The sequence below is a fragment of the Leptosomus discolor genome, chromosome 7 (assembly GCF_034619465.1).
Source record: "Leptosomus discolor isolate bLepDis1 chromosome 7, bLepDis1.hap2, whole genome shotgun sequence".
In the NCBI taxonomy this organism is placed as follows: Eukaryota; Metazoa; Chordata; class Aves; order Leptosomiformes; family Leptosomidae; genus Leptosomus; species Leptosomus discolor.
Window position 1 is genome coordinate 21,181,183 of NC_141397.1, and position 62,236 is coordinate 21,243,418.

General features: G+C 40.9%; 1 protein-coding gene across 2 annotated transcripts; it reads right to left on the minus strand.

The window, feature by feature from the left end:
* Nucleotides 1–29,854: 29,854 nt before the first annotated feature.
* MRPL3 (mitochondrial ribosomal protein L3) lies at nucleotides 29,855–59,807 on the minus strand. Of its 2 annotated transcripts, XM_086468028.1 has the most exons (11): nucleotides 59,757–59,807; nucleotides 58,493–58,515; nucleotides 57,580–57,758; nucleotides 56,285–56,376; nucleotides 55,352–55,450; nucleotides 51,354–51,453; nucleotides 49,392–49,452; nucleotides 40,845–40,953; nucleotides 38,820–38,897; nucleotides 37,680–37,757; nucleotides 29,855–30,462 (listed from the first exon to the last, which is right to left on the minus strand). In XM_086468028.1, exons 1-11 carry the CDS (start codon nucleotides 59,805–59,807, stop codon nucleotides 30,313–30,315), a joined length of 1,020 nt encoding a protein of 339 aa, XP_086324154.1. In that variant the 3' UTR covers nucleotides 29,855–30,312. The 2 variants fall into 2 exon arrangements, with proteins under 2 accessions (XP_086324154.1, XP_086324152.1); XM_086468026.1 differs by lacking the exon at nucleotides 58,493–58,515 and having other exon boundaries at nucleotides 59,743–59,807.
* Nucleotides 59,808–62,236: the final 2,429 nt, after the last annotated feature.

The window sequence follows — 62,236 nt, forward strand, 5'->3', positions numbered from 1 at the left end:
TGCTAAGGGAGTCAGGGCATACCAAGCTCCACGGGGCTAAAAGCAGTTGAATCTTAAGATAAGCCAGCTAGGGCACAAGTTTGTAGCCTCAGCCATTGAGGAGAGGTGTATATTTTGGTCAAAACCTGGCTGAAGGACTTAGGATAAAGCCTGATTCCCGGCAGCATGGCAGAGAGAGGAGAGGGAAGTCAAAAGCAATGTTGGGCTTGGCTGCTGTCTGGCTGGGCATCGGAGTCTGCACCAGTGTGTGCAAGTACTTTCAAAGCAATCTTGCAAAGAACTTTCAAAGCAATCCTGCAATGAAAAATTCGGATCTTGCATGTGTTTCATGGATCATAGAATAACAGAGGTCGGAAAGGAGCTTAGGATCATCTGGTTCCACTCCAATCCACAGCTGGGATAACACCCAAGTCAGAGCTGGTCACTCAGGGCCTCGTCCAGCCAGGTACTGAAGACTCTCAAAGGACAGAGGCTGCAGCACTTGACCTCTCCCATGGTTATTTTTTTTTTTCTTCCTCTGTCCAAAGTTCTCCTTGCTGCAACCTGTTCTCATTGAGCTTAAATTTTGCAAGGATGCAGTGATGCTTCACATTCAGCTGCTCCCCCACCACAAAGCTGCTCCTCACAGTTGGCCCCAGCCCCAGGGCTGTCCCAAGTACAGGATTTTGCATTTGTTTTTGCTGAACTTCAGGATGTTACAGCCAGGATGTAGTCCCACGGGTCCCCAGACAGCCTTTTTTAGAGCAGACCTCAGCTACTATAGCTAATGAAGGCTTACCGCAATCAGCAGCAAAACCATTAGGATCTGCCTCTGAATTTAGAGAAAAGTACTGATGGCAAGGAAATCCTTTAGGGGATGACAAGAAAAAGGGCATGGAAAAAAATATAGACTTTCCCAGTCCTTTCTTGGATGATGAGACCTCAGAACTATGTGGAGCTTATTCACTGGGCACCGATTTCTGACAAACCGTGGCTGCACACAAATGCACTTTACACCTTAGCAGGGCCTGGAGCTGTGATCCCTGAAGCAAGACCTGTAACGCTTGTGCTAAGAGAAAAGCACTTGTGCTTTGAACCACGAGGAAAGCTGTCCACTCTCTGGGACCAGCCGCTTGAGGGAGCCAAGGTGACGTGCACTGAGAGCCAGCATATTATATAAGTATTTTCTGAGTGTTTTAGCTGGAATCACTCTCTTTCTCTGTAGTGCTAAATCTGTTGGGTCAGAAACTTGGAGAGCTTTTGTCTCAGATTTAAATGCTTTTTAATTTGGTTTCCAAAGAAAGTCTTGCACAGTTGTGTTGTGTTTGTGCTTAATCTGTCCCCCTGAATAACTTTTGATGGTGTGTGTCAGTTTCCAACAAATTTGATAGCTGTTCAGAAGCCTTAACTTTTACTTTCTACAAGTTGCATGAAAACAGACAGAAAATAGTAATGAAAACAGCTAAAGTGAAGTTCTTTTATGAAATCAGCTAATATAGTTCGAAAAAATACGCAGCTCCCTGGCTGGCAAAATTTCCTTCAGGTCCAAGCCTACTGTCTCTATTTTAAACATTAGAGACTCCACAGAGGAGACATTTACAGGAGAATTACAGGAAAGCAGTTATACATCGTTGCAAATCAGAATCCAGTGGTCAAGGAGATACTCATTTAGATATTACTCAGTGACTTTTTCAATATGGTTCCCTTTCCACCCCCACTCCCTCTCCAGAACTCCCTCTCCCCAAGACTCAGGGACTCTTTTTCTCCCATCTCATGAAATCCAGCTGCTGCCTTAATGTTAAGCCAGCATTTTCAGGAACATTATGACTTCATCGAGAAAGCTCAGAGACTTAACTTGTCCTGTTTTTTTTTAGTCCATGGGATTTACCGTACACTGAAGATTTCTCCATGGAGCCAAGAGACTTCTCCAACTCTTTTGGATCCCACGAGAAATCTTGCTTCTCTTAACAGGACTTTGTACTACCCGATTCAATGGTTTCAGTCTGAGGGTATCTGCATGTCAACCACCTCAATGATCCTGTGTGAGGGTGGTGGGACTTGGGTACCCATGGTGACCTTGTCCCTTCAGGACTGAAATCTCCGAGGCACGACATGAACAAGGAAGAGAGAAAACTGAGTCAAGAGACAAGGGGAGGCAGAGCAACCTAAAAGAGAGGGGTACCTGCAATGCTTACCTAGCACCTGCAAGGACCACCACACCCCTCTCTCTCCAGTTTTATTAAATTGTAGTCTTCTGTGGGAGTGTTATGGACAAGACAGGTTTTTTGTAAATGTTCTTACAGGAAAATGGTAAAATATTGTTCAAGTTTTGTAAATCATTGTTCAAGTTTCCTTTAAAATACTGTTCAAGTTTCAAAAATGATTGCTACAAGCCTACAGAAAGTGATAACACAACCCTTTGATTTTACTTGTAATTCATCGCCATGCTTACTGGGAAATAGTGTTAGCATTTTGGCAGCAGTGTTACATTATGAGCTCTCATTTGTGTTTCTTTTTTCCCCTAGGTGGATTTATTTCTTGTCCACATCAAAATGCAAAGACTGCTCCATCCATCACGGCATGCAAAGGAGATGTTATCAAAATGCATCTTACATCCTGGCAAGCAAAACTCAGCATCAGCAGAGGAAGTGTCACTAAGTGCACAGAAACAGATGCCTGAAACAAAGTTTTCATATTAGCAGATTCTGTATCAAATAAATCAATAAATCAAAAATTAATAATGAATGACAGCAGTGACATCATTGTTATATGTCAAACAACAGCAGCAAGTCCAGCCTATAAATGCCACTTGACAGCAAGAATAACCTTGGAAAGACTCTACCTGGGATAGGACTGGCACATGACAGAAGGATGGTAATAAACATTATGCCTCTTGACCAGAACAAACCTTTCTTCTGAATAGACAGAAGATGTCAATTCAAGAGCACTAAATCCAAGTGCTTTTAAAAAAGACATTATTTTGTAGTGCATGTGTGTATGTGTCTCTCTCTCTCTTCATATGCCTACATATGTAAACACACACACACACACACAACCCTTTCCTCAGCATCATGAAAGATGGAATGGCCTGTAGGTAAAATGCCTATACGTGAAGCTTCATGGTATAAAAATCTGTCTTTTCCCAGCAGTCCCAAGTATGTATTGCAGAAGCTGTTGCGAAGGAGTAAAAGTAAGCATTAGTACCATTCACCTTCTGTTGTCTCGTCCTTGTATTCAGGAATAAATGTGCCTATATTTAGAAAGTAGAATTAGCACTGAAGCAATTTTCATGTCACTGGTCCTTCAGCCTCTTCAAATATTGTTTGTGGTATCTGCTTTTATGCAAGAGGATGGGGCCACATAAAAGCAATCACAAGTATGGAAATGTTCTCAGCAGGATGAAAAAGGGTTATCAAAAAGAAGAGAAATAAGACTTCCAAATGTTTTGTAGTCCTGGGCATCCATATGCCATTTAAGCTATGTAGAGTGTTAACAGATAGATCTAAAAATAAAGAATGCATTATTTATTAAACTATTAGGCTTTCAAAAAAATGAGTTGAATGTGTTTGGTTAATAAGCTACATCTGATCACACCCATAGGAAGACACGTGGATATAAATTGGCTGAAGTGGACATTTACAGGTCTTCATGAAGCCATTCAGGAACTTAGAGATAAAGTTATTTTTCTTCTAGAGAAAATACATAGAACAGCACCATTTTTCAATAAGTTTGATGGCATCTATGCCATCCTATACCTGCCCATGCCCAGCTTCCCCTACATAGATATGCATAATTCCAGATGTATTTCAGAACAAGATTTCTACAAAGGAAAATATGATACCACAGAGCAAATTAAATGGAGAAAAGAAGCCGCTGATAATATAGCATGAAGGCTATGTTGGGATCTCATGACCTTCCAGCCCTTTGGGATGAGCAAAACAACGCTGAGTGCACCAGGATGTAAAAAGTTCATTTACAAGCATGACAGCGTGGATCAGCTTTCTCAGGCCAACTTCTCAGGAAGTCTCCATCTGTATTTGCATCCTTGCCTAGCTATGCTGAATGGAGAGAGAGATTAGCAAGAGAGGCCGGAGTGATGGTGACTTGTTCTGTGGTCTGGTGTCTTTTTATGGTCCAGGGAAATAGGTGCACTCATACCTGGAGAGGTCCAGTCTGCCTCCACACTGGTCTATATGGCATAGACCAGGTTCAGGGGCAAGGCATGAATTTTGAACATTGGAATAATTTTTGCAGGGATTAGACTTAGATGAGACTTCTCACTGTTATCATTGAATCATTTAAATGATAACTTCTCACTGCAACCATACACACAGAAGTTATATAAAAATCATCAAGTGTTGAGGACTTCAGAGCCTGTATTGCTCTTCCTGGGCTGTTGGGCTGGAAAGGCATTTAAATGGCACTCCTTTGGTCCAGTTCAAAGTCAGAGTAGTGTTATGGTCTTTTGTGGGTATAAAGTAAGACTCCATCCTCACTCTTCCCCCTTTCTCCAGCCGGGCATCTCCCTGTCTCCATGCTAACCATCCCTTCCCTACACAATAAGATCAACTCAGGACAGCCTGGTTGTGTGCCAGCTCTGACAGACATCAAGGGAATGAAGGCTGAAAAGGGAAAGTTTGTATCAGAATCATGGCTAATTCTTTTGCAAAAGGAAAAGCCCTGATGGAGAAGGAAACACCCACACCATACAAAAGTTTGTTTGGTGATATAGGAAGGGAAAAAATTTTCTTCCCCTCAGCCCTTGATTTCAAGACATGCATTATATATTGTTTATTTACATATTTATCCACTGCCTTTCTTACAACCTCACCTTGAAAATCACTCTGTGCGTTAGCCTAAGGAACTCATCTGACTGCACTAGTGCCATCTGCATGCCTATCAACAACTTCCGAAGCCACTGGTCAATGTTAACTGAACTTGACAGGCTGAAGTTTCAGAGAGGAAGTTTCCACTAGTTATAGTAGAAAACAAAAAGGCAGGGGGGGGTGGGGGGGGGTGGGGGGTGGGGGGTGGGGCGTGAAGTGACAAAGAATGCCAATGGATGTCAATGGATGTTCCAGGCTGCAAGATAAACTCAGCTCATCCTAGAGAAAAGAGGACTTTACCTCAAGGTGCAAGGTCTTAGTCATTCTTTTGCTCATGGGATTACTTATTCGGTTTACGACTTCCTTTTATTCCATTGTTTCCTGATGGCCAGAAACTGGTGTGAGATATAATTGAAAGAACAACCATTACCTGTGTTTTAAAAGGAAATTCTACAAAATAAGAATGGGATTTGTTTTGAATTCACTGTTTTATTTTTTATATTCAAAGAGAAAAAAGAAAAACTTCTTTTTCTGTTCTACCTGTAAAATTGTATTACTTCTTGGTTTTGAAAAGGTCACATCACCTGATGTAGTAATTGCATGCAGCTGTTATGTAATTGTTCCTCATTTTTCTATAAAAAGGCAGTAATTGGAAGAGTTTCTTGGATGTTATTATGTGACAGGTACCTCCTGGGGACAACAACAATAGCTATTCATCTGGAGGCAAGAGTCCCCCAGAGGGAGCTCAGAGCTGCCTGCAGGAGCTGGCATTGACCTGGGGAAGTTATGTGCTCCGGCTCTTCACTGTAGAAGACATTGGTGGAGCGTGGGCAGATGAACTTTGTCGACTCCATCTGTCTCACCAGCTCAGTGAGTCAGCTTGGAAAGCAGCACGCATGTGCATGCACCATTCCCCTCCCCAGGACCAGAAGCAAAAAACCTCCACCTGCAAGGGCCGAATGCTGTCTACAGCCAAGCAACTGCAGCATGGCAGCTCGGCTTGCTGCTTGGTGATGGAGGGGAGCAGGGCAGGCGGGGAGGACTTCTCCACTGCATGAGGACACAGGCATTGGGTGTCAGTCTTGCTCACTGCAAGAGAGACTGTGCCTGGACATTTGCAGCAAAGCATGTGAACTAGGACCCGCTGACTACTGGTTCCCTCCCCTTTCCTGCCAGACGCCCTGGAAGTGCTTGCATGGGACATTTGTCTCAGAGGGGTGGAACAGGAAAGGTTTGAAGCTCTGAATCCGTGTATGCTGCAACACCCATGTTGGGCCTAAATGTCAATATATTAAAGAAAAAAAAGGGACCCTCCGCTGTATTCTCTGTTGCTTATGCAACTCCTCACTTCGGCTAATGGTATTGCCCAGCCTACTTCCCAAGCACACAAAACTGTTCTTGAGTCTTCTCTCTACAGCTTTACCTGGAAGAGATCATGAAGGCCACACAGTAATACTATTTACGTATTACATTTACATTAGAAAACTTACTTTAAATAAAGCCTCAGTGTTTACAAGTTTCTGTTCTGAGGGGTTGTAGAGAAGCGACACATTTTTTTCCCTCAGTCGACTGAACTGGGTGTCACTAACTTCTGTCTCCTGAAGGCTGGCAAGAACAAAATGACTGATACATACAGGACTCTTCCCCAAGGGAGTAAGTGCCAAAATAACTCGTCTGAGGAGCTCCCCCACACTGGAGTGCCACCTGATGCTAACCACGACACCAGAGTTAATTGCAGCAGTCAGCTGTTGCAGTTCATCTACAGTCCCGCTCAGTTTAATTAACCTTTGGGGAATTAGCATTTTGTTGACTTACAGTACCTGCTTTGAATTTCTGGCAGTGTTATAGAAATGCTGTCTTGATTGCAGAGTGACTTGTTTCACTCAGAGGGGGGTGTTGCCCAAAGGCAATGCCTTTAAAGAATGGTCCCTGGGCAGCAGCAGATTGATCCTGGGTTGGAAAAGCCTGGAAGGCAACAGCCCATACCTCTACTGGTACCTGGCTCATGCCCTACCATGCTGGAAGTGCTCATTCACCCTCACCACGCATTTAGGTGCACGTTCCTTGCTCCTCCCAAAGTCTTCTGAGCAGTCTTCATACTTGTTCATTGCTTTGTGCTTACAGTCATTTCCAAGCACCTTCTTCCAGTTGGCACCTGCTCTGCCTGCATTTACCAAATAACATTCATGTTCTGCCTCTGAAAAATCACCAGGTGACAACCTGCTCATTGCAAGAAATGGTGCCTATCACAGGCAAGTGCAACTCACTGCTGTATTCCGGATGGACTTCTCCCATCTATACGCTCTGTCTGCTGGTGCAGTGAACTGTTGATAAGCCCAAGGAAGTGTCTGGTCAGGAAAAGGACATGAGTTTGGCTAAGCAATGTGTGTCTTGCAGCTTCCAACTATCCAAGAGTCAGCCTGGCCTTGGAATACAGTTTTGTTCAGGTTCCTTAAATCAGGCTGGCAGGAATGCCTCCACCAAAGAAGGTGTTTCCAGTCTCTCTGAAGAGGGCTGTACTGCCATCTTTTCCCATGCCTCACCTTTTTTACCTACATCTAGTCTGAGACTTTCCCCTGTTGCTTTTTGCTGGGCACATCTGAGGAACTACTGCGAGGGGCATGAGATAAGGTTATTGCAGGGGGCCAAAGGGAACAACAGTCACAGAGGCTGCAGCAAGTCACTAGTGCTTGGGCTGGGAGGGACTGCTGCAGCACTGAGGTGCAGGAAAGGGAGGTAACATCGATGTGGCACTGGCTGGTGGCAGGCTTGGGATACTGGACACAAGATGTCTGCAACAGCTGCAAAGCAGGGGACATGCTAGTCACTGCTGAGTGGTATCCACACTAGCATGACTGACTGCTCCCATTTCTGGCTGCCACCGGCTATTTGTCCTGGTTTTTACTGATTCAGCCACCACAATCATATCTGAGAGGAGAAAGCTGCTGGAAAAGGTGGTGGTTCCAGAAGCCACGGAAACCCAGCCCTGCTGGCTTGCATGCACCTGCAGCAAGGGCAGTTGGCCTGGCCTCATCAGGAGAGGACTGTTTCTCCTAGGGCTGACTTAACCAACCTCATACCAAGAACTGACCTCCTACTGTTCTCCATGACAAATGAATACCAAGCTGCTCACCTGGGGATTAAACACTGCCTGTCTGGCCCTCTCCTTCTTCTGACAAGGCAGCTGGGAGGGCATCTTTAGCGTGGCAGCACCCAGTGTGCTCTCAGCACTCCCTCTGGAGCAGGTTGACCCTGGCCTCCTACCATCCGCTCTGTGGTTGACTTTCTCCCCTGCCTTTGGAGAACACTGAGAACAGAGGAAAACCAATGTGGCTTTGTCAAATAATTGTGGGTTTTGTTCTGGGCAGAAAACTGAAAAAGCACATTAAAGATATCCTGGATCGACAGGATTCATGCAACATTTGAGCTTCTCCTGTTAACTCTCACGCACTTTCATCTTTACCTCTGGTTCGGGTGAGTTTGAGTTAATGGGATCTACTGTAAAAACAGTTTTCTGTGGAAAGGGTAAGAAGGGTATCATTTGTGAAAAACAACAGAAAATACTGGTTTTCCCATAATCATACATAATTACAAAAAAAAAAGCCCCAACACTTTTCCCTTCCCTACCAGAGATCTATATACTTCTTACTCCAAAGTCTGACTGTAATTTAAGAATATAAACAAGAAACACAAAAGGCAAAACATAAAAAAGATGGATTTAGATCATTTAGAAAGCTAATGCAGACATTCAGCCATTTTCCTAGAAATTTAGCAGTGACTTCAGCAGACCACATAGCATTTACAACCCTTGCAGCAGAAAAAAAAAAAAAGCAAAGCAGGCTGCTATCAAAGGAGTTGGCTTCGGCACATTTTTCTGATTGAGGTTTGGTGGGGTTTTGTTATCCCCTCTCCAGGTGTATCAGTCTTACTGTGAAACAGAATAATTACTGCTGGTTTGTAAGGAAAGGTGATAATTTGAAGCATATTGTGGGCTCTTTTTCTTGAGGGACTTCAGTTGAAAAACTGTTCTTTTCAACTGCAGTTTTCAATACTGCTAAACTACTACACCATTCAATGTAGGAGTGACTGATTTGCTGCCATATTGTTTGAGACTACATTTATCTGACTGCTTGTATATTTCCAGTTCTTGGAAAATTCTTTGGCACAAAATAATGTTAATCTCATACCAATCTGTTATTTTAAGAGAAAGTGAATAAGGCTCAGTTTGGCTGCTTCTGTTCTGCATTTACAGGGGATGAGGGTTCAAAAGGGCCCTTGCTTCACCTATCTGATACGTTTCCTACAAACAGAGCTAGTCACAATTTCAGAGACTGAATTTGCAGTAGTTACTTTGCCAGGGAAAACATTTTTATCATTTAATTGTTTTTATAAATAAACACAAGATTTGATTCACCAGTCCACCTACACTCTGTTTTGTCAATGGAGTTACAAGAGAACAGGGCTAGTTTTATAAAGGGAAAATCATGCTTGTTATAGTCTATTTCTAAGTAACACGTTTTTTTCCAGTCCTTCTACGTAATAAAATTCTTTACTTTAGGGTATTATTCATCCCTCCCTGCCCTCCTCCAGTCCAGGATATTTCCCATACTAGCCTGGGTAAGAGTAGAGGTTTGAGTCTTAACAAAAACGATGGGTCACTTTTCTTCAAAATCCACTGCATGAGCTGAGACATCCCACCCCATCTCATGTTTCTTAGTAAGAAGCATTTGACTGGGCTGTTCAGGCTTTAGTTTTTTCACCTAAAGATGCAATGAAATTCCCAGCTGAGATTATAGTGCCATCTACATTAATTATGTACCTAATTCTCTTTGCTCTGGAAAGCGAGTCAAATCCCTGAGCTCCTTGGAGTTCAGTCCTGTTTGATGCTTGTCTGCACTGGCTCCTTCTGCTCCGCTCACTGCGACTCTCACCCTGCCTAACCTCTCCAGCCCTGTGGCAGGGACCAGGCTTCCAGGAAATCCTCTCTGAACATCAGCCATAATTAAAAAAAACCCCAACAAGTAGCATCACCCTTGGTTGTGCTGCTTGGGTTAAACCTCTACCTTCCTGAAACATTTTATTTATGACCTTTTGCATTTTATTTTATATCAACCTTCAGTTAAACAACAGCAGAGTGTATGAAAGTGAAGGCTGCACTGGAGATGATGGATGAGGCTCCCCATGCTTGCAGCCCGTGAGTCATTTGCTAATTTCCTCAGCTAAAACTGACAGACAATTACCAGGCATTTCATCACAGTCCACCAGATATTTTTTTCAAGAGCTCGCTGTCTATCTTTTGATAGCAGTGACTACAAAAACTGCTGCCTACCACATTGTGTCTCAAAGCTTTAATATTTTATTGCTGTTGCTTTCAGTTCTTGTTCTCTTTCCTCTCCTAGGGTTAAGATAATTTAAATATAATATTGCACAATATGGTACATCTTGCATCTTTGCTGCTCCAAAGCTTTTTTCTGTATCTGCTTCTTTACTGCACGTTACTCAAGAACCATTCTGTTAACTGCTTTACAGAAATATTGGAATAAATTGCATTATTGGTGGATATTTTTTAAGGGTTTTTGTAAAAGGAACTCAGTGTCTCTCCCAATTGCTTCTTTATTGCAGATTATGATGTTTAATGTAAATTTAGTACTTATAGTTGAGTGCAATATCTAACAAAAATCCAAGAGCTTTCCCCTACCCTCAAGCCCTTTGGCTGGACTCTCAGCTTCACTAGGCAGAGTGTTATACTGCTTGGCAGACAGCCCCAATGCCGGAGGGTCTTTTTGCCCCTCAGCAGGAAGGTCTTCAGGTGGTCTAGACATGTAGTAAAACCGTCCTCACTGTGCCCAGTGCTAAGGGCAGCCCTGTGCTCTGTAGCCTCAGCCGTGACGGCACTGCCAGCGGACCCTGCCTGCCTGTCACCAAGACCACCTGCTCCTCATGGCTCAAGGACTGGGGTTCTCCACTGGACACAGGGTGACCAAGTGCATGGCTGGGGCCAGCTTCAGAGCCTGCTGCCCTGAACTGAGGAGCCTATATAAGCAGGGCCCAGGCTGCAAGGAAAGGACCCAGTGATCTCCCAGTAGCTGATAGAGGGGAAGCTTTTTAGGGCACTCTAGTTCAAACTCATGGCAGAGGATAACCGGCCTTACTGTAATAAAGGCCACGGGATGTTTCATGCTCATTCAGAAAGTCTTCGGTCATCCAGTCCTTGTAAGGGCTTTTAAGAGATTTTATGATGGTCCTAGAACTGGGACATCAAAGACAAGAGGGCCCATCTGATGAGCAGTTTTGATTCTTTTCAAACTGATCAAATGCCCCACTTTAAAACGCATGGTCTTACCTTGCAGAGGATGCTTCAGCTTCAGAGAAATTATGTACCACACCATTTTAAAAGGCAACCTCTTTGGTAGGGTAAACAATGCAAGTCTGTGCAGCCAGTCAAAGCTAAAGCGTTCTCAGGAGCTGGTGATACTTTCCATTCCCAGGACAGTCCTGAGAGTACCAAATTTTGCAGTTTGATTTCATCATGGTCTCTGTATGCTGCTGTCTCCCTCTCAGCTTTTTAACTGTTTTGAGATGCTAAATCCCCATTATTTATACAGCAGAAATAGTGGTGATTAGCTGTGAACACAGTTTGGGAAGAGACTGCATAGGCCTGGTAGCCATTGCATATGGCCAGCTGGGTTTCATAAGCTGAAAAAGCTGCGTGTTAAAATGGACAAGTACTTTAGTCTCTACTGCCTAAGCCTGTTTCAGGCTAAAATTTATCCCTGGCCATCTTAAAACTATTTTTATTTCTTGGTGTTTATTTTCTTGCCTTCCGGCATAATTGCTAGAGAACAAGTATACCTCCTTGGTAAAAGGGTCCTTCTTCTCAACAGGAACGTCCCCATCCCTCTGCCTGTCCCTGTAGCCCTGTCTGCACCTGCAGCCACTGAACTACACCTTCAACACCAGCAATCAGAGCTGCAGAAAATACTCCAGCTTTGGCCTCACTACTGAAAACACCTAGAAGCTAAAAGTAGGCATAAAATGTAAAGGAGTGCAGAAACTAACCAGAATCAAGCGTAATTTGGGAATAAAAATACAATGTTAATTAAACTAGTTTCAAAGACTACACACACCTCTTGCTCTTTGCTAGATCTTAACAGCTGGCAAGAACTCAGACGCTAGAAATTTTTCCTGTTCTTATTTACTCAACTAAAAATAGCTGTCAGTGTTAAAGCATCCTAGCACTTTTGTGTTCTGTATGTGTACATATATATACATAAAAAATGTGTGTATATTTTATGTATATACACATACGTAAAATGCATACAAAATATGTACACAGATATATAAATGTGTGTATCTGTATATATATGCATATATACACACATATATAAATAAACACACATAAGTGCTTCACAGTGCTAATTTTCATGAAGTAGAATATGCAACCAAGAGCAGCCATGCAACAAGTTCATATATAACACATCTTACACTGTGAAACTTCTTTGTAGAGGTAGTGGCTTAGCTATACGGTGCTCACTCACTCCAGCTTCTGTAACTTTATAAAAATGGAGCTGTCACTTAACCTATCTTAAACTAAGGTGATTAAATCCTTTCCCTCCACCTGCAATTCCAAAGCAGCACTTGGTAATCATGCATGGTTCATTCTTATAAAGTATTGATGTCACAAGCATTTATTGCTAGGGTAATCAGAGGAGGAAAGGTTACTGTCTATGTATGTGCACATTCATATGTATGACTTCTGCCTATTCTTTATGTCTCCGCCTTTGATTCCCCAACACATCAAAAGGCTTGCAGAGGACCCCAGCTGAGCAGCCACCTGCGGTGAGGAGGCGCTCCAAGATAGCTTGCTGTCTTATCACAATGGCCCAGAGAAGGCAGGTGGTCTTCCCAGCTGGGCTTTCTGAAAAGGACTGCCTAAAAATGACTGTTTAAATTTCAGTGCTCCCCAGGAAAATGTTGAGCCCTTCCTTTAATGTGTCTAGTTTTGTTAACACGCTGTCCAAGGCTGGTGAGCGGTGCCAGTCCTCTATTATTTTATACAGGCTTGGTGCTCTTGTATGCCTGCTGAGCACAAGGGGTGGCCAAGGGTGATAGGGAGGAAGCAGGAGGAGCCCCCCCTGGTCCTGTGTGAGCCAAGCCTGCCTATGGCTTAGAGCTACCAAAGAAGCTGCTCTAGCCTACAGCCCCGCCAGAGCATCTCAGCGGATTTCTGCCCCACTTTGCCTTTGTTTGTCCCGTATGTTCCTGGTCTTTGAGACACACACTGCTGAGAGTATCTTTGCCCCTTCTGACCAGAATCGGGCCTCTTTATCAAGCCAGAGCATGACAGATCCTCAAGCATGAAGAATCCATCCAGACTCATCTCATTTTGTGGATATCCTAGACCAAATACAGGAAAAAAGGTAGGAGGAACATGAGGGTGACAGGGAGAGCAAGGGAAACAGGAGGGCTCCATGGTTAATATTCAACCAGTGCAAATCACCTGCAAATCACATGATGTGGTCCAGTGCAACCAGCTGGCCACCCCAGTCAGATGGGGACTGCATCCTTTTCTGACTCTTTTTATTCCTGAAGCCTTTTTTCATCTATACTGTTCTGTGGGCTGTCTGTGTTGTTGGGTCACTTCTACAAGGATTGCTGCTGATCCTGGCAGACTTGAAGGGGGAGCATGACTGCACTCTAGGGTGAAAATAAACCTTGCCTTGATAAATACAGAATAATGAAAGAAAAAAACCCACAACCCTGTGAATTTGGGAACTGGCATTTATTAGAAACTGATCTTCTTGGAACCAGCTTCAAGATCATCAGTGACCAAATCCAGCAAGTTTGTGACTGTAAGTTATGAGAATGGAAAGATAATTTTTATTTCAGGAAGCCCCATTCTTTATAACGGCCTAATCCAAAGGCCTCAGGACTCGGAGGGAAGTTTTTACTGACTGTGTTGAGAGGAAGGCAGAGGCACCAATGGTGGTAAGATAATATTTATTTTCCCCAATGAAGTTAGACAAACAACTAATTTTTCTCTGTAGGAGGAAAACATGTCCATTGACTGACATGGCTTCTCTGAATGCCAAGTCACTGTGATCAGAACCAGTGCCATTATTAGTGACTTGAATAAAAATCAAGAGCATGAAGCGGAGCCATCATGCTCAGTGCTTTTTAAAGGCAGTCGAAACAACAAATGTATAGAGAAAAACTGACCAGATTGAGTTCATAAGTACCAGCAACAAACAATTATTTCAAAGCCTGTAAAAAAATGTTGTTATATTTAATGAAAAATAGTAAGTTTTCAGTTTTTTGGGGGAAACACACCATAGCTTCCAAAAGCACATCCTCACTATTAAGAAAATTCTATGAAATAGTTAAGAAACAGATGGAAACACTAATACTATTATCTTCACAGACATTGTATGGATTAATATGGCCCTTGAATCACAGCCCTCTACAACAGACTTTCTTAAAGACAGCCTTTCAGACCAGTGGGCACTGGCCTGGCTTCGTGTCCGTTTGGGTGACCCTCTTCAGCAAAGCGAGTTTCTCTCAACTTTTGCCCTGAGTGAGTGGGTTCCTAAGACAGGGCTGTTGGAAAGAGATCTTTATAGCTGCACTTTCCCAGCTGGCTGCACAACAGTGGGGTCAAAAATCATTTGTAAAAAGGGAAAAAAGAGGGCAGAAGCCTATTTAGAAACACCCAAGCTCCCTCAGCACTGTGTCTGTGCCAACCCCAACCCCATCCTTTCTCAGTGACCCAGTAACATTTAAAGAGTTTTCGCTATATCCTTTCCAAATGTCACAACATGGCTCTGATTTCAGCTTTGATCACAAGCTAGCCCGAGTTGCCATGGAGGATGCAGTAAAATCAACCCCCACACCAAACAGGCCCAGTTCAGCACAGCTAAAACATCACAGCAGATGCACCCCCACCCAGCTCCCTGGATATATCTGCGTCTGGAGCCTTCCACTGATGATGGGTACAGTTTTTAAGCATTTGCTGTGCACAAGGGTGACAGCTGCTCATTTTGGGATGGATGGGTGAAACACCACTCTCACCTAAAAGAGCCGAGCAAAAACCTTGCAAAGATCCCCCCAGAGCATTTCTTCTCTTAAGGCACCATCTTGAGACACTTCCTCACAGGAGAAGGTGGTTCCTGATGGGAGGAGAGGAAAGGATGAAATCCTTGGAAGCACATGGAGCAATGATAATTAAGCAGGGCACTTACTAGCAATGACAAAAGTAACAGAGAATATTAAAGATGTCTCTTCAGAAAGTGTTTTGCAGTGCAATTTCCTACCAATCAATGCAGCAAAAATGTTTCCAGCATCAAGCTTTGAACACAGCCATAGTTTACTACCAATTTATTACCTGTTGTTGTGTGTAAGCTTGCACAGTATGCAGAGAAGTCACTGTTTTACCGTGCCATGGCAGTGAAGAGGCACAAGTCATCTCGGTTTTGCTTATGTGCTGATGAGCCTTTTGCTTATCTTTCTTACAAGGGTAGAACGAATAGCTGCACAATGCAAAATTAGACCATTTACTCAAATGTCCACCTCTTATCTAGTGCTAATAAAAGGCCTGGCAGTGGTATAGATGTTACACATCAAGAATCTATGTGTGGGGGCACAGGAGGAGCAGGACCAGCTAGCTCCATGATCTCACCCGCACAGTCTCTGGAGTAAAATGGCACCCACGGTGCACACCGGCCCTGATGTAGGGCCAGGTCACGGTACCAGGCCTGGGTGGCCTCACAGGGATGACTCCTTAGGCACAACCTAATTTTCCTCTCTGCTCTACCTTGGCCCCAACTGATGCTTTTGCATGGCTGAGCAGCACTATGTTGTATTGCATTCTTGAGGTTCAGGGGCAAGTCTACACTGTATAAGATTAGGAAATACCCCGAGCTCCAGCCAGTCTCCTGTGGTGCCAGCACAACTGCCAAGGAGAGCTGGAGTAGATGGCTGCTCCGAGAGACTGAGCAGACCTCCCAGCCAAACGGGGCTGCTGGCGTGTGGTGGGGGGATGGGGGTCAGTGGCACAAAGCCAGGGAGAGGCTTCCTTCCCCAGAGCCACACCAGGTCTCTGACTGACACCTTCACCTCAGGCGTCTGTTCCACCGGGCACAAGCGCTTCATGTTCCCTCGGAGCTTCGTCTGTGCCCCATGTAACGCACAGAGAGTTGCAACCGACTTCAAAATCCTCCATCTGGACTCAGTGGTAAGTACATTTTCCTGCAGGACATCGTACCAAGCACATTTCTCAGCAGGACCTAAATGTTATTGCTATTTACAGAGCAACCAAACTGCAGAGGGCTTTTACAAGCAACTGAGGATGAAATCACACCTACCCTGAAGTGTTTACAGCTAGAGTAGGAAAAGATGAGCTGCCTACAGAGGTCAGCCAAGATTTTCTGGAGAGAACCGGCACCCCCCCCACACCAGGACACAACATTTTGATGTGCTTCAGGGAGATGTGTGCACCTTGGCACTCAGCCTACAGGATGCTTCATACAGCATCCTCCAGGGCTGCCTAGGTCTGCTCTGTGGGCCTGAAAACCAGCCCCATGCCAAGGCTGCTCCTTTGGACTCTGCAGACAAGTTGGGGGGATGGGTGTCTCAGCACCCCTAGGGCTACCTTCACAATTCCCACCTGGCAGGGTAGGCTTTTACAGAGATGTTGAAAGCATTTTTGGTAACAGCAGGCACAGCAATGATTTGGACTTCTCTTTCTGCACCTCCAGATTGTAAAGTCTAAATTATACCTCGTTCCCCCTCTTCCGCTCCTCAGAGAAGAAACCAAGCAATCATCGGCACAATGGCACTTTCTATTTCTGATGAGCCTGTGGAGGAAGCTAAACTGCAGAATGAATGGAAACCCAGCACCCAGGCAGAAGAGTTTCTCTGCTTTTTTTAATATTAACTGTATTTTCATTAGTGCAAGTTGATCCATCCCCTGACAGACAGGGGGGTGATGAGCCGCACCGATGGAGCCAACATGCAGCAGCTGCCTTCCTGTTATTTTCATCTCTTTAAAGCCTCCCACCACCTCTCTAGCAGACATTCATTTGAACTCTGCTTAATTCACAAGTATAAAAGGGGAAAAAAAATGGACTTAGATTGATGCTGTAAATAATTCACAGCCAGTTTTATCCAACATGGGTAAAACCCAGAGACTGAATCTTCAGTCTCCAGCTGAAGTTGTCTATCAGAAGAGGGAGAAAGAAATATTTGGAGTGGGAGGAAGCAGAGGAAGATGGACTAGTGTGATAAAAACCCTATCACCCTTCACTACAGAGGCAGAAGCAAATGTCTGGGGCTGGATGCCTTATCAAGGGACAATCTCACTTGGAGGCATTACTCAAACTAGGACAATACTGATCACCTAAGGCTGTAGCCCAAAAAATTCACAGTGACCCAGCCTTTGCCATCCAGTCCCTCACTATGCAGTGCAACAGGACTCTTTGTGTGGAGTGTCAGACTCTGCTCCCATAGGGAAAAACCAGCTGCTCTCCAAGGAGGGGAAGAAGCTGGTGCAGAACAAAAAGTTGGGAGACTGAACAAAAGTCTGGCATTTGGCAGCTCAGAGGTGATAGCTTACCTAGGGACTGTCATAGGAAACAATATGTTACCAGTAACTTTTGGGGGCCATATCTCACGGCATCTAGCAAAGAATCATATGGCTTGTAACTTCTATGGGTGTAAAATCCCTGATGAGCTGCCCCAGCCTATGCATGTGTCCCTCCTGCCCAGAGCAAGAACTCACATCAGTATCACTGCTCACCTTCACTCACGCACCCAGCGAGAGCCTGGCTGAGGAGGCACTAGTGAAAACCTGAAGACAGAGCCCACTGAAATAGGCATAACCATCAAGTATTGCTAAAGATTATCGGCAAAGGTAAAACTAACTTCAAGATTGAGTTTATGTTTCAAAACATGATTATAGCCACATGGTTTGCTCCAGTATGAAACACAGCTAGTGATGAAACTACAGCTGTACTCAGGAACTGCGAGATTGGCTTGCTGGGGATGCAAAATGCATGGCAAAGATTTTGATAGCACTTTTCATTAAAAGAAAAAGCAAACCCTGTCCTTTTTGAAGACACAGTAGAACAAAAATTTCTTTTGTCTTTAATAAATTTCTTTTTGGCCATTTCATAGCCATGAAGATCAACTTGCTAGCCTGTATTTGAAATATAGACAGCCTGGGGTTGTTTTCACGCAGTCACAGAAATGTTGGCTGAGCACTGCTGGTGCCAGTGTACAGCAGTTGCCTTCCCATCATTTGCACATCTCTGACCCAGCAGAGAGGCGCAGTTCCTCTGGCTCTTCTCTTGCAGACTTCAGTAACTCTTCCAGGTAAAGATCACCCCAGAGGTACAGGGGCAGAAGCAAAGGAGGGGGCCACTTTGCAACTGGACTCCCATAAGCAGCACTTGTTATTGTTGCTGCAGCTGCTACCATTAAAGATAGCAAGTAGTAGTATTAGACTCTTAATAAGGACTTCCAGAGATTACCCTTGACAAAAAGTGAGCAGACAGGTCAAATTACCTTAAAAGGCAGAGATACAGAAAAGATAATAAGAGAAGCCCATTCAACCTAAGAAAAAAAAAAAAAAAAAAAAAAAGACGACATATGAAAAGTGAATATTTGAAAGTACTGGGCCACGTTCTCCATCTTGTTCTGCACCTTAATTAGACAGTGATGTGTACAACGGTAAGTAAAAAAGTGTGGTCAACCTGCAATGGAAAGGAATGTATCATTATTTTGTGAAACTTTCAAGTAGAGCTTGTCTCCTGTTCTCTCATTTTCTTGGCTTGGACACTTGTGGGACTGTGGGACTAGGACTGGATACAAGCTGCATTTAACAAGATACTCGATATGCTGTTTGGATTTCACAATGTTTGTGTGAACATGAGACTAATTAAGGTGAAAGACAGTGAGAAGCTGCTAACAGTTTCTTTTTTAAAAAATAAAATTATTTTTAACTTATTTTTGCTTTCTGGTTCTTTCAAAGACTCAAATAAATCTCCTCATGTAAGTCTACAGCAGCTCCAGTGATGTGGTTTTGCCAAGGCATCAGCAAAAGTCTATTAGCTTTTCCTTGTGTATAAGAGGCTGCATCACTCCCTGCTCTGCTGAAGGAATGTGGGGTCCAGGGCACGAATATAGACAGTGGCACAAGCCCTCTTAGCACAGGCAACGCAGGGTGAGCTGTTCCAGCTTGTCCACGGGGAGCTCCAGCCTCCAGTCTGGCCTGGAGCTGCTGCATAGAAACCCCTTGGAACAGCCCAAATGGTTTGGTAGCCTCATATTTGTACATTCAATGGACCCCATAAATATGATGGTACTTGGCTGGTGTAATGTGCTAATGAACCTTGAGACAGCCTCTGAGGCAGCGGGAGCCATTCATGGGCTGTGAGGAACGGGAAACAGCTCTTAGTTCAGGGCAGAGCTGTCAGTGGTTCCCATAAAGTCTGGGGAGCAGCTTCACTGCAGGGGCAGCGCAGCTAATACGAGCTCCTGTGCATCCCACCTGAATCACCACATGCTGGAACACTGAGCAAAATACAACTCATCTTGAAGGGTAAAATGGAGGTGAGAAAATTTTCCAATGAGCACTTGGGTTCCAACTCTTGCTACCAGTGGTGCACACCCCATAATTAGATGACCTGAAATTTTTCCACACTGAAGAATAGCTTGCTCTGCCTTTCTGAATAGTAATTTTAAGTCCCTTAGGACTCACTTGGCTTTGTTGCTTTGCAGGCTGTGCCACTGCAGCTCATTTGAAAACTATGCTACATCACCTCAGCACACAACGGAGAGCTGAACTGCATCTGCCCATGCAAAGTGCATACATAAGGTCTCCTGCTCCTGTTAGCAATATATTATCAGCAGGAGAAGTTCTTTCTTTCTTTCTTTCTCATAAAGGTCTGGCTGGTTTATAGATGGATGAACTTATTGAAAACTCAAGCACCTGAGCCCTTAGTTCAAATTAATATTGTAGCCTACAGCATTTTGCAGTTACTGTATGTAATTTAGGAATTACTGGAGGAAGGTAGAAAAGCACAGAATTTTTTAACATAAGAGTTAGGTAATTTTCCTGGATACAAACAAAACTTTTCAGGCTTGAGTTTTTTCCAGCCTTGATTTTTTTTTTTTCCAGCCTGACTTTCACTCAAATTCTCTATTGCACACACTTTTGTGGGCATAATTAAGGTTATTTAGGGCAGAGACTTCTTCAAGGCACTCTGCATCGGCTTACCTGGGTTCCCATAGGAACCAATGACCAAATGAAAATAAAACAATGCTGCAAACTTTCCCAAGATGCAGCACCCAGATATCAATCTCTCTCATTGCATTTCTAAAATAAGTCCTACAAGTAAACCTGCAAAATAGCAAACAGAAGGGGTCAACAGTCTTCACCTGTCCACTGGGAGTGAGACCAAGCAGACGCTGTTATATACATTAAACTCAGTAACCTGAGCACAGGGAGCTGTTGGGGAACAAAATGCAGATTTCTATAACTTGGTATAACGCTCACCACATTGGCAGGGCCCTCAAACCAAAGTTACATTCAGGTGCAAAGGCTTCCCTGTGCTACAGCAGGGAAGCCCTCCTGGGACGCAACAAGGGTTGGCTCTGTAGGGTTCACCGGAGGCTGCAGCACTGGATCAGTTCTGAGGTTGGAAGCACAACTTTGCTGTCACCTCCCGGCGACAGGAAAGCACTTGGCTGGAGAGGAGCACACATTCTCCAGAGCTGGAAGCAGTCCTGCAGTCCTCCAGTACAAGCCATGTCTTACAGTCACTGCTTTCCCAGTCACCCCAACTTATCCCAGTCCTTCAAAAGTGAAGAGCTGCCTTGGCAAAGCCTGCCCTCTACTTTCGAGTTATTGTCGCTGCAGAGATGGTACACCCACATTCACTTCTTTCACACAGGTTCCCTTGGGTCTGACTTTGCAGCAGAATGTGCAAAAACATGTATTTCTATATTCAAGGATTTTAAAAAAAACATGTGGCTTTGCAAGGAAATGATATGAAATTTGGAATTATATTTACAAGGTAGATCTTAGTTAACTTTGACTATTTGGTTACTCAACCTGTGAATCTATAAAATGTGGAGCTAGATTTTATGGGATCCAGTCTCTAGTCTGTAAACTGATAAACCTTGGAGGATTTTAAGTTTTGCTTTGGAATACTCGAACACACAAAGTGCAAAAATGGTCAAATCCTGCCCTGCTGTTCCCTATTTTAAACACAAAGGCAAACCGAAAGGAGAAAGAGAAAGAGGCAGATGAGTAAAACTAGCTTAAATTAATGTGAAATAAAATCTATCCTCCAGCTCTCTGCAATGAAGGAGCCAAGCATCCTCTGCTTCTCACAGGAGAAACAAACTGCTGGACTTCCACATGCAGAACGCAAGCACCGTTGCCATCACACCAAACCTGCAGTGCCTGACAACAGATGGTTAGAGTTTACAGACATGGCTGGCAGTTATAGCAAGGTACTGAAGAAAAAAAAAAAAAAAAAGGGAAAAAAAGGGGGGCAGGAAGGAAAGAAAAAAAGATTAAAACAAGGAAAAAATAAAAGAGAAAAAAATAGAAGAAAGCTTAGCTGTTATTAAGATATTATCACCTTTTAGGATTTTGTCTGTCAACATCTTTCCGGAGTTGTTAATATAACCTGTGGTGTGTAAAAACCGCCAGGAAGGCACAGATGTGATCAGCCACAGAGCCTGTCAGACACACATTAAATTCCAAGTGAACCTGTCAAAGTATCAGGAGTGGGACTATAAAACCTGACACCCCATAGACATCAAGAACCAGGGGTATAATTACATCTAGGCCTGATCCTGCATTCCCTCCCTATTCAAATATTCCACTGTAGGTAATTCTGGGTACATATGATATGCAGAATGAGGTCCTTTCTCTACCCAACCCCTTCCACAAAACTTACTCTTCCTCCACCTATCTAATATATTGCATCTTACTTCTCTATTTCTTGTTGGCTGTTGCAGTAAGTTTACTGGCTGTAACACACCCAACAAGCCACCGGCATTAATTAAGTTTCTTATTAAATGACTGACAGCCACTGCCACAGGGAGGCAAATAGAGACAAATGAGAGAAGGACAGAGGGGCAGAGGCTGATGGACACCTCAGCACAGATCATCCTCGCATTGCGCTCAGCTTTCAAAATGTGAGGTCCGCATGTCCTGCTGGCCCCATACCAAAGTACTCTCGGTACCAAGAGCCCACAGCAGCCAGCACAGACAGCTAACAGGAAACACCAAGGATGGGGCTTAAATTTAAATCCTGCCCTTAATTGGGGCATGAAAGCCTAGCTGCAGGTGAGTGGCAGGCACTTTCCTCAGAAAACAATAAAGTGCCTTGATTCCCCTTTTGAAGATTACACACTTGAAGTTCTCCTTTCAACAGGGTTGCTTATCTTTTCAGCTGGGTTAAAGCAGGCTCACGGAGGGTATAGGGCATCTTTATCCCCCCCATCTTCCTCCAACCTTGCCCTTCTGAGTTCCTCTATCTGATTCTGTAGGGTTGTTCTCTCAGATGATGCCCAGCAGCATCCTTTCAACACAGTCCTTGGCTACAAACACTTCCTAGTTTACCACCCATATCTATCTTGGCTTTACAGTCTCTTCCCTTGCTCCCACCAACCTACAGCACGAAGCCATGCTTCTCTCCCTTTAGCTGAACTGCTCCTCTGCAAATTTGTCTGCTGGCCCTCAGTGTCCTTCCTCGGTTGCTCACCTTGTGCCTGCAATGCTGGGCTCCTCGTGCTTCTTACACACCTTCCTTCTTGCTCCCTGCCCCTCCATCAGCTTTCAGGTGTGCTGCCCTCATTGCAGCACTGCTGTAACAATGTGCTCAGTCCTCAGCTGCCAGATGTTTACTGTCGTCTCCTTCAAACACCTTTTCTGCACAGCTCCTGCTTCTCCAGGACCTCACAAAACACTTGACATGTGTCGCGTTTCATTTAAATTCCACAGGCTGTGTGTGGGATGGGGGATGAATCTTGCAGTTTGCTGACATCTCACGGACTTGTGCTCTCTTGAGGCCACTGCTTACTAACATAAATGTAAACACACATAATAGCATTTGGAAAGACAAGAGTCTGTAGTTGTAAAAATACTTTATAAATAAATAATTGGGCACTAATAATTCATTAGGTTTCCTAAATGTGAATTAACAGATGAGCTACTTATATGTTTATAAAACAGCAATTATTTTAACTTGATGCTTAATAACTATGAAATTGTTTTGTCAAAATCTCTCTGTGCTTGTAAACAAGCAATTACTTTTAATCATCCACAATAAAGCTCACTAAGTGATTAATATGACCAGTTAAAACACTGGCTTTGGTGAGAAGAGATGACACCACCTGATGACAATTCTGACACAGGCTGCATTTCAGTCCAGAGCAAGTTTGTGTTCACGTGAAAGCACACATTTTGGACATCAGTGAACATGATAGATCTGACTGTGTAGGATGTGCAACAGGCAAGAAGGCCAACACTGTCACTTACATGTCTACACTGAACTTTCAGGACTCCATTCAATTTTTTTTCTTCTTTCAAAGAGTGCAGAGAACAGACTGCTTTGTCAACTGGAGCAGTTTCACTGAACTGTAAACAAGTGATGCTTGAAGGCCTGTCACCAAGTCTCCTGATCAGAAAAAAATGAACAAACAGCAAGCACCAGAGGACAGGCACATACACACACACCATGTTGTTCAAATTACCCAGCTACTAACTCGGAGCTGGTAGTTCACAGCTATAAGGAGAGCCACTGTGCAGGGTACTTAGCAAAACTAGCAAGAGCACTTCTTGGCTTTCGAATAGCATGAGAAGACAAAGCCTCCCTGAAACTCCTTCCATGCTGCATGTATAGCAGGGGTGGGCGAGTGTCCTCAGTACAACCTGTAACAGGTAGGCTTCAGAGGCTGCACCATTAAATTGTCCAATAGCTTTGTATAACAAAGCTTGAAACATTCTGCCTCTGGCGCTTGCTGTGCCTGCAGGCTGACATAGCCTTTGGGCTCAGAGCCACAGCCTTACGGATCCATGATAAGGTGACAAAGAGCTGAAGGACATTTTACAGCATCTTCTCTGCGGGGATGAAATAGCAGTTTAGAAATCAACTGGCAATTTCACAGAAAACAATTGATTTTCTCTTTAAGTGGCATACGGGGAAAGCAGTTCTTTGTTGACCTGTGATCAAGGGAAATGGAAGATGAGGGAAGAAAAATCAAATGTGTTTCTTTTTCTATCAGGCTATTTCTCCATATGTAGCTCTAAACTTTTGGACCAAATAAAAGAAAATTTCAGGCTGGCCTAAGGAAGAACATGGAAGCTCCCGAGGAAAAACTCCCTTCAGAAACAGGTGGCGTAATCTGAGGACAAACCATCAGACAAGAACGTCTTTCTTGCCAACTGGAGAGAAAGGTACCATGATTTTGAACTATCTGCACCATGTGGTAAATCTCTCATCACCCATTGCCAAATTCATGCATAGTTTGTGTGGTGCTGGCAGATGCTTGTAAAACAAGACTGAGGCACCAAAACTGTCATTTGTGCTGTAAGTTCATTGCTGCATGGAGCAACAACACATTTCAGCCAGGATTTCGTGAGAATTGTGGAACATCACTTTCAGAGAGGCCACACGCAGAAAAGCCTCTGCTTCAGAAATGTTAATCTTTCCTCTTGATCTTCCAGAAATAAAAAAAGAAACTTTCATAAAATGACTGTCTTGCCTATGAAAGATGAATCATACTGCTTTTCAATAAAGCAGCAGGTTGCCAAGGGACCCTCTTCAAGGTTATTGTTTTGAGTACCTGAAAAAGACCCCATATTTTTGTATGGTTCTCTACAACTTAGAAAGGAAATGAGGAAGGAGATGAAAACAGACAGATGAAAACTTGACTTAGCTGACTGTAAGACTATGTCACCCAGGGAAATGCGAAGCAAATTATGTAGCACAATTTGAATGATATGAAATTGGTTTAAGCCTTTTTTTGTTAACAACTTCCCCTTGCAATCCCAATCCTCCCAAATCCCCAAAAGCTAGATTCACCCATAGTTTGACTTCAATATGTACAGCTTATGCCAGAAGATTTTACACATTGGAATTCAAGACACAGCATAAGCACCAGAGCACAGAAGGCTGCATCTCCCATGTATACTCATTAGATTACAGCAAATAATTCAAGCCATTTTCTGCATTTGCACTGGAAACTGCACTCGCTTTCTCAGCTGATTGCCTCTTCTGGGTTCTGTTCTAGTGCTCAGAGTTACTGCCATGAAAGTGAATATTAATTTACCCCCCAAATCAAATTATTCACAAGCAATGATTTTCAATTCATCATGCACAGTAGCTGGGTAGAAGCTCTAATTCTGTGAATTACCGGTTGCCCACTTTGATCAGAAAGCAAGAACATACCTCGGGTCTTCGGTATTCCAACTGAAATGACTCTACGGCATATCAACCATACACATAGGTGGGAACCCACACGCGATATCCTACTGGAACGAGGAAAGTGGGACAAACACAGAGAGAACTGAGACGCTATTAGTCCTTATGTTATCATGGACATTGATGCTGCTGGAAATCTTTCTCGTGATGCCCACTCCAGTGACATATTCACACTTACAACACGCACATTTCTGTAAAATGAGGTAAGAGACGCAAGGAAGAGTGCACTGACATGACTGGGCACTGAACTGGTGTGATAGTCCTCCCCAGTTCACATTACACATGAGGTAGGTCAGCAGGCTGCATTAATTTGGAGACTATCAGTCCTGATGTACCCCTTTCCTACCCAACAGCACACCTTGCTGCAATACATCGCCCCCAGGAACAACTGTCAGCTTCTATCTGTTTTGCTGTCACACTTCAAACACAGCAGAGCTGCATCAATTGAAATTAATTCTCTTTCTGGTGCGATAACGTCAAGGCTACATGTAATCAACTTAAATTCCTCCACCAGAAACTGCACAATTTCTCCAAAACCAATAAATACCAAGACCAAGGTCAGTATTTTTGCATGTTTTTACAGCTGTTAAGTGCCATCGAGCGTGTTATATAACTAAATCATACTACGCCATGTTACACGCTAAGGTGTGTAACAGCACAGGGCAATTTGCTGCAGGCGAGAGATGCTCATTAAATGCAATTAATAAGCACTATCTGTGCACTAAAGGGCATAGGAGCTAATTATCAGAAGACATGGTGTAAAGTAACACTTACAGTTACGAAACTGAGGCCATCCCACATGAAATTTCAAGGAGATACGGGAATGACATAAATCAGGGAAATGATCCAAGCCAAGAGATACAATACACAGCACTCATAAAAAGGGCGAACCCTGCCACTGTCCTCACTGTGACTGGGTAGGAAACACCCCTCTCTTAACCAGACTTTATGAGGCACCCTAGGACTGGGCCAGCAATTTCTTTTAAATAGCAATTACCTTGGCACCACGTGGGAGCCCCGTGTGCCGGAGCTCATGGGTGCGGGGCTCACTGCTGCCGGGCATTGCGGAGGCAGCTGGGTAACACAGGTCAGCCTCCCTCCCTCCCTCATCGTTTGTGTTGTAATCAGTCTTTCAGTCCTCCAGAATTATTAGAATTCAGGATTTTCAGGAAAAGCTCAGGTCATACCAGGCTCCAAAACCACATGGAGGGTGGACACAGGTGAAATTCTGCATATAAACTCCTGCCATCCCTTCAGCTTACTAGAACAGCATTTGTTAAATGCTAACAGAACAAACCACGCTTTTCCACATCCAGTGAAATTAGCAAAGGAAAATGTTTATCGGTCTCACATAATTACAGAGCAATGGTATTTTAAAAGTATGGATTCAAGAGAAATAAACTCTCCTTGTTTACCATCAATGACTGCAATTATGTTGTCAAGCGACAGATGAGTGTTTTGATTTCCTTCTCCTGCTGTCTTTTTACCTTCAGCTTATATTGTAAGCTTGCCACTGTTTATTAATGTACTATTACAGAACCACTGAGAGGGGTTATTTATCAAGAGTTTATTTTTCAAAGCCATCACGCCATGGATACACCCAAAGCTTAACACTACATCCTCCTCCAAAGCAGCGTGTTAGTGACACTATAAACACCCCACTGGCCCAAAGAAACAGAACAGCCCAAGTAGGGGGTAACGATCCTGGACATGCAAACCCCAGCTCACTGCCTCACCCCACAGCCCTTATATTCACAAATGCCTGTAGAAAACAGACTAAACATGAAGGAACTGCTTGGTATACACATTTTGCCTCATCGTGTAGGTTACTGTTTTGCCAGAAAACACAAGAAAAGAAGAGCTGCACAACAAGTTTCCTGCTAAGATAGTAATAAAGTAGAGGACACAGTAAACCTACTTGTACTCAAGATTTTTGAAAGCGCTCAAGCCTTTTGCTGGACCCTCTTATGACTTTCAAGCATCACAAAGACAATGGTATGTGCTAGGAAAGCACAGGCCCTTTACTAGCCCAAGGACACAGAAGGGGCTGAGGAGAGAGTGCACGACTTCCAAGCATTATACTCCCAGAGGAGATCGCTACTTGTTCTCCCTCCGTGCTGAAACGGGTATGGAATTCAGAGCCGATCTCAGCTGCTTCACAAGGCAGTGGTTGCCAACAATTACTTCCTCAGACAGCAAAACAGACTGCAACGTTGGCTAGGATGTTGTCCCACAGGATTCGGACTCCTGGTAACATGTTCAGCTCCTTCCTCTTTAATAATCTACAGGTAATACGGAATAAGAACTTCTTTTTGTTGCCGTTGTGGCTGCCTGGGCATACTGTTCTACACTTTCAGTTCTCAGGAACAGCAACAACACGCACAGATATTGCAACACAGCCCTTGGTTTGCCTTTTCAGAAAAGTGAGCACATCCCTTAGTGCAAGGAACTGCTGACTCATCTGGGACATGAGGACTTGATATTTGCCCAATTTTGTCTGCTTTTATTTGATTCTTAAAAGCCCATCTGCTCAATAAGCCACAACCTTCAGCCATACTGAAGGAGTAAAGAAGAGTTCCAGCTCCAGAACCTTCAATAAAAACCTAAAAATACTTCAGTAAGCACCCTTAGCCTTTTCTAAGAACAAACTTGTAGGTGGGCTTAAAGCACTTGGTGTCACTACATTTCTAAACAATTTTGCTCCTTGAACTAAATTCAGCCTGTCTTTCTCCTGCACAAAGTCCCTCCATTACTCAGAAGCACAGAAGACAGAGAGATAGGGAGCATATGGAAAATGTAATACAAAACACCATAAGCCTTCCAACACCTGACGGAAGAACAGGTCTAATAGATGTTTATGTTCCAATCTAGATTGCACTACTCTGAGCTCACATCAACAGATCTACCCATCTCACCCTGCATATGCTCTAGAGCAAATACCTACTTTCAAGACATCTGTCTTTACTTGAGCTATGAAAGCTCTTGTCTTTAGTGTCCAAGCACTCTTCATAAACAAAGACAGGAAAGGGTTCATCTGTACATCTCAAGAAAAATGAGACCAATACCTACCTGAATAAGCAGGACCTGGAAAAATCACATGGCTTACATCCAGCATGCATTCCTGAAGCACAACTGCAGAGACTACTCTGACACCATAGAGACTTAATAGAAATTTTAAAGCTGAACAAATGGAAGACAACGATAGTCCAGGATCATTACCAATTAAGTAAAAAAGAGAAAACCAAAACCAACAACAGAGCTCCTCAAGAAAAGCAGATGTATGCCAGAATTATCCCATAAACCAGAGCAGAACAGCTGGCTATGCATCAGGACACACCCTGATTAACATGTGTTCAACAGCAAGTAAACTTGAAGTGCCCTAACTTTTAAAATCGATTTTGTAATCAAGAGATTGAACATTAAGCACCTCTTCAGGAAATGGCAACTATCCAGAACAGGTGACCGGTTGCGCTCATTACCAGTATCATGGCCAAAGCACAACACCCCACCGAGTATTTGCTACATGTATGGGCTTTTTGCACCACATCTGCTGCGTGTGCAATATCTGCACTTGCAGAGCCAGTGTTACTGAAGGGAAGAGGAAGCATGAAGGTGGTGCTGTTATTCAGCATTCTGACGGACTCACTCAAATCCCATTTTTAATTTGACTGAATTCAGCTAAGAGGATAACCTACATTGTATTTACCAGTTTGTATTTCCATACCACAGTCTCTGACAATCTCTCCCAGTCTACTACAAGCCAGTGGCTACATACAGCCTCTTTAAGATGGCATGTAGTTTCTTCAAGCTATTACAAAAACATTCAAAACATCTTCAGTGACAGAGACACCATAATGACAAGAAAATCACCTTTTAAATTGGATAGTATTAGTAAGGTCTTTAGAAATCTCGTATTTACTTTAGATATTTGATGTGTTGTGATGAAGCTGCAAACATAAGTAGACGGCACTGCCACAGTATTAACAGTAGCTTAGTATATGCAGATTCTTGAACTTCTTGCAGGGCTTGTGCGCTTAGATGGCACCAACAGTTGCGCAGGTACTTGCTTCTGCACATGCCAGGATTTACAACGTTCAAAAGATCAGACTTATAAATAGTAAACCATGTAAGATGAAAAATTAGCATTATCATAAAGACAAATCCTTCATATTTGGCCTGTTTTCTTTTTAATAGCTCTCCTGTAACAGCATAAGAATCCAACACAGAGATAACTGTAAATGCAGAGATACTTCTCCAGAGAGCGTGCAAGGGATCCTCTGTGAAGTTCAGAACAAGCTGTCAGCGAAGGCAACAAACAGGTGGCCACCACAGTCTTAGTGCTGCTTTGTTACTGAACATTTCCCATCTAAACACCCCCTCACCGTACACACTGCCAGAACTCTCTGAAGAGGCAGATAGTTGTTGGCACCATCTTTCCTCTAGAAAATTTGTTGGGTATCTGCTACGTTAAACTCCATGCAACACAACATTAAAGCAAAAGGAGAGAAAGAGCTCTGGTGAAAAGAAGGAAACACAACAAGCTCATGCTGCTACAGAGCAACGCATTTTCTTGTTTTATTTTGGATTATTCTTCACAGATCCTCCCAGATGTCAAGGCAGATTTATAAGGTTTTTTGATGGATCACAGTTGGCCGGAATACTTTCCACGAAAGAGAAGAGTTTGGTAGCCTTCAGAAAATTAAAACCAGAACCAATTCAAAACAACATTTTTTCAGAAACGTGTAAGTTTTCACAGCCTGAGACAGAGAACAAAAGATCACTGAAGGCAAACTGTTTGGTGTGCTTTGTAACCGGCCCCGCAGACTCACCTGCTGCTTTAAATACAGGTTTGAAATTGACAGTGGTACATACTATTACCTGACCAAAATTGCAGTATCAGAAGTGTTCAAGTCAGTTAGCCAGACCGCAATTCACAGGTTTACTTTTATACAGAACTGCAAAGTTCATGAAAATAACAAAACTGTGTGTTTTCAAAGATGCGAAGAACACTATGCATATGTGACAGATGGATCCGTGAACTGGAAAACCTCCTCATCATACAGGTCTTCTGGTAGTTTTTCATCTCCATCAGCAAAAAAGGTAGGGAATGGAGGATTTTTATTGCAGTCCTTGTAAGTAGGCAATTTGCTATCTTTGACCTAAAAAGCAGGAAGGGGAAGGGTGCGGTTAATAAATCTTACAGAAATCTTTCAGACATTGGTAACACTAGAAATTAAAGAAATAATCTGGCATGCATAAGAAAAAAACCCAACAGCATTCACACGACACTTGTTTATCTGAAGAATTCCAGGTATAACCAGTTATTTTAATACCAACCCCAGCTATCAAATTTAACATTTTGTACCCTTCATTAAGGACTTTTTAAAAAACCCAGCAAAATAAAACAAAAAAAAACAAAAAGAACTTATCACTTGTGTGATAAATTTATCACTACTTTGAGAGAATCAAAACCTTACTCTCACTAATTCATTGCTTGATATTTTAAAATCTTACTAAAATAGAAGTGTGCAAGTATGGCTTGTTTAAACGGTGTTTATATCCGACAGTACTTTCCTACGTGACATACCAAGTTACATTATGCAGTGCCATCACCTTTTCAACAACCAAGACATGCTTTTGTATTTATGATACAAGCTAACTATGGCAACCCATTTTGCAAAGATATGTGCAGCTGCTGTATTCAGTCCCTCTGGCTACTGCAGAGCTATTCAGTGAAGAGTTAAGCATCTAAATTCTTCACCCAGCAATCAGTACCCAAGTTTGTCGAACACAAGCCTTTAAGAAAGTTAATTTCCAAGAACTGTAGTGCCACAGAGAAATTACTTTCCTTTACTGACCTCTCTACATGTGCAAAGATTTAAAATCTAGCCCCTGAAACTCCAATCTCTGAAGAAAATTAGTAGCTAGAATTATCAGCAAAAAGCAGTTCGTCTGCGGTGGAAGATAGAAAGCTGGTATCTCTGAAGAAAAAAAGAGCTACAAATTCTTGAGCGATGAAATTTTACTTTAAAATTAAATTCTTTATTTCTATGTTGTTACATATGATTTTCCTCCTGAGCTGTAATAATCCCTTTCAGACACTATACCCAACTGGATTTAAAAAAAAAAAAAAAAGTACAAATAGATTAGACAAAATTTTATTACAGAGAAGATAAGCTCTTCCTCTTATTTTTTTTGGTGGGCTTTTAAAGAACAGGAGACTTGTTCTTACCCCACTGGGCAAAACCTTCACATCGGACAACTGTGATTTAAACAAGAAATCAAATAAAATAATTTTATGCCCACTGAAAGTTCTGTTCTGACAGCACTATATTTACCAGATTCATATCTGCTATTACTTGAGCCTTTCCCAAAGTCCACGAGGATTCCTGCAGATGAAGTGCACAATAAATTTGACTTAATCTTCAGCTTCTGAAAAACTGATTTGGGTTTTGTTTGTTTGTTGTTTTTGTGGTTTTTTGGTTGGTTGGCTGTTGTTATTCCCCCTCCTCGAAAACTCCAACAGTTTTCTGAGTGCAGGCTTGATAAACAAAAGAAAACCTTTTGCTAAGATTGAGGGGGTGAAGGGCTCAACATGCTGTCCTGGTTAGGATGGCTATTTAGCTTGGGGTGCTCCGTTCACCTGCAAACTGCCAGGCACAACTACTGAAGTCCCTGCAGCCCCCCCGGCAGACAGCAATCTACATGACGTATCTGCACGGAATAAACCAGGCAGAGGTCCAAGTCCAACGACCTTTGCGGCAAGAGTTCCAGCAGCAGCGAGTTCAGAGGGAACACAGTGAGACAGCTGCAACAGAGGCATCTGAACTGCTGAGGCTGGGAAGTCATCCTTCCCTTTCAATATGTTGCCGTTTCTTTTAACATATGAAAACATGTTTTAATAACTTCACCAGTTACCTATCATTTCCCTTGCCCCTTTCTCTTTTACTCCCTAATCCTGTTACACATCATAAGCCTTCTTTGTCAACAGCAACCCCCCCCATGGTCTCTACACCAGTTACAGTAACATCAGAATAAATTATTTTATTAATTTCATATATATCTTATTAAAATGTTTTCCACATCTACTTTTTAGTTATCTTGGCTTATTCTCATGATGAAATAATATGTGCTGTTACATACAGGCTGTGTCATTACAGGCAGTGTTGGACACCTGGCAAATGAAAGGAATTTAAATGTTTGGGGTTTTTTTCTTTTTTTTTTTTTTTTTTCTCTTAAAACAACAACTTTTATCAAAGGACTTGGGAGTAAGACATCTTTTAACTGAAGGCAAACCCAACAGTCTAATCTTAGTCCTGCACTAGTTTCTCTAAATAAATGTAAGATTTCTGTTCAGCCTTAGCATTGTATTTTACGTATTGACGTCAAGTGGCATTTTGCAGATAGTGCCTCTTGTGCGATAAGAAGAATTCTTAAAGTAGTTTTAAGATTCTTATGAAACATTTTCAACAGATCATTGCTGCTTTCAGAGGAGTACAATACTGTTTCATTTTGCCCCTTCAAAACTCTTTGGAAGCTTGACAGATCCCAGAAGGACAAGTCACATCTGATGTTAAAATGATTTTCTTCTGATACGCTCTTTCTTTTGATTGGTATAATTGACATAGAATTTCTTTTAACTGCTGAAAACTACTGCTCTTTTTCCATCTTCTTCTATGTTCATTGCTTTCAAATGCAAGTTAAGTTCTACTTCTGAAGCACCATCTTAGATCATCACTACCAAACTGTATAAACATGCCTTTCTCCCTTCTAAGTTTCAAAAGTTGTTAGGCAGATATTACTATTATTATTCCTATTAAAAGGAAGAACTAAATTTCATATCACATTTGAAGGTACCAATTAGAAAATTAAAACATGGTATGATTTATCTGAATGACTCCCTTTGCATTTATGAAGGGCGCAGCATACCAAAGGTTTCCTGTATGTATTACCTCAGACTCCTGCACAATAATTTCATAGTATTCTATAGGGGTTAAATGGTATGCAGCAGCAGTTACACTTGTCTGCACAATCATGTACACAGACAAGAAGCACGTCTGACCCAGCACAGCTCTTCCTGTTCTCCCAGTAAACTTCTGTGAGCACCCCTCACATAAAGGAATGAGTTTTAATGCTCTGTGTTACTCAAATCCAGTGAATTTAGCTCTCACCATAGAAGGAATCCGGCTGAGAGCCCAACTGGTTATTATAATCCATAAAAGCATTCACTGTATAACTCAGTATTATATAATCACTTGGCTTGCTCAACTTCTGTATTAATACTACTATAAGATATAGTACACTATACTGCAGATAAATGGTGTATATAGTAATATATATACACACACACTACAGTATATTCTCTGACAAGTTTTTTATTAAGAAAAATACTAGAGAAAGTTGAAATTGGAGCTGGTTGGGATTTTGTCATTAAATCTTTAAAATAGTCATAAAGGATTGTACAATTAATAAACTGCACGTACACATGTCCCATATACTGACAGCATAACAGGTAGTATAAAAAAAAAAATTCAGAAATGTCACCACAAAATACTTCATATGGTCTTAAACAGGCATTAAAGCTTGATGCTTAAGTCACATTTGTATTTTAACGGGGCTTCAGGCCATGTTAGCAACCACAGCAAATGATGCAAGTTGTTTGTGAAGCAGGGAAGTGTCTAAATACATAGAACGTCAGAAATAATCTCCTCAGGTGTCATTATTACCCAGTTCAGCTTCTCTGCTATTTTTGAAGCTAGACAGAAAATTGAATTCAAGAACTATATCAATTTCTGACCAGCCTTATTTCATCTTAAAAAAACAACCAACCAAAGAAAACCTCCTCATACTCTATCACAGAGCCCAAGGTACAGGATAGGGAACATGAAAGAAGAGATGGCATCACACTAGTCCTGCATGTCCTCAATTTGAGCAGAGCACACCCAACTCGGCAACTCAGGCATCAGCAGCTAGAAACAGACAGTAATATTGGCAAGTGTGATACAAAGTAAGTAGGACGCAAACCACTACAGACACCTCTACATTCTCTACCTTTATAGTACAAAATATTGTACACAAACACAGACCTCTCAAAAAAAAACAAACAAACAAACAAACAAAAAAAAACCAAAACCCCAAAAAAAACACAAAAAAGAAAGAAAGAAGCAGCAGGGGAAGACTGAGAAGTTAAGTTTAGTAGCTATTTATTAGCAGAATGCTATACTAAGGGAACTGTATACTTCAAGTTTAACTCAATTCTAGCATACAAAAAGGTCAGTTCAGTATCGAACTTGCTAAGCAACTCCTATGGATTACAAGATTTGCCAGAATTTCTGCTTTCACTACAAGTGATAGATTCAAAGTCATCAACATCAAACGTCCTAAGAAAATTAGGTGCCTTCAAATTAGGACAGGAAAACATTATCAAAGATAAATGATAACATCCTGAATTATAACATACCATGTTACAGTATGCCCTCCATTATAAAGCATCTACTTAAAAAAGGAATTACTCTTGTGCTTCTCTCTTGAGTAACAGAAGAGATAACTTTTTGGTAATATATTTGTGAGAGAAATTGAGAGCCATAAGCTTCCAAAAGAAAAAACTATTACTTTTTTTCTAGAAGATCAGCATCATAGATGGTAGCTATAGGCTCTGTGATCTAAGAAGACACACCAAGAGAAACAGGTATTACCTCAGGTAGGCTATCTCACTAATTTACAAATGCTTACTCTGCGGTGTTACTCCTGTAACAGAACAATTCCATATATTCTAGCAGGCTGCTACAGTTTCTTAATTTTTTTAGACCTTGTCATCAAGAAAGCAAGCCACGCTGAAGTAAGCTTTTTTTGATTAGTTTTCCAGTTGACTAGAAACATTACTTATGTCAGTTATTTACCTGCATGCTTCAGTGTGTAATGTCAAATGAAAACTGATTTCTAATTAAACCAAGAAACCATCAATCCCAGTATTCTGAACTTTTTTCTGCTGAAAATGAAACTTAAAAAATTTAAGTGCTTCATCTCCATCTGGATACAGTGCTGATGCACCAAGTTTCCAAAATTACATAACATACAAAATAAATACATGCATTAAGGTGCACTGTGGTTTTAATGGTTACCAAGCAACACAGAGCGGGTACTTAACAGAAATGCCTTCCTCTTAGAGACACACAACAAGAAAAGTATGATGTGATACTCCACTTTTTGAGCTCCAAGACAGATGGATCCAAACCCCCTAGACATTAGTCCTACCTAATTATAGGCAGGTATTTAATGTAACGAAAAGTAATTATGAAAGCGAATATCCCAAAATTTCTCTCCCTAACTACAGAGCCAAACAAATACACAACGTCTACATGCAAATAAGAAAACACCCTGAAAGACATGTGTAAGACACAAGCTAAAAACACCACAGATGAGTGCAGCGAGATTAAATGAAGAAAGAAAAACAGAAATTAGAGATCACAAGCCAAATAGTATTACTTTGCACGCTTTTTTAAAGCTTTCTCTACTCTTTAGAGTCTTCTTGGAAAATATAAGGGAAAAAAAATTAATACATGTAATTCATATGGTTTATGGAAGAAAAAAAGCCAGAACGGATTCACCAGCCTGAGGAATTGGTATAAACTGTTGCTGACTACATACTCCCTCCAATTACCAAATACGTGAGTGTAGGCAATTTTTAAAAAATCTATGTCTTAATAGTAATAATACCTACTACTGTGCCTTCATCTTAAATAGTGTTATTTATTACTAAAAAGTCATGAAAGTTTCAGTCTGGAGTACTTTGGTCAAGATCTTTCAAATACTGTATTATGTTAACTGAAGAGCTGCAAGGGACAAATTCCCTCATTCCTGCCATGGATCCTCAACTCTTATCAATGGAATTAGCTGCAACTCTGAAATGCATGTGCCAAAATGTATACTTGAAGATACCTGGACTTCTAAATTGTAGCTAACTATGACTTGAAACATTTTCAAAGATAGGTAACTTACAAATACAATTGATACAGATTCCGTATCTTGTAGACATCATGTACAAGGATTAGTTAGTTAATACTGACAGATTAAGTTTACTTGAAAAAAACAATGGGCTGTTTTAACTTTTGGTCTTAGGATAAAGTTTCAGTCATCATCCATGGCAAATGAACTGAACAGAAATCACTCCTGGACATGGCAAGCACTAAACATGTAGCAGACTACCACGGCAATCAAAGCCCATTACCCTCTTCACACCACTGACGTCAACATGGTTGTTTTACTGCAGATGCTCAGATGGCTTGGCCCAGCAGCCTCCTGCTAACAAGGCTGTTGAACGTGGAAGTACTGCTGCCTCAAGCATGTTTTTAAGCTCACACCAGGACTTTCTTTCGGAACAAAATCAGTAAATCCAAGGTGTTAAGGGGGATGCTTTCCAGCCTAAGCAAGACTAATGTCTGAGTGAAGAAAAAGAGAAGGCGGAAGAAAACGGTGGAAGTGACCCAATCATGACAGAAAGCATGTAACGCTTCTAGTAGGTTCTCCTCCAAGCAGAAGTGTGCAGTGTGTGATTAGCAAGGGGACATTGATTTGTTTAAATGAGGTCTTCATGATGTACCTAAGAATGTGTGGTATTAACACACATGCCTTTGCTTTTAAAAACAGCTTATATTACAGGTGTACAATAAATGTTTGTTTTCTTAACTCACTTAAAATCAGAAATCAAAAAATGAATTTACTGAGTTTAGTTAGAATAAAAGTTATGAGCTGGTAGAAATAAGTGCTGTATTCAGAGTCTCAATGGTTTCATAAAATGTACCCTTGCAGATAAGACATCTGAGACATGTACATGCAGTTGCCACTGAACCATGTAAGTGTGGATTTTAACAGCATGACTAGAACAAGATGCACAAGCTTTTGCAACAATTAGCTCTTGCTTAAGAATATTATTAAGATCAAAGAATAAAGTCTGAACATCAAACATTACTCATTTTTTCAGCTACATTATGCTGCTTGTACACATATGTTATAATTTAAAAATAACATCCTACAACAAATTCACACTTAATTAGACCAGGTTCATGGCCCAGGATTAGAAAAAATACTTAGAACACAGTTGAAGAAAAGGTCATTCAGTCCAATACACAGATGAAAAGCCAGTCAAACTACAGCCTTAATTGCACATCAGAACTGCTTAAAGTAAGTGGTGACACACTGCCCCTATTAATCACTCTCTTTTACAGAACTGATCCTACTGCCCTTTAATTCAATAGTATAAGATGGGACACTGAAGAAATGAAGACTGCATTCAGTCAATGTTTTTCTTTCTGTAAGAAGAGAGCTGTAGAGAGCTTAGGAGTCACTAATACCAGCAAGTTAAAACTAGCAAACATACCTTCACCAGACAATTTGTGTGGCCTGGAACAGACCCGTTTACATAAATAATGTCATGTTTTGTGTTGATCCTCCACACCTAGGAGACAGGAAAAAAAAAAAAAAAAAAAAAAAAAAAAAAGACATTGAGCTCATTTTAGAGACTATTCCTCAGCAGTCCAGCAAAGCACAAACTGTTTCACTGGAGGTGGTAGTATGGGGAAGAAGAACGTTCTGCACAGGCCTAAACTTGCCACAAAATTCAGTCACGCACTACCCTGAGCGCACAGCTTTCTAATGCAGCAGTCTATCACACAGTTTTTAAGAGCTTGCGATCAGGCTATATCTGGTAAGGCAGCTCTTGGTTCAGCGTAACACCAACCAAAGCTCCCAAGTCTCTTTTCCCTCCAACAGCAACAGCTGTTGAAAAACATCACACCTGACAAATCAAAACAAATAGGCTCATGACAACGTTACTGTGGCCATTTGTTAAATTCTTAATTCTATGAGGTGCTCAACTGAACACGCACACTTTCAGTCATAAAAAGTTAGGTTTAGTTAGCACAGAGCAGCAGCAGAACACTTTTTTTTTTCAAACTAGAGGCTAATACGCTTTTTGTGCAAATGGCAGAGATTGCCTTCAGAGACAGAGAACAGAAGCTGTAACAGCCCAGGAACTGCTATGTACACACCACAATCTAGACAGAAACTATAATCCCATTTTTGCACAAGAAAGTGAAGGACCATGATAAAGTTCGGATTTCAAACAACTCAGACTTGAATTGGGTTTCAACAAGTGGAATAGGCATGAAAACATGACCTGAAGGTCACCAAAAGCCTGACTGTTTTCCCACTTCAAAGGCAGAAGTCAAGGGACACAGCGAAAAACACATCAGATATGGAAGTTTCACCTGAAATCCCAGTTCCCAGGGTACACATATGCAAAGGGAGTTCAGATAATTTAGATAATTTATTTGTAACCCACAAGAAGACAGGAGCACACAATTGCTGCTCTTGGCTTTCCAGCTTGCTTACTTCAAGATGCTCCTGTCTGGATTCTGACAGAAATGACAGACAGTACAGCAACACAAGGCTACATGGCTAAGCTCACTACTTGGCAATACAACCACCTTATACATATCCTAGTAAACTCAGCACTCACCTTTAATCCAAAAGATGTTCTATAGATGTTACCCATTTTACCAGGCATCTTCTTTCCGCGATAAACTTTGGCAGCTTTCTAGATAAAAACAGGGCCAAAAAAATCATGTAACTGAAAGAGGGACACTTACAAACTCAAGAGGAGCACCAAAGAAAATATGCTGGCATTTCCAATGTTGAAAATATTAATATTGAGCATTTCTAATACTGATAGCATTTTAAATACCTCCTGCTGGAGGTTAGGTATTACTCTACATGTTACCTGAAATACTCAACCTCAATCATAAAACTGCTATAAATACTGTTACATGAACAAAGGGATTCTAGCTTTGCTCAATACTTACTGTGTACAGATTCAGAGCAAAATCTACACTCATCCCATACTTTCACTTTGTGAAAAATCAAGAAAAGTTTTTTTTCCCCAACCCCTGTCAAAACAAGACTCTCGCCTACATCACCGACTGTAGCAGCTGGACACTTGCCTAAACTACTTGCGGATGGTACCACACAGCTCCAGAGCAGTCCTGCCCTAGAAGTCTGCCAAAATGAAGATTTACTGTAGCTTCTCTCCTTGCCCCAGTCCATGAGTTTTATATCGATGTAATACAGAATTTTTTAAAGCATGTATATATGAGAACAGAGCTTTCAATTACATTCCCTGCTATTGCTTAATTTCTGTATCCCATTTTTGTTTCGCTGGGTATAACCTGGAGAACAAAGGTGGAAAAGAAAAAGCAGGAGTAAGTGCAATAATTTTCAGTTCTACAGTATTATCAAGGGATTTGTCCTAGTTTCCTGCACCACTCTGTTATTCATTAATGATGTTTACTTTTTTAACCCATGTGAAAATAATGATTTTAGGAAATCAGCTGCAATGAAGTTGTAGGGACAGGATTCTGTACTGAACAATTCAGGATTACAAAAATAGCCGAGATGGTCAACACTAGATCAAAAATAAAAATCAAGGCATTGTTTTTCGCTGATTGCATCCTTTTACCTTGTTTCCTTTTTACCATGCTATTTCCAGTACTATTTCCCATTCTATATACTTTGTGAAACTACATCTAGCACCACTGCTTCGGAAATTCTAATTTAAAGAAAAGTAAAGAGGGGTTATTTTGTAATGATGAATACCATCTACTAAACCAAACTGTTGTATGTTCAAATATTTACATTCTTCAGTCTTCAGAGAAAACTGTGCCAGGTATAGAATTCATTTTCCAGCTGAAATGAAGGAGTATAATCAGTATGGTATGCTTTTACAGCCTCAATTACTCTAACTTCATTGCCTGGTGCCTTTACACTTTTACAATTCCCTTGAGCATTGCTGATACTTTTTTAACTTTTATTTTAATTTCTCTGAGAAAATACAGGTTCAGTATTGTGACTCCGTTGGTCTTAATTCTGTATAACAAAGTCAGTTTGCAGAAATTCCTCTTAGTTCAGCCTAATTATTGCACAACCTTTATAGGGCCAAAGTTTTAAATAAATCTGTTCCAAAGAGCTTTTAAACTAATACTATTTATAGTTTGAAATTAACAAAAAAATATTACTCCCTACTCTGCACAAAAATGCTTAGAAGCAAATAAACTATTTTGGGAATCAAAGAGTTCATTAAGCAGCTACACAAGCCAGGAAAGGTGATAAAAGCGACTAAGGTTCCAAAGAATAGTACAGCATCTGCAGTATAAAATAGCGGGTAAATCCTTACCAATCTATAAATGTTGCGATAAAAGATTCTTAGAACTCTTTTTGAAGCATTAAGACTTTCTTTCAGCTATACTGCAAACCACAACTTGCTCAGTTAAAATACATTTGCTCACTTACCAGCAATATAGAATATTCATAAATTGAGGCATAAGAGAACAGCTCTGCTCACTACACAGGTTTCTGAACTTCCTTTGAAACAGCTGGGATTCTCTGCTACCGCAGAACAGATGATAACAGCTAGCTATTGTGAAATTGTTCATTTTTAGTAAGCAGTTCTTAAAATACTGAATGTTTAACAGGATATAAGAATCCTCACGTTGGTAGATATTGCTCCAGGACGTCTGTGAGTTTTTGTCTGGCCATGGCTTGCAGGCTGACCTTTAAATCCCCACCTTTTCATGACGCCTTGAAATCCTTTACCAATTCTGAAAACAAAAATAATTAAGAAACAAACCTAGGTTAGTCAGACTTAGGGTTCTAGCAATAACCAATAATTTCAGTCAGGCTCGTGATCTTTTTATCTTTAGCAAAGCTCATCAGAGAGAAAAATATGTAAAAAATTTAAAAAAAAAAAAAAAAAATCTGTATTTTATACCATAAACATATTCTAGCACAATACTTAAAGGTTGATTTGCAGAATAAGAAGCACTAAAAGAGAGACAAATAGGCAAAAAGACTAACATAAAATGCTCCTTGCTGTGATGGTCCTCAATAGTACTGTAACAAAGCTTTCACCAAGCGGACACCAGAACAAACAAAAAACAACCACCAAAAACCCAGAATAAAAGCAACTGTATAATAACACATACCAAAACCTAATGACAGGCCCAAGCATCAAATGAGGAAAGAGATGCCTGGTTAGACTAGCATAAAAATAAACAAAGGAACATTTCTTGTCAAAACTACAACAGACTTGTCTCTTGAAAACAGTTTTTTGTGTAGTGAAAACACTTAACTCTTTTGATGTGTACTCATCTGACAAATAAGGTCTAAACCACAATAACAAATAAAACATATTTTCAGAGTCTATGCCTCAGTCTTTGAGGAACATGACAATATTACTTGCTTTGTAGTTCTCTTCTTTACTGCAGGGACAGACTCAATAGGAAAAACTGCCTGACCACTACATAAAAGAAAAGACAATTAAAAGTGTGTGTTTAAACTGGCATTGTCTGTTTCCAAAAGGAAAAGTCTGACCACATAGTTTATGGCTGCACCGATTATTTAATTAATTTAACAAGATGATCCTTTTCCTCCAATTTACAGAAATCCTTTCTCTGCTAATGCACTTTGCAATGTCATGATCCTATTAGTTCAAGCATTAGAACCTTCCAGCCAAACACAGGAAACTAAAGCCAGGTATGAGCATGCACACAGCCAGCTGTATACATGGACTACATTTTGCTGACTCCCTCGATCAAAAAAAGCACCATTATTAAGAACTTGAGAAAAACATACAAATGTGGAAAACACCAATATTCACAAAAGCTGGATTCTTTCCTCTTCCACTTGATTAGTTCTCTGATTGCTAGCCTAGCTGCCTACAGCAAATCAAACTACAGTCAAAACCAGCCACAAACAGTAAGACTCTAAAACCACAGAACTGTAAGGAAACAAGATTTGTGCAACCATGGTATCTGTCTCTTGGTTTTCCCCTTTCCTGCTCAGAACCTAGTGGTCAATTCCAGTTAAATGTGGCACAGAAGAAAGATATGTAATTGTCCGAAATAAAAATTATTGGTTAGAAAGACCTGATTTTTTTTGCTCCTTTCCTACAACTAACTAAGGAAATGCTAAAACATGATTGAAGTCATGATCTGTTCCTTTGACTTGCCAGCTGGCCAGTCATGCAAGTGGTTGCCACCAGGAAGAGGGTCCTTCCAGGCCAGCAGACAGTGGTGATAATGAGAGGGCCAGGGCTATGAGGGGGAGCTGAAGGCATCTGCAGGAGGGACGACTTGGGTTACCTGGGATCAGGAACACAAGACAGAAATCAAAAAGGTGCAAGGATTTGTTACACCAGGTTCTCATGAATCAGCTCATTTTAAAAGCTTGCAGTAATGAACAGCAGTATTTGTGAAAAAAATGGTTTGAAAAATAATGCTTTGAGAAAGGCGCAAAATTTGTTTTTTTCTATGTCTGGGATTGCTAGGGGATTAATAACTCTGAAACATAGCAGAAACTAAGTCATAGGAACACTCATATCTGTTCTGCCAAAACGCTTTTTTTTTCCTTTGAAACTATCTATTATTGGCCATGTTCTCCAAGTAGAATACTTCTGGTGTCTCTAGCTGGAAGATGGAATCAGCAAAGTCTCCAAAACCAACTGCAAGTTGGTTGCATAACAACAGCTGCGCAGTTACCAGAGTGAGCAGATTTGGGGCATGATTAATTCTTAGCTGTAGAAATGTACTTGCAATTCAGAGAAAACCACATAACCATTGAAAGCTACTATTTCAAAAGAAAACAGTACTGTCAACTTTAATCAAGAAGCATAAATCCCTGATGTCATTAAACTACTTCAGTATTGCATTCAGACTGTTCATTTTTAGACATGAACAATTCAGAATACCGCAAATTGTACCTTTTAATAAAATACAAAAATTTAAGAAACAGTTAAAAGTATTAAGAGATGCATTTTGAAAAAAAAAAAAAGTTTAATTCACCAAATACTGCAAGATATCTTCAAAAAGAAGCTATTACATCACAAGATAGAGTTGCTAGTGTTTAATGATTTAGGCAATAGACTATGCTTATTTACTTCTTGGTCTTCCCAATTACACACATATTTCCTGTGAACAAAGACTCAGACTTTACAATACCGAAGCCTTAGAGAATTTATAAAAAGTGTGGCCAGACTGAAAAAGAGCACTCTGGTAAACCTGAAAACTCTCATGCATCCATTGATCTGGAATATGAAAACAAATCTCCAACACCTGAAATATTCTGGCTAAAGTCAGAAAGATATCTCAATGCTGAAATTAGAGTATTTTATAATGTATAATGCTTTACTATCTACCAAGGTTCTTTCATCATATTAGTTCAATGCTTTAGAATAATGTCATTTTTTATTTGTGAAAAACTGATTGAAGGTCTCTGAATTACCTACACTTTATCTTACGACTTTTTGAACATTAATTTTCCATTCATCATGATGCGGTCACCACCATCATTGAAAATAAATCCAAGTTTTTATTAATTTAATAAGAAGAAGCTATAGTTTTATTTAATTTTGGAGGTTTTTATTTTTTAAAAAAGAATAAACCATGTATAATGTTCTTTAAACACATGCCAAGATAAAAAAAAATTCCACAGATAGTGTATGCTTTTTCCTACACTCATGCTCTATCTGAAATAACGCTGGAACCAGAATAAAGACTACTAAACTAGGACTATGTAAATAAAATGTAAAGTTTAAAATAAAGTAAGGAACTACTAAAATCTGTTTAAATACAATTTAGAGAGGCAGGCTGTTCAACTAGGCACTTAGTAGCTCAGCCAACATACCTCAACCATTCTGGAAGAATGGTGTTTTTCCAATCTAAGTCCACCTTGACATGACTATGATCTGTTCTCAGACAAGTGGTGGATTTTTGTACTGTATGCAAAAAAATAAATATTATTAATACATTTTCCATGATTCAAAATACATCTGTATTTCTAATGCAAAGATTTTACATTCTTCCAACTGTATGAAATGCAAAGTGCTTTTGAAACTAATGTTCATCTTATATAAGCAAGGAAGAGAACTTAAGATGCATGCTGTTCAAGAAATACTATAGAAAAATCAGAGAAGGATCTACACAGCTTACGGTTATCTTAAACTTTTTTAATTCTGCCAAAAAAATAACAAATACATGTAAGAATACATTCTTGTTGACTTCTGAACAGATTCCAGCTATTAGTATCACTTACTAATCTCAAATTGTTTAATTGCCCTTTTTAAAAATTACTAGGTGTGAATGCATTCACCAAGTATCACCAATACAATACAAGAAAAAGTTATTGAAACTAAACCTAAACCAGTATTTTACAAAAGTGAACGAAACACAAAAATCCCTGAAAAGAACACTAGATCTGTTATTACTAAAAAGTCTCATGAGTTCATTTCCAACAAATATTTTGTAACGTTAAATTAGGATGAGTGAGTCACATCAAAAGATTAGACCACAGTTATCACACATGCAATATATACTATTTTATGTATACTATGTATTTATATACTATTTTTAGTACACTATATACACTATCCTATGTAATTTCACATTAGCCAACATATGTATAAAAGACACCAATGAACCATTCACCTCTCCTGGAGTTACTTTTCTTATGATGATCTGCATCACAATTTCATTTAAGAATCCCTGATTTCCCCCAAAAAAGTTCTAAATACTGACATCCCACTACATCTTGTTCATTAAAATCTGTAAATTCTTTAAAAAGAAACACAATACAATTCTTATTTAGAACAAACTCAGACATGCATAAGGAGAGGTATAACTCCGAAATCTCTTAACAGGCACAGTACTGACAACTTTAGATTTTTTCAAAAGATATTAAGGTTTGTCAAAGTGGGATCTTAATCCACTATAATCCATATATTAAACACAATTAATATCTAGACACCACTCTGAAAGAATCAAGTTGTGTGCAGTATCTGAGATACGATAATCAAGAACCTACGCTGAAGTAGATCATTTGTCACCCTTGTCAGCCTGCTTACACTGTTGCGATTTCTTGCTAAGACATCTACCTGTTGTCTTGGCTTGAATCAAGGACTATATATTTTTGTTCTGAGAACAGTAACATTAAACACCGTAGCTGAACAAAAGAACACACACAAGACCTATCTTTATTAGACTTGATATGTACAATGCCACTGTTCTTCAATACGTGGAATTTAGTCACTTACTTTACTCAGCTTCACTGTTGAAGTTGTCCTAGCCTCACCTGCAGGAAAGCAGCTGTTCAGGTCAACCACCTGATTTTGTACAAAACCTCATTTTCCAGGTTTGATACAAGTAAAATGCCAGTACCTAACGAGCCAGCTTTCATTTAGAAAACTACTGGAATAAAGCACTCTAATTAAGCAACAATTTCGTTTGCTGCTAACTCTTCAAACTGAGCTAATTTAAAAGACAATGATTTAGATGTAGAGGAAGAGGATTCCAACTACTTAGCCGAATAATTTCAGACAACTGTAGAGCATACTTTCAGGCTCAGATTACACTGTTAACCCAGCAAAGCTTAAATAAACCATAAACACACTAGAATCACCACTTAATTCTGACACGTTTCAAACAAAACTACCGTTGACTTTGGAGTGACAAAATTTCTGATGTTCCAAAGGTTTCTGAAATGTTCATGAAACAGGTTGTGAAGTGGCAGAAAAAGAGGGTATAATACAACTTCATCTCCATACACTTGGCTACCACCACTTGGTATGGTCCCACCTGTCCCCATCCCCATGTTCTGGTCACCTTTGTACTGATGCAGAAGCTCACTCAGCTGATCAACAAGCTGCGGCATGCAACTGATTCAGCTGAAAACTAACGCAGTGAAGAATACAGGCATCTCACACTGATCTTTTCCTTCATGCAATTCAGGACACCAGTACCAGCAATAGAAAGTCAATGGGAACTCAGTGGGAGCAAGCATCGCCTCCCCTTTGGGCAGCAGCCTCTACTACACCAGCTTAAAAAGGTCACAGAAGCACAGCCTGTGAGAGAAGCGTTTCTGGACGGATGTATTTTAGCCCAAAGCGTATCAGGGCTAAACCAGACCATTAGGCCACAGGAATTCTGAAGTTTACTGCTATCCCAAAAAGGGCACTAAGCCTTTACACATTTTTGAAACATAACCCTGAAGCATTGAAGTCTTGTCATTAAAGGCTGAGCTTTTAAATTGCTGAAAACAAGTACTAAGGAAAAAAATTCAGCACTAGAGAAGACTGACAGCATGCAGACACACTGCTTACTGCCAGTGTTCTAAAAGCTACTCTTACTGTGCTAAACAAATTATGAGACTTCAAATAAAACCAAACTGCATATATCTTTAACTGAACCTTCTCATGTCTGTGAAAGTGTTCTTCACAGAGGTATAAATGAATCAAAATATTTCAAAAGTCTTCAACAAAAACATTTGCAAGGAAAGTTTAAAAGCAGACAGTTGTAAACACCCACCCTACACTTTGGTAACCAAATCAAGATGCTAACCAAGACCTCTGGAATATAGTGCAAGTACTTTGTTTGAGCTACGATAACTAAAAAAAGCTTGCTCATTTTTAAGGAGCGTATTTTTGATTCACATCTTGGCAGAAGGAAGCATACAAAAGAGTATCTTGCTCATCTGAATCATTAAGTTCGTAAAAAATTAAAATATCCTTTATATTCCACTATATTATCTGCTCATTGAGGTGACACTAGTTTTCTTTCCTTTTTTAAAGGCATACTTAGAATTAATCATGCTATTAACACCACCATTGCTGTTTTCATCTATATGATTTCAAACATTGCACACTCCAGTGTTTCCTCCAGTAAAAAAAAATAAATGTAACTGACAATCTTAAAAATGTAAAGTAACACGATCACGTAAAAATACTTCTAAAAACTTTATTAGCAGTGATAGCAAGTTTTTAGGAATTACTGTTTTAAGTTCATAATGGCCTGAATCAGGAAGACAGAAGTTGCGGGAGGAAGCAGAGGAAGTCAAACCGCGCTCCCTACTGTAACCCAGCATTGTGTCTTTAAGTACCTTTCCAAAGCTTAGGATCTTCCAAGTGCCTACATTACTTCTGAAAAGAGGACTTCAGCGAGCAATGTACAAAAGCTCATTCAGCCTGTAGACCAAACCTCTCCAGGTTCCCTCTTTGTTCAGTAGGGAGAAGCTGGCTCCTCTCGAGAGCGGTTCACAACACAAATCTGACATGAACTATGTTCTCATTTTTCCCTTACAGCACAGCCCAAATGCTGTAACTCAATGCTATAATCATTCCCAAGTTAACGTTTTTTGCCAATTACCACAGCATTTCTTGGACATTTTTGCGACATTGTGAAGTCTGTTACAGGTACAGTATCTAAGAATGATGGATACAGTATTCTCAAAAATAATGAAAAAACAAACCCCACCTAAGTATGAGACTAGGCAACACTGGATGAAATGGCATGAAATAAAGTAAAAGACCCAAAGAAGAAATGAAAACTCTTGCCCAAGAGTTAAGGGAATATGACAAATGCAGCATTGCAGAAAAGTAGAAATTAAGAAGAAAGAAACATTGAAAGTAGAAATCAGAATGCAAGTAAGTCACAGAAAAATGTTAAGAATCCCTTGGATATAGAAAGACTAAAACAATTAGAGAATCATATTGACAGAAAACCCATGATAATAAAAAAAATCTGATCTTTCTCTTTAGCTGAATAATTTTTTCTTCACCTGTATAGTAGGATTACACGTAATATGCTACCAAATCAGCAGTGCAAACAAAAAGCTAATTTCTGAAATGGGATCATACAAATATCTGGAGAAAACAGACTACAAATACTGAATTAAAAGATAAGATGAATTCACTGAACATGACCAAGCACCCAGTCCATTTTTAGCTTGCTAGTATTTTCAAATATATACAGCCAGATACAAATCAATACTCTGTAGCTGCTTACCAGTATCTTTTACACTGCCAAAAAACCCCTTCCCTAGTTCTTGAAATAATTCCAGAAAAACAAAGCTTTTCTGCATTAACAAAGCATGACACTTAACCTACGTGGAACGACTGTATTCCTAATGACACCGTGCTTTGCTTTGCAAACAAGCTATTGTCTCTTATAGGCTGTTCACTGAATGCAATTTAGAAGATGAATGAGTACTATACCAGATCTAAGTATTACATAAGGAAGTTTGACATAGAAAAATGCTAATTCCTTTTCTCAACAGGGTGCCCTCATAGGTGTAGTCAGGCATAGCTGTATTAGAACCAACTACTTGTCTGTACTGATACGGTCTGTTTCCCCATATATATGAAGCCCAAGGCCAGTTGGGTAGTATCTCCATTACACAAAAAATAAAAACATCAAATGGATACATTATCTTTCTATCACAACACAACAAAAATAAACTTCACTGAAATACAGAGATAGGAGTTCTCTTGTGGAAATCACGGACGTAACAGAAGAGGCATGACTAGCCTGTGCTGCAAGATGCCAATTTTTCTTTTGACACCCTCTACCACTTGAGCTCTAATTTGGCATTCCCAGCGGTCTGAGAAGAAATCATTCCTCCCACATTAAAGTAAATCATTAGCCACTGCTGGCAAGGAGATGAGCTGCAATATGAGAGAAAACAAAAAAAGGAATTTGACAGCTCTGTCGTCCTGCTGAATGTATTCAGTATCTTTCTGCTCTTCTTTCGGTCCACACGATACATCTCTCCTCCCACCTCTTCACCAAATCAAAATTAAGCAGTCGTTTTGGGCATTGACGCCTTTCAGCATTTATTCCCCACTTGTACGTGCCACAGATGCTGCATTACAGACCTCTTCACCTACGCTAAGCTTGAGCACCTCTTTCTCAAGCTATTTGTCAAGCACTTCTGTGCTAATCATGTATGTGCGGCAGACAACACATGCAGAACCACAGCCCGAATAGTATTTGTTTACCTACAGTGTTCAAAATCAAAAGTAAGCCTCAGCAAAGAAAGATAATTTGTTATTTTTGATGCAATGGCTGAATGGATTTCTATTTCCGGCCACTACCCTTGCAATTGTATTTCAGCTTTTGTGTCACAAGTTCAAGCCAATGTAAAGGGGAAAAAATAATCAAATGGTCTATTTGAAAGATGAACTGTACACATTAAATCATTAGGAACCTACGTTTTTGCAGTAACGTCCACGAACTGCCCTGGGCGGAAGTGAGCAGCATACAAAGGAGTACCTTCAAAAGAAGAAGAGAGATCATGTTCAACTAAATGCTGAAATCCTCAAACCACAACTCAGTCATTACCATCGGTAGATTACAGTCACAGAACAGAAACAAAACTTTGTTTTTATTCACATATTATTCGTTCTTCATTATAAACCTCACCGACTAAAACAGATGCTTTGTAGTTACTACTTAAGCATATTTCTCTGTTCCTAGCTCAATTTCAAATGAGCAGGAAGGAAGGGTCGGGGCTTTATTCAGATATGTTGCACCTCAGACACCAAAAGAGACAAAGCCCAAAACGCTTCATTAGTTAAGAAACAATAAACAAACTTTGCAAGAAAACAACATGTTCCACTTATAACTACTAGCACCTTACAAGGTGAAGGGTTTAAAAAAAAAAAAAAGACCAAAACAAAAAACACTTCCTAAAAAAACAGTTAAGAATTAAAAAAAAAAAAAAGTTTTGTAATGTTTCCTCTTTGTTAATACACTAAACTAAAAACTGTGGCAGAAGTACAGCTTCATCCACTGGGGAATTACCTATACATCAGCCTTCAGTAGAAGTAGTGTTGCTGTCAGGTCAGTGACACCACTCACCTGACTGCAATTATGCTCCTTCCCCTAAGTGCTTGTAGTATCAAAGTTTTAATGTTAATTAAAGATTTATTTTGTCTGCAGCTATTTTTTTTTCATCCAAGTGCAATATTCTTTTATTAGCAGCTTTAAAGAAACAACACAAAACTGATAACTTGGTTCATTATAAATGAACTTTAATCTGAAGATCCACGCAGCTGCATTTTTAAGTTTCCAGCCTGTTTTAAGACAAATTAAAAAAATGAAACATTAATTGCTTCAGGTCCACACCCTTTCATGCTATTATCAAATGATAACAAACTGAAATGATGTAAACATCTCCTAAGTCTCAAGCATAAAAATCCTCATATTATTTCATGTTACATTTATACGACCCACACCTGGGGTAAGATGCCTGTCAGCAGCAAGCAACTGACAGAAAGTCATGTACCTGAAGGATGTTATGTACAAAACACCCACACTGCAAAATCAGTTTATTGAAAACTTGTAATTCTGCTTTATCTCAAAGCTTCTGCTTCCTTTTATCAGTCCAGACTTCCTCTTCATGTCAGATTTCATTCTTATCAGTTACCACACTGTCTTAAAAAGGTCTTGCAAAAACTTCCTCTAATGGCAAATAAAGATGTAACACATTAGAATTTCCTACCCTACATAATTCTTGGGAAAATATCTATAACTGTCAAAAAGCACAAAATTAAAGCTACCTAAATACACTAGCTAATAACTAACATGAAAACAGAGAACTTTTCATTAAATCTCCAAACTTCTAATACCGATTTTTAGTGAGAACGTTTGTCATAAAATGCTTTAATGTGTTTTACTTTGCAAGCTGCCAGAAAAAAATGCCATATGACAGCCATCAGTCCTACTTCTGAATGCAGCAAGAAGAAACAAACCTCAAGCTGCTACTTTAGGCTCCTGAGAAACACTACCACAAAATTCTCTGTGCCCCTCTCATAAGGATAATTAGAAAACTTCCTGTAAATGCATTCCTATTTATACCCAACAACTGAGTCAAGGTTACAGACATCAATTTCTTAACTTGATGGTCATATTAGCTAGCTTGGATCAGATTTTCTAATCAATAGAAACATAATATCCAGGAAAAATCCTACTTCTCATCACCTAACAAGTGAAGCCCATTGTCTAGTTTTCCATAAGAAAAAAATTTGTTTGTGCTTAATGACAAAGAAATAAGAATTCAGCAATTTCCATACAAAACAAAGAGGAAATACACATCATAACTTGGTTTAGGTCTACAAGTGGCAGACATTAAACGATTATGCATATAATATTCAGTAGGTCAAAAGCATTACCTGGTTTAATTATGGCATCATCTGTTACATTAAATGTTGTAACTTTCTGCTTCCGTGGTACTCCAGCTTCTTTAAAAATTTCCATTGCAGACTCTGATTTCTGTAACAAAGAGCAGACATAAAATGATCTTAAAAATACCAAAGGATCAACCTAGCACAGAAAGTGATTACAGACTGTCAACACCACTCAGAGAAACAGATATCTCATACTACACTTTTATCTCGAGAATAGCATTTCAACTCCATATGAAACTAATTTAAAACCCCTGTGTCTGCATTTTAGTTTCTGTCAACTAGTTTATATGATGTAGCTGTAGGTTAACAAGAGATATATGAAGATTTCTGAGATCAGAAAAGGGAAACCAATCATTTAGAATGTACATAAAATATATTACTGCTTTTTCATGACTTTCAGAGAGTTTTGTAGTAATCTGAAAGCATTTTCTCTCTTTCAAAGCTCCTAATGACTTAGTTCCTACCATAAATATAATTTATAATTGATTTAACTAAAAAAAAAACATAGAAATAAAGCCTGTTCTTGCAGAAACTTCTAGAAATACGTAACTTCCCACAGAAAAGAAGCTAGTCTCTGGATAAAAAAGAAAAATGAAGAACAACAGGTTTATGATTAATTTTTTAAGATTAAGATTTTTAAGATACCAAGTACACTCAGTGTCAAACAACTGCTGACTTACTAAAGAAGGTCTCTTCTTTTTAAAGGAGTATGACAAAGTTCAAAGTACTTAAAATTGTTCTCAGCTGTTTTAAACAAGGCAACTCACAGCACAGCTGATCACTGAGATGATACCAAGCAATGGAAACAGTGATGCAGGAAAACAGTGGCCACAGGAAAAAAACAATGCAGCTGATTTTTCTTCAAATGAATTCTCCTAGAAAGCAATTTAAGCATCTCACAATGCTGTCACACTTGGATAGTCACATCTCTGAGGTCCGCTTCTCAAAAGTTCTGTGCAGTTCTCTCTCTCTCAAAAACAAAACTTTAAAATCATTACTTAGTTTATTTTGAAGATCTGTGTGTGGCCATCCTTTTGTTGTCAAAAATCTGTTAAAAAGCATTAGGAGAACAGAGGACGTTTTGTGAAGGATGAGGGAGCAAGATGATGAGGATCTCTGACTTAGACACAAACCAGAATTTTTGACTTTATGAATCTGTCATTTGAGGAGAAAGTATGGATATAAAGTCTTTGAGAGTTAAAAGGTTTTTTTGAGTGATTTAACTTGAGTTCATAGTACAAAACACTTCAAATCCCTCTTTTTCAAAAAAAAAAAAAAAAAAAAAGTCATCATCAACTAAGTACAAAAATCTCCCCTAAGACCAAAAATTTGAGGCATCAATGGAGGACAATTGTATAAAACTGTAGTACCTATGTAAGAATTAAAACCAGACATCCTCTTTCTACTAAATGCCTGCCTATCCATCCTTTATTTCCACTGTTACATAAAACTGCTGCCTTAGATGACAGCAAGGGGAGCTCTGTGCTCAGCATGGATGCCTGGAAACAGCTACCACAGCTGAAGGAAAGCACAGTGAAGTCAAAGGGTAAAAACTGCTTACATCTCAAGAGTCCTACTGTAGCCTTGCACTGTTCTACTTCAACAAGTTTTCTTCAAACAGTCAAGAGATGCATTTCCACAAATAAAACACTGCAGTCTTTACAAAGCCTTCCTAAAAAGTAATACTGAAGAGAAGGACATTGAGTGAATTCTTAGATGTTCCTATTTTTAAAAAGACCAACACTATATTCCAGTATTATAGGAAAATTACCAATATGCTCTCACTGAAAGGAAGCATATAAAATATTTTTGTCAAAACACTGTTAGAACACTTTTGAGAATAATTCTGCATTAAAAAAAATAATGAAAAATCTGTTCACTTGTAACAGACTGCAATACATCAAGCTAAAAAGGAAAAAAAAAAAGTCTTGCTAAAAATGCAATACCCCTTATCATTTTTTAAGCAATCTGACACTCAAAAGAAATACATTAAATTCTCCATTAGTAAAAGTACTGAGGGAATCGTTAGATTGAATTCATCAAAAATCAGTAGCTGTGAGGATTCCAAGGAAGACAGATGTTACTATGAGGAATTAAGAGAAGATAAACTGCTTGTGTTAATACAATACAGTATCATTCAGCTTTCTTTTAATTCTCACTTTCAGACATTTCAGAGGGAAAAGAAACACATAAAGCCTGATAAACATAGAAGAGCAATGATTCAAACCTGCAGCTAAACCACACAAAACCATCCTTTGTTAGTACCTTACAAGTAAAATTGTTCAGAATCAGCATGCCAAATTCTTTCTTAGAAATCATCTAGTTTATACAATGACGATGATAACAACAACAATAATAATAATACAGAGCTCAGTCTCAGGCCAGGTCCTCATCACAGATTGGTCTAAGGATATTCAATTAATTTCTTTAGTAAAATGAGTCTAAATTCAACCAAATTAATAGGAGCTAACTTGGAAAATGTTACGTCCAAAAGAGTCTTTAGCATAACTTAAACTACTAAAAAATTCTTGAGGTGACTTTTTAGGTAGTTCAGCTTTGAAGAAATTTTCTTAGATCACAAGAACTGTTTAAACAGAAATTTTCTATTTATCTCCTTGCTTTCTGCACATTTACTCTGACAACATACTGAATCACTAATAACATCATCTTTATGAAAACGTCAACTGCAAGGAGTCTAATGAGCACAACACAACTTGAAAATTGTTATTCACATGATTCTCGCATGTGTCAAACCAAGGTAACAGCAAAGAAAAAACACAGCTGTAATTTCTCCAGGAAAAACGTCACACCTGGAAAGTGGAAATGGATTGAAATGACAAGAAAGGCACCTGAAAAGTACAAGCAACCATGGTCAAACATGGCATAAACCCACTGAATAAAAGAAAGATACCTTAAAATGTAGGCCTGTTCAAAATCAGTAGAATATACTATAAAAGCCAACAGATTTATCAAATGGGAAAAAAATCTTTCTTTCCTCACCTCCATCAAAGCAAAAACAAGCACACAGATTAATTTTGAGGCTCTGGGACAACCTTCTGTTTGAAAAAGGAAAATATATGTCCTCAAAAAGCCACAATCACCAACTGAAATAATCTGCTTAGTAATCACGAGTCCTTTTTTTTTTTTTTTTTTTTTTTTTACTTGCCTAAATCAAACAAATAGTGTCAGGATACTGCAAGAAGTATTTTTGTATTTTAAAAATATTTTATAGAAACAGTCAATGATAGAAATTGCAATCCTTTGAGGGAAAGCTTTGTTTCTTTGTTTCTGCCTTGATCTGTAATTCAATTTTCCTCCTCAGGAATGACAGCTCTGCTGGACAACCTTAGCCATTGAAGCTGGCTGGGAACTCCATATCAGGCATTTGGAATGCCTAAACAAGTCAGTGGTTTTGATATCACTGCTGATGAGCTAGAATCACAACGATGTCTTCCTGAAAATGTAATTCTTAAACTTACTCATCAGTAAAACCATATGCAAATTAAACAATCTCAACAGATCTGTGGAAAAATTACAACTAGAGCTAATAAAACAGTACAGAAGAGTGAGCTAGAGAACAGTGTCTTCTAAACAACCAGTGAAGCTGGGTAAGTGTACAACAGGCCATTAAAGCGTGTACCCTGCAGTCCTCATTTTGTATTGCATCTCCACAGACACAGAGAACAAACATGTTTCTACATTGCTAATGGCCCTTCAGACCTGGGATACTGCACATCAAAGCAACTTCCTAAACCCACAGCTTTCCTAGAGAATCAAGGAGAAAAACTTTCAAAAAGTTCTTCTTGCTATTCTCTTAACCAAAAATTGACACTAGCATTAAATAAGCAAGGAACAGAAGAGCAGTTCCAAAGCATGCATGTCTGCCAATTAATCTTTTAAGGGACGCTACCTATGCTACTTTTGTGATGTTATCACAACAGAAACAACTGCTCTAACGAAAACACCCAAAGTGGTTCACTTACAAAAAAAGGAGATGCATTTTTGCCTCCCACAAGTAGCTTAGATGTTTTTCCACCCGACTCTTCCTTTGAAATGTATCTTAAAACATGGCAATCTTGCACCTTCAGGAAAAAAAAAAAGTGTTTGAGTATAAGTAGATGTGTATGCTTTGAGACCATAGTAACAGATCACCAAAACAAGTGAAACAAAGTCAGTCTGCTTTCCTTTGTATCTATATAACCGGAGATACAGCCTACAAGTAGGGGAGCATGTTACCTTTTTACCAGACATTCTTTTTCCAACCAACTAAAAGCTTAACTTAGAAAAAAATATTAGTAGAATGCAAACTGTATTTTCATAAATGCCCTAGAAATCAAATAAACTTTTATAGCAATCTTTTTCCTGCAAGATCTGCAAAATCCCTACTGTGTGCAGTGGCAAAGCATACAGTAACAGCCCACACTTTAGGCTCCTGCTCCTTTGCCCTGTAAACCTGGTGTCCTTCACAGCACTGGTTCATCATATGGCAGCAACAGGTCAGTGAGCAGCTTCATCACTGTAGTAGATGCCAGGGAATATGAAGCAGCAGCTTCAGGGCTACAAAGGCTCAGCAACCAAGGTGAAACTAATCCCAAAGTGCCTGCAGGTAGCAAAAAACCCCAACCAACTAGCCTAGCAAACCCCAACTTTATATTGTCTTCCCATCTTCCCTCACCTTGGTAACACCATGCACAGTTCTGCAGCACTTGAGTACCTGAGACAGAAGGCACACCACTCCTAGAACGTTTAGGATACAAACAGAAAATAGGCATGGTGTACTATGCAGGGCTGAGAGAAATCCCTCCTTTCGTTAGGGATTTCCTACTCTGTATAAGTGATAAGTTTCACTTTTGCCTGAAACCTCTGTTTAACAATCTGAATACAGTATAGATTAAATTAATTATGATTTCTTTCACCTTAAGTAGTGTGACAGCATGTTTTTTTCCTGACTTGGTCCATATTGGCATCATTCCCAGTTTTACTGCAACAACACCAACTCTGATGGAATCTGTAGATCAAAACAGAACAGTTAATATTTGAAAGAGCCCATCTCATAACCTGCAGTCACATTAACTCAGATGTTTCCTAAGGAGTTGAAGGAAAGAAAACATCACTGACTCCCTGCGGGTAGGCCAGGAATAACCTGTTCACTGTTTTCAGTCCCACTAGCAGTAAAGTTCTATCTGTCCCCGTTGTGTTTGACAGAACACACAAAACAGTTCTCCATTAAGTTCAGAACGACCAATGCTTCAGACTTTTATTTTTTTAAGAAAATACAACACCCATGTAGTTAGTTTCACTAGAGCCAAACTAACTATTGAAAAGTTTACTGTAGTAGGTTCCTCCCACCCCAACCTCAGTATATTTTGTCACTGTAACTGTACAGCAAAGGCAATCTGTCAAGTCTGGCTGCTGACAGTCCATGGCTGTGAAAAACATGCCATGATGAATGAATGCTTCAAAGTTCAAACAATGCTCCTTCCAGTTTCCACTGTCATACCTGAGGATCTTGTCACGGATTTGCAGACGCTGCTGTTTGCTATTAAATGGCGTGACCTTTTTGAAAACTCAAAACCTTTATGTTGGGTTTTAGTCTGTAAGACTTTGGATATTAGGAAAAGGTTCTTCACTGAGAGGGTGGTCAGTCACTGGAACAGGGTCCCCAGGGAAGTGGTCATGGCACCAGGCCCGTCAGAGTTCAAGGAGTGTCTGGACAGTGCTTAGTCATACGGTTTAGTTTTAGGCAGTGCTGCAGGGAGCAGGACTCGATGATCCTTACGGGTCCCTTCCAACTTGAGATATTCTAGGATTCTATGAATCATTGAACGGAAGTGGGATGTATTATATACTACAGTTTTTCCTCAGAATCCAGCAATATTTACAAGAACATTTTCAAGTTTGTATACTACATATTCTAGGGAGGTTTTTTTGCATAGTTCTTAGCTTATTATCTTGTCATTGTACAACAACAGGACTGGCCAAGTGCTGATTTGGGCTAAAACCTAAGTTCTCACATGGTTCTTAATACCTTGTAATATTTTAAATGCTTTTTAGAGAACTAGTGTATCACATTTACTTATTTCCTAGATATGTCAGACAATTGAGGTAAAAGCAAAAAGGAAAATACAAGACACAATCCTGATGTTACTGAATGCAACAACAACAGCTATTTCAGCATGAGTTTGGTACTTCAGAAGAAATACTTTCTTACCTGGCTTCCACTCGTTCAGTGGCCATGGCTCATCCTTCAGAGGGCACAGCTTGCTGGCTGTCTGAGCTTTGTACTCCTCTGCAATTGTCTTGTTGAGGAACTGGACATTCTCTTCAGAAAGATGCTCATGCCACCATGTTGCACTGTTAATGTGCCTGACTACAAAGCCCAGCTGTCCCCTTTCCAGTGATGGGAAAAAGTTTTAAGTGTCTTATCAGTTCAAATAATGTCTCATAACACATATATTTGTAATGTAATACATACTACATAATTACACAATTACGTTACACAGTCATAAAGACTGAAATTGTACCAGCAAGCTATTCAACCACTGTCATGCAAACTGGCCACTCTGACCAACAATATCTAATTATCTGTTGTGCTCTCATCTAACTTTTAAAATATTCTAAAGTACACTAAAAGGGGAAAAGTAACAACAAATCAAACAAATGCTTCTATGATGAAAAAAAGCCATATCCATAAATGAAGAGATACCAGTTGGTGCTGTTTACTTCAACTTTTAGCAAGACTTTCAACACAATCTCCCGTGTCGCCCTTCTACCCAAGCTGGGATGTTATGGCATGGATGGGTGGGCTATCAGATGGGCAAAAACCTGGCTGGATCATCAGCCTGAAGGAGTCATGGTTAACGGTTTGCACTCTACCATAAGGCCAGTTACAAGTAGAGTTCCTCAAGAGTCTATTCAGGCACTTGTCCTGTCTGCTATCCTTAATAGCGACCTGTAAGAGGGGATGAGTGCATCTTTCTTAAGTGGGCAAATAAAACCGAACTGAAGGGAGCAGGTGACAGTGCTCAAGGGGGTCCCTCTGCCATCAGAGAGACAGGCCAACAAGGAACCTGATGAAATTGATAAAGGAGAAATGCAAAGTCCCACACCTGTGATGGGATAACCTCTTGCCAGGTACAGGCCATGACTTCAGCAGAGCTGCTCGCCAGTCAGGCACAGGACCTGGGAGTCCGGGACAGGGCACAAAAAGGTAAAAAAGGAGCCAGCGAGCTCCTGGCACCAATGACAGCTAACAGCAGCCTGGGCTGTATCAACAGAAGCACGGTCAGGATATCAAGGGAAGAAGTCATCATCCTTTCCTCAGCACCCCGAGGCAGACCACATCTGCAATACTAAATCCAGTTTGGGTTTCCCAGTACAACAGGGATGTCTATAAGTAAGCAAGTCCAGCAGTGCTCCACAAAGATACAGGGGCTGGAGAGCGTGCCCTACAAGGAGGCTTGAGGGAACTGGGCTTGTTCAATCTGGAGAAGAGGAGGCTTAGGGGGAACCTGACAGCAGCTTTCCCACACCTATGAGAAGGGTACTGAAAAAACAGAGCCATGCCGTGTTTACCAAGGTGCATGGCAGGAGAATGAGAGAATTGGTATAAACTGAAAATGGGGGTTCTGAGTTGACATAAGGAAAACATGTTCAGCTTGAAGACAGTCAAACACTGGCACAGGGTCCCAGGGAGATTATACAGCTTCTGTCCTTGGAGGCTGTCAAGGCCCAACCAGACAAAGTCCTGAAAAACCTGGTCTGACCTCAGAGCTGGCCACACTGTGAGCAGAAGGTTAGACTAGAAACCTCCTGAGCTCCCTTCCAGCCACAACAACTCCCTGATTTCACGTTCACTGCTAACAGCTACAGCAGTTTAACTGCACTACCATTAACTTTTGTGAGTGCTACGAAAAGCCCAAATGCCCCTCAGTCCCCTGCAAGTCCAACAAAACAGAGTATTTAACAACAGTTAGAGAATGCAGTTGGCTAGCTGCAACAACAGGCCACGGCGACTCAAAAGGCAGTAGTTCAAATCAGTCATTATGAAGCCAAGATGCTTCCGTGGCAAACATGCATGCCCTGCCGTAACTCCCACCCAGGCGGGGGCTACTCCTGAGGCCCGAGTGCCCCAGCACCGAGCCGCGGCCCTGCCACCTTCGCACGTGCGAGTTCTCCGGGCGCTGTCACCAGGCCGCACCCAGCGGCCTCTCCAAACGCGGGAGACCAGAGACGCCGCCGAGGGGAAGGAAGGGCCGCCGAGGTGTCCCTCACCTCGGGGCCGCGACACGGGCCGAGCCCTCGCCGCCCTGCGACGCGCCCCCACCCCCGCAGCAGCCCCCCCCCCCCCCCCCCCTCCCAGCCCGTCTGCTACCTGTCGCCGGCCGCCGCTGCCCACAGCCGGCCCCCCAGCCGGCCCAGCAGCCCCCAGCCCGCCATGCCGCGACCGCGGGCGGAACCACTGCCAGCTTCCGGCGCCGCGTGGTCCCACGCTGAAAGCCTTCCGGGCAGCCTCGGAAAGAAGGTTCCGGCCCGCGCTGCCTGCGGGGAGTGGGCGGCTGTCTCAAAGGTTGACAGAAAGGCTGCCGAACCGAGTGGAAGACGTGGTCGTGCCTCAACTTCCCCCGACACCGCTGGCCCCCGCGGCTTCGCCGGCCGGCCCAGGGGGTCAGGTGACTCGCCCCCAACCCCGCGGCACTGCCTGGGGTTTAACTTGGGCCCTGGCCGGCGCCCGGTTGGCTTCTCTGTGCCAGGGTCGAGTGCCGCCCGAAGGCCCCGCGGGCCTGAGCTGCAGCACCCGTGAGCTTCTCTGATACGGGGGAAGACCTCACCCCAGGCTGTGATGGGAGAGGACGTGCCGAACTATCCACGGACACCCTCTCCCCCCAACCCCGCCAGCGCTGCCCTCACTCCCGTGCCCCCGTTCCAGCCACGAACCGGTGAAACCCAACAAATAAGTGTCAGTAAGGGAAAGTGGCACTGGCAGGTGAAGTCCATTGCTGGCAAGCACCGCGTAGGCACACAGGGTTGCAGGACCTTTGTGGATTCAAAACCTTCCTCCCCATCGAGGGGATGCCGGGGGGGGGGGGGGGGGGGGGGGGGTGGGCAGAAGCGTCTCTGCTTTATCAAACCGCTGTGGGGTGCAGGGCTTAACTGCTTCAGGTGCTCCTTGCGAGTGGGTGGGCCCAGGGAGGCCCCCAGGGTGGCAGGGCACCATTTGTGGGTGGTATATTTAATACTGTAGTCTGCCAAGTTACTGGTAAAGTTAAAGGGGATGGGCCAGGCAGAGGATTTCTGGGCAGCCTGGAAGAGAGCTGGTACCACTGACACTCTGGCTTCAGTGAGATCTGGCTTTCATCAGTATTAAGAATTAATTCCCCTTTTTTCTGAGCAGGGCACCAGCACAGCTAAGAGTGCACTAGGAAGGATAGTGAATGGGTATGAACCCAAGATTCCCTTTTGGTTTCAACAGAAATATATTTTTTTAAAGATACGTGACAATTCAGTGCGGTCAGCTAAAGTCTGTCATTGCTTCTCTTTACCCTGCCATGCTGTCTTCTTCCCCACTGTGGTATGTGTGTGTGGGTGTTGCAGTCAAGGCTTGTGGCCAGGTACCCAGATCCAAGAGAGGCTGTAGGCACCTCAGGGTGGGTAACTGAGCAGAATTTTGGTGTTCACACCCAAAACTGTGATCCAGAAAACTACCAGCAGCTTTCATACACATTCCTTGTCCTTGTGTTTACTTCTTGTCCTTTTAAGAAGTGTGTTCAGAAATGCAGCTCTCAAGTTCACAGCCCAACTTATATTCCCTCTCTAAAGCTGGTCAGTCATCTCCGCTATCAGTGACCACTGCATCTTTTTGTTCTCTCCCTGATGTCAAGAACAGCGACATCACAGGGGTGCTGCTAAATTTCATGTAGCTTTTTTTCTAGTGGGGTCCGTCAGTAGCTGTTGCTGCTGCTCTGACAGGGGTCTATACCAGGAGGAAGAAAGGATCTAAAGATGTTAAAAGTGATACCTCCCAATTTCTAAGCACTGTGATACTAGAATCGTGTTTACCCTACCAAAGTCCCCAGGAAGTAGCAAAATGCTATTTATCCTCATTTTAAACATACGGAACCAAGGCACACAGCAAGATTAAGTGACTTGCCAAGTCATGAAGGTTGTTCCCACCTAGAGAAGAGGGCTCTCTTAATGCTAGCTAGCCTTGTTGCCACAGTATGATGCTTTCCTCCTCTAGCATGCTGCACAGCTGAGGTGACATGGGATTTCATGTACCAGTAACTTGGAAGTAATACATGGGGATGCACATATTTTGGAAAGAAAAGTTTTAATGCTGTACTTTTTTCTCCTTTTTAACATTATAACGCAATATCAAACCCTAGGAGATTTTTGCTGCCATGCAGCTTTTCATGACATCAAAAAAGCATGAGCTCTTGTCAATTTGCGTGTGTGTTGCAAGATGGCTGCAACTCTGAATGCAATCAGAATGCAAGCTGCCTGCTGTAATCAGTGGGACAAGAATTCAAGTGCCTCCTGAACACAGCAGTAAAAGGCTCCCTGCACAGCAGTAGGAACGACTGACACTTTTCTGGAGAGAAGGAAGAGAAAGAAACAGTGCCTATTACAAAATAACCTTCCCTGCCAGTCTGCTGCCTCGGGTAGTCCTCAGAATTGCAGGAATGAGGAAATGGAAACACCACTGTTGAACCAGCAGACTTAACAAGAGAGAATTCACCTAGGTTTTGCCTGAGCAGAAGATCTCCCCAACTATGCCATGAAATGGGAAAAACACAAAAGGGGTGTGAGTGCAGCCAACTGATGGTTTGCAGTGAATGTTGCAAGCAAATGTGCAGCTGGGCTGACCG

Bases quoted from the DNA above. Each gene is read 5' to 3' on its own strand.
- MRPL3 (XM_086468028.1), bottom strand. From the start codon at position 59,807: ATGGCGGGCTGGGGGCTGCTGGGCCGGCTGGGGGGCCGGCTGTGGGCA. The intron at 57,759-58,492 runs GTTATCCCATCA...ATCACTGGAAAG, and splicing joins TGGCCTGTACCTGGCAAGAG to GGGACAGCTGGGCTTTGTAG. The intron at 37,758-38,819 runs GTGAGTGCTGAG...CCTGTCTCCTAG, and splicing joins GAACATCTTTTGGATTAAAG to GTGTGGAGGATCAACACAAA.